Here is a 72,089-nt window from a genome sequence, read left to right as displayed (position 1 = left end):
TAATATTTTTTTATACTTATATTAAATCTTTTATTGAGTTAATGTTGGTGTCACAGGTCAATCGGGCATCGACTTAGTTATGAAATCACTAAATTAGTGTCACATATTCAAATTAAGTATAATTTTACGAGAGAATTTTTGTCCTTTTTTATAATAAGTCAATAAAATTTTGATCACATAAAGATTTGAACCGAAACATCATGCATAAAAAGCAATTATTTTTACCATTGTAACCAAAGCTTTAATTAATTTTGAGATAATACCACATTCGGTACCTATACTTTCATAAAATGCCTAATATGATACCTATACTTTGAAAATGTATAATGTTGTACTTAAACTATTAATGTGTTATTTATTATAGTATATGTACTTTCATAAAAAATCTAATGTGGTACATATACTTTGAAAAGGTCAAATGTGATTATGGAACTACCACATATGTTTTATTATGGTAATGGTATAAACACCGTTAGTAAATTACTAAACCAACCAATTAAAATTTGATACATAATTTGTTTTTCAAATTATCAATTCTATATGAATAATATAACATTATGTAAAAACTAAATAAAATAAATAAATTTATTAAAATAACTAAACATATTGTTAATAAAAAAAAGTAAATACTAAATTTATATAAGTAAAAATATCATATTCTCCATGTAAGTAAATGTCCATCTTCTCCAAAGAGTTTTCCATTAAAAATAATATTTTATTTGATTTGTAAATAATGTATTTTATTATCCATGAAGATAAGTACTTTCCTATTCTTTCATGTAAGTTTAATATTTAATTTTGTTTTATTTAATTTTCACATAATGTTATATTATCTGTATGAACTTGATGGTTTGAAAAAATTCTACGTGTCAAGCTTCATTTGTTAGTTTAACAATTCATTAACAATGTTGACATCATATACTATAAGAAAACACATTAATAATTCTAGTACCACATCTTGAGGCGAATCTAAGGGGGTGGTATTGGCCCCGGCCCCCTTAAAATGGGAAATTATAATTTAGGCCCTCTAAAATTTTTAAATAGTTTAAATTAGTAAAGGTAAAATCACACTTTGGCCCCCCTAAAATTATAAAAATTTAATTTAATTTTTTAAAAATTATAAAAATATAGACTATAAAAAATTAAAATTTTAGTTGGCCCCTAAAAGATTATTCTGCCTTCGCCCCTGACCACATTAGATATTTTATGAGAGTACAAGTACCATGATTCGGATACCATATTTAACATTATGTTACATAAATTATTTTCACTCAAATACGGGTATATCATAAACTAATAAAATTATACATTATTTTATGTGTTATAAATTTAGAAAACGAGTTGGACTCAAACTTATTTATTTTAAATCAACCTAATTTTTTTTTATTAAAATTTTAGACAAACTTTGAAGGGTTGAACATCACAACTAACAAGCATGCATGTGTATGTTGTCATAAATCATGCCCAGCACTACAACAACTTGTGTTTAAAATTTCATGTCACATCCTATGCTTAGTGGGAAGTCTGGTAACCTGGAAATAAATGAGGGCTTTGGAATTGACACTTGACACCCAACTACCTTAACCCACCATCTGATCTCCTGCACCTCCTGTTTAATTACTACTCATTTTTTTCTTTATTTCTTATTTTATTTTTAATTAATTTACAACTGAAAAAAGAGAAACCTACGGTTGAGCGCTTCACAGTGAAGAGAACGGAGCGAGTCAAAAGTAACCCCAAGGCAACCACATCAAACTCGAATCAGTCACCGCCAATCACATACTGCCACGTCTTGTTTTCTCCCGATCTTATTCGCCCTTCTTTACATTCCCCTCACAGCCCAGTTAATTCGTACAGCCGTTATCAATTTTCCCTCGATTTTTTTTTTTGCTTTTTTATTTTCCATTTCTTCAAACAAAATCCCCCGTCTCTCTCTGAATCTCTCTCCTGAAAAGCAAATTAGGCCAAAAGAAAGCCGTTCTAAGAAACGATGTCGACTTCGTCGTCGTTCAGGAAGTCCTCGTGCCTTTCACGGAGATTCTCGGGATCGAGATCATTGGCCAAAACGGCAGCGCTAGCAACGGTCTCGCCAACGGTGAACCAGTCGGAGATTTCTTCTTCTTCTTCGTCGTCGTCGCAGCCTACGCCGCTGGCGGAGGCGGAGGCGGAGGCGGAGGAGGAAGGGCAATCGTGGTCGACGATGCTGCCGGAGTTGCTAGGTGAGATCATGGAGCGCGTGGAGGCGAGTGAAGATCGGTGGCCTCAGAGGCAAAACGTCGTCACATGCGCCTGCGTTTGTAAGAAATGGAGAGAAGCTATGAGAGAGATCGTTAGGGCTTCTTCCCCCGGAAGCGGCAAAATCACTTTTCCTTCATGTCTTAAACAGGTAATTTAAAATTTTCTTTTTTTCTTTTTCCAATTTTTGTTTTATTTCTTTTTTAATTGAATTTTATATATAATCTCGTAACATGTTAAAAGTTTAAAATTTAAATTTTTATATATTTAAACTTTGTAGCCACTACCTCTCATTAATAAGAATCAAGCATTACAAACTCATGGATATCGCAAGGATACTCCATGTCGAAAGGATAGAGTACACTTTTTGTTTTAAATGTTCAGAATTGGTAAAAATTTTGTTTTCTTTTGCTCATTTGTTTGGATTTTAATATTTGCGGGTGAAGTTTCTTACATTTGGATATTTCTGATTGATGCATTTTGTTCATATAATTTAATTTAGGAATTCATTTTTTTGCTTCTTCTGTGTGTTGGGAAATTTCAGGGAAATGTAAGTTACTTTGGGGGGGGGGGGTGTACAAATTTGATACAAATGACATTCCTAACATCTATTGGTGATTGGGAACTAAAATTCGGTGAAATTTTAGTCATGTATTGTCATTTTTTAGCTTTTAACATGATTTGCTTCTAATAGAAAGGAAATTTTCTTTTCTGTTATGAGAAAATTATCCTTTTGAGGGCAAGGATTGTTTTCTGGGCAGTTCAGAATTCTGGGATTGTCACTCCCAATCATGAGAATGTGACTTGTTTTCAATTACACAAATGAAATTTGAAAACAAAACAAATCATTTAGAATTTATCTCCTTGTGATCTTTAAGTGTGTTTCTTCGCTTATTGCTGTTAGTTTGAGCTGTAGTTTTTAGAAATCAAGTTGCTTCGAGGGTGCCGGTAATGGCGCTAAAATGTATTCAGAATTTAGCTCTGTCAGTCGACTAATTTGTTACATCTTTTGTGATTGATGGTTCTTTTCCCTTCTGCTTCTGCAGCCTGGTCCAAGTGATTTTCCAAACCATTGTATTATAAAGCGGTGCAAAAAGAACTCAACATTCTACCTTTTTCTTTCTCTTACGCCATGTAAGTGATCTTTTCTTTTTTCTTTCACAAAGAAAATAGGATGGCAACATGTTGATTAATTGGTTTGCTGAATTATTCATACGCCAATAATAAAGTTGAAAAAGAAAAGTGGACTAAAAGTTGAAAGGGGCATAATCTACTTTGCCTAAACTTCTAAATTGACTTTTGACTTTTATCTAGGTAGTGCATTTCTGTCTTCTGACCTTTTACCTTTGCCTAAGTCAGCATGACTTGTTCTTAAACTTGAAAATCTCCAGAAATTTGAAGAAAGACCATCCATCTGCTTAATTGTCATTGTTTTATTACTTAGTTTGATATCTGGTGTCTTTTCTTTTTAAAGCTTTACACCTTACCATAGCTTTGGCCGAACTGAATACGCCAACCTTAAGTCTGCAAGCAATTGTTTTTCCTCAAAAATATTGTTGGCAGTTGAAAAGCTATCTAAGTTTGTTGCCATCTGCATAGAAACTATGGCACATCTTTTCCTTGTGATATTAGTTCTTGAGACCATGTAGAAGGGTTCTATTGTTTTAAGCCAATCTATTTCCTTCTTTGTGGTCATCACGCAACTGGATTACGTTAGTGGTTGAAATCTGCCTTATTGAATATTTTTCCTGATTTTTGGCAGCCTTCACCGACAAGGGGAAATTTCTATTGGCAGCAAGAAGATATCGACATGGTGCTCATATTGAGTATATTATATCCCTTGATGCAGATGACTTATCTCAAAGCAGTAATGCCTATGTCGGGAAGTTAAGGTAGGAGACTCGTATGATGTTTTGGTCAGGTATTTTATGTTTTGATCCTTCACTTTCTGGAACTCTGTTGACAGAATCTGCACTTTGAATTTTGGGTATATCTTTTAAGGTTCTTAAGAATACAGCTATTAAGTGTCACCAGAGCAATTTAGAAAATGATCTGAAGAGAGAAGCTGTAGTATTTGGTTTTTAGGTTAGATACAGTCGAATTTGAGAGAGCATGTAGAAGACTGCTTATTTGGTGGGAATAGCAGTCTTATCTTATGATGCGATTACTGTTTCCTTTGTCATGTTATAGTAAAAATAGAATACTTCAGAGTTCCGTTTATAGCTTTTAGCTGACACTCACATGCAAATTTAAAATCTTTGCAGTTCGGATTTTCTAGGCACCAACTTTACGATCTATGATAGTCAACCCCCGCACAGTGGTGCCAAGCCTTCAAGCAGCAGAACAAGTCGCAGATTTGCAAGTAAGCGAATCAGCCCCCAAGTTCCAGCTGGCAATTTTGAGGTGGGAAAAGTGTCTTACAAGTTCAATCTCTTGAAATCAAGAGGTCCAAGGAGGATGGTTTGCTCAGTGAAATGCCCTTTGCCAGAAGAAAGGGCCGACAAGCATTTAGATGACTCCAAAGCGAAAATAGTTGAGGGAGCTGCACCTGGTCTTGTAATTTTGAAGAACAAAGCTCCAAGATGGCATGAACATTTACAGTGCTGGTGTTTGAATTTCCACGGTCGGGTTACAGTTGCATCTGTGAAAAACTTTCAGCTGGCTGCAACTGTAGATCCAAGTCAACCAGGAGGGAAAGGAGATGAAGAAAAGGTTCTCCTCCAGTTTGGTAAAGTTGGGGATGATACATTCACCATGGATTACAGGTCACCCTTGTCCCCCTATCTTGCATTTGCCATCTGCCTTACAAGCTTTGGTACAAAGTTGGCTTGCGAATGAGTTTATTTTGATGCGTTTATATCTATATCAAGTTGTATTACATGTTTAATATAATTATTTCTGCATGATTTCTACTTGCAAAAGGTTTGGACAACCTTTGTTCAGTGATACAAAGCAAATGATGTACATGTTCCCATTGTATCTATATCATTTTCTGAAATTATTGGCTGCAAAACGCATCTTATGTTAGCACTGTGTAGTTTACATGAAGAGCAGTTTATTTTGTCTTGAAATCATCCTACAATATATTTCCATGCATAAAATTCCAATTGCAACAAGTTAAAATGTCATTTGCTGGTGTTTTTAAGTTTGCTGAAATCTTCATCTGTTTATTGTTGGAGTGTGTTTTAGAAATAATACGAAATTGACCAAAAGCAAACACAAGCAGCACAGAGAATCCCATGTTACAGTCAAGAACACACACAAACTTCATTTCATAAGCAGTGGCAGACAAAGTCATCACACAAAGTCAAAAACAGTGTTCTTACAAGCGACCCATAATAACGGCATAAAACAGTCATTTACATCACCAAGTTTTAGGACTCAAGATTCTGCGCGATATTCAAGTTCTGTTTGTTCTTTCTACGAGACTCTTGCTCACTCACTTCTTCCCTCGCAGCTTTGCACCAAGAGCCCTCTCCAGTTTACCAATTATTTGTTGATTAGGGATGGCTTTTCCGGATTCATACTCCTGTATAATCTGGGGCTTCTCATTGATCATCTGTGGGATGACAAAATGACATAGTTAAAAAACTGAAAATATATAAGTCAAGACTCATCATACTCTTTAGTCTTGGGGAATATGCATGAAAATATATACACATGAATACAAGGAGGAGACCTGAGCAAGTTGAGCCTGGGTAAGTTTCTTATCCATTCGAGCTTGCATGATGGCTTTCTTTAGCTCAGTTGGCACTCGGTCATCTGTTCATGAGTTTAAACATCAATGAAAATTTACAATGGAATCATCCTCGAAGACTAAGTACCATACAAGTTGAAAACTGGTGAAATCATAAGCAGTAAGAGCTGCAGGTAGGATTATTATACATCAAAGATATAAGTTTTCCAAATGATCGATAACCAGGTTTGGGGGTATATCATAATAGCCAATTATGTAAGCATAAATGCATCTTGCTTGATATGGAAGAGATCACCAAATTGTGTAATCAGGTAAACCAAGGTTGCTGTAAAGGAGAATTACAAAAGCAATATGTAGATACAATCATAGAACCACAATTGATCTTCCATGGTAAAGGAGAGCATAGGTTATTCAACTTGCAAATGACCAAAAAAATCCAACACTTGTCACAGAAGAGATGACTGAAATGTGTAATCAGGTAAACCAAGGTTTCCATAAAGGCAAATTACAAAAACAATACTAAGCATAATTGATCTACCATAGTAAGGGAGATATGGTGCATAGGTGATTCAACTTCCATATGACAAAAACAATCCAACATGCTCTGACGTTGTTTGATACAAAGGACATATTAGAGAGAGGACCATTCTCAGGGATGATGAAAGGGAGAATATGTATGTACAAGCAAAGCCATTTCTTTAGTTACTATACCAGCCCAATGCCATCCATTTTTAAACAGAAAAGAAAAAAATTGAAAAGTGGAAGTCATCCAGTCATTCTAACAGTATACATAGGTGCATATGAACTTGTATAACCTCCTAACCCCACAAAGAAAGAATAAATCAAAACACACACAGACAAACCTAAGCAATAAAAATAAACTCATACAACCCCCTCAATTCATATTGCAAAACCATTTGTTAAATCCCTTAGGCCGAAAAATTAATGCAAAAACTACTAGTCATACAGAATTACACAATCTAAAACCAGCTTTAAATCAACAATCAGCTCGCACCAGAAACATGCATATCATCAAAATCAATCCCAACATATAAATTCCCAGAAAATGACAGTATTACTTCTATACATAAATTTCTTACAAATACTTTCATTCTAAACTGTTTTTCTCTTTTGAGCAATAAATTGGGAATTTTAATCAAACATAAAAAAAGGAATAAAACATTTCTTACGAGCAAGATTCTCAGTGTCTTCATCGAGCTTCCTTGTGTTCAAAGAAGTACTACTTGATGCCGCCCTATTCGTCCCAGCATTTGCTGCAAATTCGCATTTACAAAAATAAGTATTTTTTCATTATCCTTTCATTTCACACACAAGAAAACCCTAATTGAAGAAATCGTCATTATATGACTAAATCTGTGGTGTTTTTCAAAAGAAAAAGAGGGTGGTACATTTTTTGATGGACTCGATCTCGGCACCGGCACGGCGGGCGGCGTTAACGACTTTCTCATCCTTCTTGGCGGCGGCGGTAGGGGCTTTTTTACGAATAACGACGGGCTCCCAATCTTGAGTCAAAGGTCCGATTCCGGCCATTAGTTTAATCTACTCTTGACTTTTGGGTATTTGGATGCAAGAGAGAAAAGATATTTTTGAGATGTTGGTAATAATAAATGGATTGATGAAAGCGAAGGGTTTGCTCAGTATTTATAGTAAGGGATGACGTGGCAGTAATATCCCTAATAGTAGATGGGTTGGGTTGGGCGTCTAATTTCGACAATGCCCTTAATCCAACCTACACTCATTTACGAGACTTTCCAACTCAGCCTTCACCTTCTACACTCTTTTTTTCAAAGATACTTCTACTTATATCTATATTTGAATTTGAGATATAAAAATATGATAGTGTTATTTGAATCGGACTCAATCCGTTGGTTGAATCAATTAGACTGAGAATTGATCGGAAGATCAGTTTAAAAAGTTATTTTAAATTAGTTAGATAAAAAATTAGTACCAACTAGTGGTTGAATCGATTGAACCGACTAAAAATTGATTGAATCGACAGTTGAATCTTTTAAACCAAGATTTTTAATTTTTTTTGAATTCTTTAATTGAACCGATCGAATTAAACAGACCGATAAATCGATAGTCTGACTGGGTCAATCACTGATTCAATTTAAAAAACATTAATATACCTCAATATGAAAAAAAGAAATTAAGAGATTTTCCATTCATCATTTAAGACTTCATTTTTTAAAATATTTTAGCTTGACAATTGTTACACATTGGAAAATAGGATATAGCAAAATAATCTTTTAAATATATATTACAAGTACATTTAAAATATAAATACAAATTTATATTCAAAACATCACAATTATTAAATTATTATAGCACAAATCCTGAATAATTATAAAATAGAATCAAACATTCACAACACAACCGGAATAATAACTGGTATAAAACTTCATAGACTAAAACTCGCTCATACTCGCCCATAGTGAGACTCAAAGAGGATCACAACACAATCAGAATAAGAACTGGTATAAAACTTCGTAGCCTAAAACTCGCCCATAGTGAGACTCAAAGAGGATCAAGGTTCATTTACAAATATATAATAAAAAATAAATATAAAAGATTGAATACATATTTATTTCTACAGCCGTCATTAGTAAAATTCACATTATCTATAATAATGTTCAAATCATCCTCTTGGCCTGGAGGAGGAGGAGGAGGAGCTGTCAGCTTGCATTGCTAACTGTTCGTTGTAGAACTCCGTAGTTACCTCAACACTTCGTTTCACAAGCTTTTCCATCCTATCGGAGCTACTTAATGCCTTTTGAAACTCTTCCTGCCAATACTTTTCATCCTCTTCTTCGTCCGATTCTTCTTATTCTTCGGTCCCTAATTCTTCATCTTCATTATCTTCAATGTCCAAAACTACAACATCTTGATCCTCTGCTTCCTCTCCATCATCATCACCGTCACCATCACGACCACCATAATCATCCTCAACCCAATCTGTGAACTGCATCTCACCCGACTCTCGATGTCTACCAACATCCTCATCGTCATCTGAGGCATCACAACCGAGTTCCATCTCCTCCAACTTAGCCTTCCATTCCTTTGTATAAGGATGCAAAAGAGGCAAAGGATGATTCCCTAATAAAAACCTCAAACACCTAGACTTCCCTTATTCACTCAACTTTTCAAACCCTTTCACCACATCATCCACAAACGCCTTTTGATTCACCTTCACAATCTTACACAATCCTTCAAAATAACTACACATTTCCACACTCCCATACTCTTTTTAACCTCAAACAAAAAATCCCTTTCTGTTTTCAAATCGAGAAACAATATCAATGCATTAAATGACTCATCTTGACCCTCAAATCTACACTTATAACACAGACTTCTTAACATAAATGATATCTGGTCTCATCCTAGCTGCACATTGTGTAATCAACGATCTAGCTTTGTTTCCTAATCTTCCCATCAAACTCCATTTATCTAACCTCTCAGTTTTCTTAGCTTCAAGGACTGCTTCACTAACCAAAGTCCATTGTTCCCAAGGCAATTCATTGATCCTCCATTTTGGGTGCCTAACAAATACCCAGCAATACCTAAAACCAACATTTCTAACCATCATTTTCGGTCTTTTACCAGACTCTGAAGCCATCTCGAACTGTTCTATCTTCTCCCATTCTTCATGGTTCTTCACTTCCCCTATCATTGTGACCCTTTCATTCGAGAACCACCCTCGAATTGGTTCCCCAACAACAACCCCACGCCATGAGTAGGGACCAAATTCACCATACTTGTATTAATTAAAAGGGTGTTTCAAATTCGGGTCGTCTTTTTCCATGAACCGGACCATCCGGTCATAATCGAGCCTGATTGCTTCCAACTCTTCTTCGGTGAAGTTACCGGCATGGATGCTTTTTCCCAGGTATTTCAACCAGTTGAAGAGTAGTTTGGCTCGGTTCTTCTATTTTCGACACGTGTTTTGCCCCGCCACGCGCCTTATCTCTGAATTTCTTTCGAGTCGACCAGAAGACTGGCCTCTCGGTTTCTTCTTGCTCCGGCCGGCAAATGCACGGATGTCTCGATGGTGAACTGAAAGGATGAGAGGATATTGGCACAAAAATGAGCGGTTTTGGCGGGGAAATGAAGCGAAGAGGCAAGGTTTAGGGGAAGAGAGGGTTTAGGGTTTTAGAGAAGGAGAGATTCTGAGTCTGTAGTTTGTGCTGCGAAAATCGGGTAATTTACCAATAAAAGCCCTTTTTTTCAAAAATTACCGAAATGGGACCATTATTTTATTATTTAGCGGAATGGTCCAAAAACCGCGAAATCGCGTCCACGTCAGCACGATGCCTTGGCGCGTACACTGACATCACCCTGATGTGGACGCGATTTCGCGGTTTTTCCCACGTTAGGTTTTTTTGGCTTTTAGGGTTTAGGGTTCAGGCTTTTTAGGGTTTTAGGGTCCTGGAAGGAATAATTTCGAGTTGACATTTCTGATAAAATAATATAAAATAGCTTTTAGCAGGATGGTATTTGAGAAGAATTTGTGAAATCGCGCCCTCGTGGACGCGCTTTTGCTACAGTAGGTCACGAAATAAATAATTATTTTTTTGATGTTTTTGAGCAAATAGTATAAAATCGCTTCTAGCAGGATGCTATTTGAGAAGAATTTGTGAAATTGTGGCCTCGTCACCACGCTTTTGCTACGGTAGGTTATGTAAGAAATAATTTTTTTGACGTTTCTGAGCAAATAATATAAAATCGCTTATACCAGGATGTTATTTGAGAAGAATTTGTGAAATCGTACCCTTGTGGACGCGATTTTGCTACAGTAGCATGTTTGGGCTGAGGCTATAAATTAGGCAGAAAATGTTCTCAGAATGCATAAGTCACAGCAGAAACAATTTAGAGAGGCTAAGAAGGTTAGAGTTTCAAATATGAGTGAACGTATTAGTGCTGTTATTTACTACGATGGTGAGGTTTGCCACACCGAGAATGGTGTTGTTTTTTTTGTCAGAGAATACGGTGCGATTGGTTTTTAACCAGAGCATAGATTTGACAGAACTTCGTAAAAGGTTAGGCGTAAAATTTTTGGAATGACGCCAATGAAAGTTCTGTCTATCACGTATCGATTTTGTTCTTCTGTTTATCCGATTACATATGACTCGTTCGACATAAAAGCTGCTCGTAGCTTGGAGGCAATTGTGCAGACTCATCTTGCTAGCAGAGCAGCTTATATTGAGTTATATGTATAATTTATATCGCCAACTGATGTACCAGCGACCGATGTTCGAGATGTATACACCACCCCTGGCCGACACTCGGTCAGCGGGTTACAAAATACCGAACAGCCCATGTTCGGTAGCGGTGTCGATTGCACATCCCTTGCAAGACACTCTGTCGGTGGATGGGACATGTACGTCAGTGGCTCGATGTTTGATGCTGGAAATACGTATTGGGGAGCGGCATCAAGTTCTAGCGAGTGGCAATCTATATCCAATTGGGGACGTTATCAAATGCCCAGAAGAAGGGATGATGTACTCCCTACGACGTCAACCGGTGAGAGGACCTCGTACACTGCAGATGGTTGTGGGTTAGAAGATGACTCGGATGTGGATCCACCTCGAGAGCCCGGGCCGGATGGTGCAGAAGTTGGCTTATTTTCTGAACTGGAGCCTATTCCAACAGAGGCTGAAGATGTTGGCAGGAGTTCAGATGAGGAAGAAAATCCACGATTCAGAGCATACTCACCTCTAGCCCATATGCATAATGTCGATCTGTCAGCAGATGATGCGTTAGAGTTTCCAGATCTACCACACCGGTTGCGTGATCGTACAAGTTCGGGGGTAGATTTCGGTGAACTTGAAGTTGGTAATCAGTTTACCGACAAGGATAGTTTTATTGGTGCTTTGAAACAACATAGCATCAAAAACGGTGTTAACTACCACATCGTTAAATCAAAATCTGATAAGTTTGAGGCGAAGTGTGTGGTGCAAGATGGCACATGTTCATGGAAAATATACGCCTCGTTAAGGAAAAGGATAGGGTTGTGGGAGATAAAAAAGTACAAAGGTCCACATACATGTGCTGGAGGTACAGTATTGACTGTATTTGAATAATACTTTTATTATGCAATTATTAATTATTTAATGTACTCCCTTTGTAGGTGTTTCACAAGATCATCCGAAAATGGATTCAGCTATGTTAGCTAGCTTGATACTGCCCACGATAAAAGCAGATCCTAGGACTTCAGTGTCGGTGTTAATTGCCAATATCCGTAGCCAAATAGGGTACACGCCCTTTTACCGCAAGGCTTGGATAGCTAAGCAACAGGCGTTAGAGAAGATGCATAGTGGGTGGGACGCCTCATATAATGAAATATGACAGTGGTGTCAGGTGCTAGAGAGATACGTCCCGGTGCCATCACAGACCTTGAAACGGAACATGCGTACTACAACGGTCGATTGCTACGTATATGCCAAGTGTTCAAACCTCTGTTTTGGACCTTTAAGCAATGCCGAGATGCATTTCCATACTGCAAGCTGTTGGTACAAATTGACGGTACCTTCATGTTCGGTAGGTATACTCATCGGCTATTGCTTGCAGTGGCACAGGATGGCGGTGGGAGAATTCTTCCAATTGCTTTTGCAATAACATCGGGGGAGTCGTCTGATGACTGGGATTTCTTTCTCTCTAGATTAATGAGGCATGTATGCCCCTAACCTGATATCTGTGTTATTTCAAATCGGGGTGCCGGTATACTAGCTGCATTTGATCGAGAGGGAAGCTTATGGCAGTGCACATACCATAGATATTGCCTAAGACACGTTGCTTCGAACTACTACAGGCAATATCCATCTAAGAGCGAACGACGACAAGTAACCAACATGGGTATTTAGTCTATATCTGTGTTATTTCGTTTGTCAATTTGAATTAGTTTTATTAGTAGAAGTGGTATAAATTATTCGCTATGATATTATATTGGCAGGGTATAAAATAAATAAAGATCGTTTTCACGAGATGTTGGCAATTTTACGATCCCAAAACGGCGAAGGGGCAGACTATCTTTGTAACATACGTTTCGAACAGTGGGCACAAGCATACGACGGCGGCCTACGATATGGCCATATGACGTCGAACCTGACAGAATACATAAATTCTGTTATTAAAGGAACACGCCATCTACCGATAACATTGGTTGTGCGAGAGACATATTTTCGTTTGGCGGCGCTATTTCCAAAGCGAGCAGCAAGTTATGTAGGCCAGATGTAGGGAGGCCATGTGTGGTGCAATAAGGTAGTTCAAGAAATTAACAAGGTCAATGCGAGGGAAAACACCATGCACACAGTGTGTCACGATCGAGACAATTTATAGTTTTGCGTGACAGAGTTTGGCAGACCGCACCAAGGTGTTGTTGGCGGGCAATATCGTGTACACTTGCAAAATAGGACTTGTGACTGTGGGATGTTTGATGCACTTCGGTATCCATGCGCTCATGTTATTGCAGCTTGTCAGAAACTCCATCTGGATCCGATGAGTTATGTGGACGAAGTGTACAAATTAGAAAACATGTACAACGATGGAACACGTTTTCCCACCGGTCCCCGAGATGAGCGTAAGTGGCGCCCATATCTCTTGCTCCTTTTAAGTCATTACGGATAGAGAATTACGTCAGAAACCAAAGGGTCGACCTTGCTCGACTAGAATACGTAACAATATGGATATCCGAGAAACAACCAGTCAAACGAAATTGTGCGGATGCTGTAGGAATCCAGGCCATACAAGTCAATCATGCCCTAATCGCAATAGTTGAATGTAATTGTAAAAAAATTAAGTTTGTGAAATTATTAATTGATAAATTGTACTAAGTCAAAAAATTGTATTAATGGTTAGTAAAATTATCAAATTATATACAATTATTAATTGTTAGTACCGGTCAAAACATTTTTCCAAATCTAACATTATGTGAATGTAAAATTATTAAGTCAAAAATTGTATTAATGGTTAGTAAAATTATCAAATTATGTAAAATTATTATTTGTTAGTACCAGTCAAAACATTTTTCCAAATCTAACATTACGTTAAGGTTAGGGTTTTTAATTAAATTAGGTTAGGGTTTTTAATTAAATTAGGTTAGGCTAGGGTTTTTAATCAAATTAGGTTAGGGTTTTTAAGTTAAGGGTTTAGGGTTTTCATTGAATTAGGTTAGGGTTTTTAATTAAAGGTTTAGGATTTTTAATTAAATTAGGTTAGGGTTTTTAATTAAATTAGGTTAGGCTAGGTTTTTAATTAAATTAGGCTAGGGTTTTAATCAAATTATGTTAGGGTTTTTAATTAAATTAGGTTAGGCTAGAGTTTTTAATCAAATTAGGTTACAGTTTTTAAGTTAAGGGTTTAGGATTTTTAATTGAATTAGGTTAGGGTTAGGGTTTTTAATTAAGTGTTTAGGATTTTTAATTAAATTAGGTTAGGTTTTTAATTAAATTAGGTTAGGCTAGGGTTTTTAATTAAATTAGGCTAGGGTTTTTAATCAAATTAGGCTAGGGTTTTTAATTAAATTAGGTTAGGCTAGGTTTTTAATCAAATTAGGTTAGGGTTTTTAAGTTAAGGGTTTAGGGTTTTAATTGAATTAGGTTAGGTTAGGTTTTTAATTAAGGGTTTAGGATTTTTAATTAAATTAGGTTAGTGTTTTTAATTAAATTAGGTTAGGCTAGGGTTTTAATTAAATTAGGTTAGGGTTTTTAATTAAATTAGGTTAGGCTAGGGTTTTAAATCAAATTAGGTTAGGGTTTTAAAGTTAAGGGTTTAGGGTTTTTAATTGAATTAGGTTAGGGTTAGGGTTTTTAATTAAGGGTTTAGGATTTTAATTAAATTAGGTTAGGTTTTTAATTAAGTTAGGTTAGGGTTTTTAATTAAATTAGGTTAGGCTAGGGTTTTAATTAAATTAGGTTAGGCTAGGGTTTTAATTAAATTAGTTAGGGTTTTTAATTAAATTAGGTTAGACTAGGGTTTTAATCAAATTAGGCTAGGTTTTTAATTAAATTAGGTTAGGGTTTTTAATTAAATTAGGTTAGGCTAGGGTTTTTAATCAAATTAGGTTAGGGTTTTTAAGTTAAGGGTTTAGGGTTTTAATTGAATTAGGTTAGAGTTAGGGTTTTTAATTAAGGGTTTAGGGTTTTAATTAAATTAAGTTAGGTTTTTAATTAAATTAGGTTAGGGTTTTTAATTAAATTAGGTTATGGTTTTGGGTTTTAATTATTTTAGGTTAGGGTTTAGGGTTAAATTAGGTTAGGGTTTTATTACATCAAATAAACTTCTATTTTATTACATCAAATAATATCAAAATAACTCAAAATTTTTTTATTTTTTTACATAAAATAATATCAAAATATTCAAAATATTTGTACAAATAAATTAGGCTAGTCCATCAATGTCTATGCCCGGGGGTTTCAGTGCCACATGGCGGCTGTCGACGGTTACGCGCGGGATTCCTCCTTTCTCTTGCTTCCGGCGGCAGTTGTTATTCCTCCGGTAGGGATTCTGGTTCTTCCGGTTCAGCATCTGGTTATCGGACTTGGGACGATGATCCACCTTCAAAGAATAGTGTATGTGGAGGTGTTTGCATCAGGAATGGCGACGGTGTTTGAAACCCATACGTTGGTGGGGATTGGAAAAAAGGAGAGCTCCCCGACGGCCCCCCTTGCAATCCCTCCTGCGCCGCTGGCCTATACATCGGCGGTCCGATCGGCATAACAGGAAATGGAGCTGAACCGGGCATTTGGCTCCAACCTGCCATAGGACTCGGAAAAGGATACATATAAGGGTTAGGGTACAAATAAGGGCTAGGAAACGCACCTGGCATCATCTGAAAAGGTGGTTGCGTGGGTATCATCGGTTGAACTGCTGCGTCGGGTGACTGCGTCGGTGCTCTTGTTGGGCCTGGTGATTGCATGGCCGCTGATGATGAGCCGGATGAATGTTTGGGCCTCGTTGAGGGGCTGCCTTCGTCTTGTCGTCTTGGATTTAGAGGCCCGCGCCTTACCCTTTTGACACGTATTTGCCGCTGCCTCTCCTCTGGTGTCAGTAAATACGGCTTGCCATGGATCCTAAACCATGACATGTATTCTGGAACGCACGATAACTCCGGAACGATGATTGGTTCCCGAGTAGGTAGATATTCATACCGATCTTCCCACATTTCCGTGTACTCAGACCAGTATCTCGGCCAATCCATATTCAATTGCCGAAGGTCGACTTTGTGTTGATCGTCAAACACCTCAGGATCCACCAGAATAGGTTGTCTACATCCAAACTGTCGTAGCACTCTGTCTGTCTGGTGCGGCTCCATGGTTGCGTCGTTGACCAACACGACTTTCACGTGCCAAGCTTGTGGATTTTGTAAAAACTCTTTCGGTATTACTGCCCGAATTGCCGGATCCTCGTATGGTGTCCATTGAAACTATATGAACATGATAGAAATATTAGTTATATACATACATAATACATAATACATAATACTAAATACTAAATATCAATCAAATAACGAATGTATGGGAATATCTATTTGCAATAATACTTACTTCTGCTTCTGACCGTTGGTCCAATAGAAGCCGCATATCTTCAAGAGAGGACTGTAATCGAGCATAACTTGCCGGGTGGTTCCACCTAATTAAATAAATTTTTAGCATACTTTTATTTTTAAAAATCTACATAATAATTGTAAAATGTAATATAATAAAATTTACCTCGTTATGAGTGAGAATGTATATGGGTGGTTCACTCGAGGACGTAGAAATGGAAACCAAAACCGTGCCTATGACTGCAGTAATGACAGGCAACCTCCGATATTTGCTCTCCTCGGTCGCGTCGCCCCACACATCTCCCGATATAATGTTGCCAAGACAGCAGACCCCTAACTAAATTCACCGGCTACTCTAAAATCAACGAGTTTTAGCAGCCATCTTAGATATACTCGGCTCCGTGACGTGTCGGGCATCAGATAACCTCTAATTAATTGAAGAATGTATGCCCGAGCATATCGGATTCTTTCAATTTCGGTTGAATCTTCATCCGGATCAGGGAACGTGTCACGTAACCAGCCCATCTCGACCTTACCTCCCTCCATTTTCTCCGGAATAGTGCCCAAAAGCTCGTAGCACACCGCCTCCCAATTGCTTGATTGGGCAGACCCGGTGACTGGGTGCCCATCCACCGGCAATCCCAATTGCAGACTAACATCTTCTAGAGTGATAGTGCACTCTCCACATGGAAGATGGATTGTGTGCGTCTCAGGTCTCCACCTCTCGATCGACGTACTGATCAGTTTCGGGTCCAACTTGCATCCCCGGCCCACCGTCGCCACGTGCCAAAAACCCGCTTCCCGCAGGTAGTTCTCTACCAACGGTGATGGAGGAGCATGTATATTCCGGATATTGCATTCCAATACCCGATCTACAGCCTTTTATAACAAATAATAAATTAATAATTATCTAAAAATGCATAAATAAAAAATTCTTAAATAATATTTAAAAATTAAATTTAACACTTACCATTGTCATTTGTTCCACCGATATGTGATGCCTATCAAGACGAGTCAATGATACGGCCATTGATGAAATCAGACAAATTTTTACGATTTATAAAAATATAAAAAAATTTAAAATTATTTTAAAAAAGGAAATTGAGAAGAAATTGAAATTAAATATGGATTTGAGAGAATTTTTGAAGGAAATTGAGAGAATTTTGGAAGGAAATTGAGAGGAATTGAGAGGAAATATGAGAGGATTTGTTTGTGAAAAAATAAAAAGGGGTGGGGGGTATTTATATTTTTTTTTTGACCGTTGGGGGGCAACGGTGAAATTTTTGACCGTTGGGTACTGTTCACGCACGAAGGACATAGCGTCCACGTCAGCGCGAGTTGCTGACGGTGACGCGATGTCCTGGCGCGTGCACTGACATCGCGCTGACTTGGACGCGATTTCCCAGAAAAGGACCATTCCGGTAAATAATAAAATAATGGGCCCATTTCGGTAATTTTTGAAAAAAAAGGGGCTTTTATTGGTAATTTGCCTGCGAAAATCAAAGAAAAATTTTGAATTATTTTTGAGCTAATAAGCCCCCAAAACGCTGCGTTTTAGGGAGAGAAATTCAGTTTCTTATTGTTCATGGAGACAAGGAATTTCTTTGAGATGATTTTAAGGCCCATTTAGCTTTTTCTTTCTCGGCCCGATAACAAAAGAAAACCCGATTTATTTTTATGAATATATAAATTCGCACTTAAATTATACTCATTCCTTATTTTGGTATTCAACTATTTTTTCCTCTCAAGTTGGTACTTCCATTAGTTAAACCGTTAAATCTATTTCAAAATAGGCTTAATCCACAAGTTGGTACCTAAACTATGTTTTTTTTTCCATTTTGATACTTGTTAGCTCAATAAATCAATTCGGAATCGCCAAGAGGGGGTAAATTGGCTTTTAAAAAATTTGTGGAAGTTTGAGCGAAATGATAAGAAAATTTAACACAATAATTTAGAGTGGTTCAGCCTAAATTGCCTACTCCACTACCTTAGTTTTTCACAACTAAAGATTTTTCCCAAATTTACTAATTTGATCAACCTACAATGTTTAAACTTTCAACTCACTTAAGATTTCTACACAAATCTTAAAGACTCAAACCCTTTAAAAAAGAAACACTACAGCAGAACAGGTTTTTAGCGGCTTTTTTTAGGTCTTTAGTGGCGCTTTTTAACGCCACTAACTCCATTTGCGGCGCTTGTAGAAGCGCCACAAAAAACGCCGCTGACGATAACGTCGCTAACTTTTGTGGCGCTTACATAAAAAAATGCCGCTAAAGATCATGTTCTTTAGCGGCGGTTATAAAAATGCGCCGCTAAAGATCATGTTCTTTAGTGGCGCTTACAAATAAATGCCGCTAAAGAACATAATCTTTAGCGGCGCTTAGAAATAAACGCCGCTGAATATCATGTTCTTTAGGGGCGCTTAGGAAAAAAACGCCGCTAAAGTTCATGTTCTTTAGCGGCGCTTTTGAGGAAAACGCCTCTAAAAGTAATGTTCTATAGCGGCGTTTGTTAAAAAACGCCGCTAAAAGTAGTGTTCTTTAGCGGCGCTTATTTCACAAATGCCACTGTTTTGATATGACTTTTAGCGCGCTTTTTTAAAAATGCCACTAATTTTGGGATTTTTAAAATAAAATTTTTAATTTTTTCACCCTCCCGCAACAATAATTCAAAAGCAACCAAATCTAAACTAACCAAAACAATAAATTATATAATATTTCAAATTAAATGACTAAAATAATATTAATTAATAAATAAAAGTGAATTCATACTTTTCTTTACAAAAGCGTTAAAAGTATTTATGCAACATACACTATGAAGGCGGAAGTTACATCTTTGAAACATCTTCATCATAATCAAGTCTTTGTTGAAGTTAAATGCGTGCTTTTTGCTCTGCTCTGCTTCTCTCGATGCCGCATCTTTTGAAGTCGAATGTAGTTCTTCATATTTCTTTTGAACCTCTCGCTTCTATTGTCGCTTCTCTCCGCTTCTCTCATCGCTTCTCTCGCTGCTGCCTCGCTTCTCTCGCCGCGCCTCTGCTTCTCTCTCAGAGTCATTGCTTCCCTCATTGCCGATCTGCTTTAAGTTCTTCTTTGAAGTTCTTCATATTTCCTTTGAACCTCAAATGTGGTCGCTTGCATCCGAGCTATCTGGTCTTTTAACATCCGAACTTGACTTGAGATTGACTCCCAAGCCATGTATTGTGCGATTTGGATCCAAAATATTGGGTTAATGATAAAAGATCCTTGAAATCGAACCCACCATACTTTTCAGACCCAAAACTTCAGTAATAATCCGGTTATCAATGTCTTCAAGATGAACCGAACTATCAAGAGAAGCAATCGCCAGACTCAAATTTTTTTCCTTTAGTTTTTCCTAATAAATAAATCGCATAGTTAGGAACGCAATATATAGTAAAAAAACAAATGCAATATAACAATAGTCGCATTACATGTAATGAATTAAACCATTAGAAAATAAACACTATAAATAACTAAAACAAGTGAAATCGTATTAAGTAAACGTACCATAATTTCACCAGCTTCAGGAGTCATAGCAGATCCATCCTTCTTCTTATGTGTAATTTCAAAAAGTTGTAGGCGTCCAACTTTTTGACCGGACGACCGTTCCTACAATATAGTAGTAAAAATATTATTTAATATAAAGTTATACATATTTGAGAATATTAAAAAATTAAAAATACCTCCGCCTCAGCTACACATGCAAAACTTCTCGACCCGGCTGTGTGAGTGAATTTTTGTTGCTGCCGGCTGCTTTTAACTTCTTGACCCTGCTTTTGTCAACGAGTTTCCGGTCCACCCTCCCAAACATTTTAACTGAAAAAGATGAACACAGAAGGCCATTTTTGAAAATTTTGATCCCTCGTACAGTTCTTCGTTCATGTCATTAAGTAGAGCGTAGAACTTCGCCGCTTCTCCATTTGGCTCTTCATGAGGTACACTACTTCCCGGTTCGGTAAAAGCAGTTCCACCAATATTACAATCATCAGATGCCATAAAATCCCCTAGGAACGATTGCACACCATGATTGTGCATATTAAATGCATCCCGCAACATACCTTCCATGTCATCCCCTCTATCAGATTGATGGTAAGCAGTACCAGGATAAGATACATCCATCGTTGAAGAGGAAGTACTTCTAGGGCATTCTCCATGAAAAAGCCATTGCTTATAACCCTTAACAAACCCATCAACAATTAGATGCTCGTATACAACCTCACGGTAATGCCAGTTTATGTTGACACACTTCTTACATGGGCAAAGAATCATGTTCTCTTGGCTTGCATATCGAAATGCAAAATTTAGAAAACTCTGCACCCCATTTCGATAACCGTTGCTAACCCTTGACAAATTCATCCAAGAACGGTCCATTTCTTAATTCTTGAAGTCTGACATTGACAATAAATTGCACGGGTTTAGGATTTAGGAATAACTTATTTATTATGTAAGTTATGTAAGTTGTGTAAGTTATGTAAGCTATGTAAGTTGTGTATTATGAAACTTATGTAAGTTGTGTATTATGATGGTTATGTAAGTTGTGTATTATGTAAGTTATGTTAGTTGTGTATTATGAAACTTATGTAAGTTATGTCTTATGTAAGTGATGTAGAATATGTATTATGTAAGTTATGTCGGTTGTGTATTATGTAAATTATGTATTATGTAAGTTATGTAATTTGTGTATTATGTAACTTATTTAATTTATGTAAGTGTGTATTATTATGTAATTTATAATGTAGGATATTATCTAAGTTATGTAAGTTTTTTTTTGGTGTATCATGTAACTTATTTAATTTATGTACGGTATGTGTTATTATGACAGTTCTTTATTATGTTTGTTATGTACTTATGTATTATGTAAGATATATAAGCTTATATGTAATTATTTAGAAAACTTAAAATTTAATACTAATAAATTTAATATTTAAACAATATTTATAATTATTTAGAAAACTTTTAAGTTTTATAGGTTATATTAAAGCAATATTTATAATACTAATAAATTTAATATTAAAACAATATTTATAATTATTTAGAAAACTTTTAAATTTTATAGGTTATATTAAAACAATATTTATAATACTAATATAGATATTAAAACAATATTTAGAATTATTTATAAATTTAATAGTAATAAATTTAATACTAATATAGAAACCTTATAAATTTAGAAAACTTATATAGATATTAAAACAATATTTATAATTATTTAGAAAACTTTTAAATTTTATAGGTTATATTAAAACAATATTTATAATTATTTAGAAACTTTTAAATTTTATAGGTTATATTAAAACAATATTTATAATACTAATATAGATATTAAAACAATATTTAGAATTATTTATAAATTTAATAGTAATAAATTTAATACTAATATAGAAACCTTATAAGTTTAGAAAACTTATATAGATATTAAAACAATATTTATAATTATTTAGAAATGTTATCATTATAGAAAATTGAAATATAGGTTATATATCCATATTAATATATGTAATATATAAAAAGAACTCCAATTTACTGCGTTTTTGGCACGAACAATTTCGTTTTTTGCACGAACGGTCCAAATCATATTCCTTTCAAAGTTGCTGCTGGAAAATATTAACATGCTAGATGGACTATGACAATTATGTGTTCATTTTCTAAGCATTGCAAATTGTTACCAATTAATTAAAATATTTCATTTCAAATAATTAAAACTGAATTCATAAATGGATCCGATTACAAACCATAAATGAGTAGTTTATAAACCGAATTCATAGTTTAGAAACCACAAACCGAATAAATAGTAATTGCTAACACGAATTCTAGAACACATTGACCCATTTTCAATCGCCTAATTTAATTTTAGGTTTTTTACTAATGTATCACTTATATAATCACAAATTGCAATAAGAATCTGCCGGAAAAATAATTTTAACAAACAAACAAAGATGATATATTTTCGGGTTAAAATCTGACTAAAAAACAACATGGCCCAATAAATTTCAACACCAAAATCATCTTCATTTCCTGGACATGTTTAAAGCAAAATTATAAATTACGAGAACAGTTATATAATCACCAACCAATATAAAATCAAATAAAAAATCTAACAAATACGAGAACACCCAATCTATAAAATACGCAGCATTGATTTAAATACCCAGATGCAATTGCTGATTGCCAAGTTTAAAGCAAAATTAAAAATCCCTTAATCTTCTTGTCTATGAATTCAACAGTTTAACGCAAAGCAAATTTTGAACCCCAAATCAGTAACTTACCCTTGCAGCAGATGAACAACTCCCCAAGCCTTAATCCTCCACTAGAACCGTTTGCTCTGTGACATTGAACAAAATAATCCAAAACATTAATATCAAAAACATGCACCCGATTCAACAAGGTAACAAATATTACGGAATAATGGGCTTTAATCCGAAGAAATATAACCTTAACCGAATAGAAGAAACACTGAATAGAAGAAGTAGACGATTGCAAATGCGGGTTATAGAGCGACCGCCGGAGTGGAGCCGACTGCAACGACAGGGGGGATTTGGGAATTTGGGGATTTAGGGAAATTAAATCGGGGAAACTGGGGGAATAGGAATTGGGGGAAAATGTGGGCTTAATCCGAAGAAATATAACCTTAACCGAATAAAAGAAACACTGAATAGAAGAAGTAGACGACTGCAAATGCGGGTTATAGAGCGACCGCCGGAGTGGAGCCGACTGCAACGACAGGGGGGATTTGGGAATTTGGGGATTTCAGGAAACTGGGGGAATAGGAATTGGGGGGAAATGAAATCGAGGAATTGGGGAGGAATATGAAATGGGAAATTAGGGAATGAATTTGGGGAAATCAAAGAGGGGCTGAACTAAGGAAATTCTGCGCGACAAAAATGACGCCGTTTACGTTAGTTCAGTATAAATTTGCGGTGTTTATAAATAGCGCCACTAACGCATTAAAATTTAAAAGATACAAAACGACAACGTTTAGGAAACACTTATAACATAATTGCGGCGTTTATAATAAAACGCCACTGAAATATTACATAAAAACGACAACGTTTAATAGAGGCTAATGGGAAAATTGTGGCGTTTTCTGAACAAACGCCACTAATATAACTCCTTCAGCGGCGTTTTTACTAAAACGCCACTAAAAAATCAGACAAAACGACACAGTTTTGCTATCTTTCAATAAATATTTGTGGCGTTTTCACGCAAAACGCCACTAATGGTTAAACTTATTTTCAAATTATTTAAAATAATACTATTTCACTTTTTTTCTATTTTTAACATATAGTTTCCAATGTTTTTAGCATATCCCTTAAATGTGGAAAAAAGAAATTTAAACCCTAAACCATAGGCCCCTAAGTTTAACCCGTAACCTTTATACTTTAAACCCGTAACCTTTAAACTTTAAACCCTAAACTACAAACCTTACACTCTAAACCCGTAACCTTACACTCAAAACCATGCATTGTAAGCCTTAAATTATAAACTACAAACCGTTAACCAGAAGCATCAAGCCCTAAAATACTAATTAATCCCAAACCCTAAAACTTAAACCCCAAACTACTAACCCTAAACCCAAGACACCAAAACCTAGCCTACATCATAAACCCTAAACTCAAAACTCTAATATTCACAAGATAATAAACTTTATACAATGATTAACTTTAAAACCCTAAACTATATACAATAAACTTTTTAACTTATAATAATCACTTAATCATCAAACTATCAAACCCTAAACCAAAAACACTAAACCTACATCGAGACCTTTAACCCTAAACTATAATCTAAAAATACTAAACATTATATAATGAACTCTAATAACCTAAACCTAAACCAAATATGATAAACTAAATATATAATAACCTACATTAATTATATAATGCATGTTAAGACCAAATTACTGTTAACATATTTTCCGGCGCTTTCAGAAAAGCGCCACTAATTTTACTATACATAACGACAAAACGCTGCGTTTTGTTTAAGGTATTTTGCTTTTTTGCGGCGTTTGAACGTAAGCGCCACTAATTAAAGTATACATCGAGACCAAAACAGTGCGTTTTGGTTCGAGATATTTTGGCGTTTTCATATAAGCGCCACTAAATGTAACATAGCTTAAGACAAACCACTGCGTTTTGTTAAGATACGTTGCGGCGCTTTACCCGAAGCGCCGCTAAATATATTCTTTAACGGCGTTTTCTAGTAAGCGCCACTAATTGAAGTATACATCGAGACCAAAATGGTGCGTTTTGGTTCAGATAGTTTATGCGTTTTGCTATAAGCGCCACTAAATGTAACATAACTTCAGACGAAACACTGCGTTTTGTTAAGGTACTTTGCGGCGCTTCGGCTAAAGCGCCGCTAATGCTATTCTATAACGGCGTTTTCTAGTAAGCGCCACTAATATAATCAAAATTAAAACTATGCATTTTAGTTAAGATATTTTGCGGCGTTTTAACGTCAGCGCCACTAATTGAAGTATACATCGAGATTTTTTGCGGCGTTTTCCCATAAGCGCCACTAAATGTAACATAGCTTAAGACCAAACACTGCGTTTTCTTAAGATAAGTTGCGGCGCTTAGTCTAAATCGCCGCTAAAGATATTCTTTAACGGCGTTTTCTTGTAAGCGTCACTAATATTAGTATACATCAAAATTAAAACTACGCGTTTTAGTAAAGATATTTTGCGGCGCTTTAAACAAAACGCCGCTAATACGGTGATTTAGCGGCGCATATCAATAAGCGCCACTAAATCTAGGATACATCAACACCAAAAACGATGCGTTTTGGTTAAGATATTTTGTGGCGCATATCGCAAAACGCCGCTAAGACACTTTAGCGGCGTGTTTTTTGAAGCGCCACTAATTCTTGCATACATAAAGACGAAAACGTTGTGTTTTGGATAGGAGATTTTGCGGCGCGTGGTTGTAAACGCCGCTAATGATATTCTTTTACGGCGTTTTGTTCACTGCGCCGCTAATACTGGAATTTTAGCGGCATTTGCCATGCAAACGCCACAAAATATGCCGCTAAAAGCATATAGTGGTGTAGTGAAACAAATAAGCAAACAAAGAAATAACCCTTACAAGATCAAATTATTTTCCAATTAAGCACAATTACAAAGAAAAACACTTGAGTTGATAGAAAAACAATGGAAGCTCAAAAGTGTACATAAAAGAAAAGTACGAAAACTTTAAGCACAAAGGTTGATTGATTGAAAGTTTTGCTTTTATGATCTCTCTTTATTTTTGTAAGACTTTTAGAAGTTGGTATTTATACCCTCCAATTGATTTCCAACCGTTGTGGTTGTTGAAATATTGAGTAAAGTCGTTGGGGATGAAAATACCAGTGCATTTATGTCACCTACAATAACAGATATCAATACTTTTTCTACAAGTATAGATACCAATAGCATTTAATGTCTAATTTAGTGACTGTTGGACCATCAATATCGATACCAAGGAAATTCTATCGATACCAAATAAAAGGTATCGATATTTAATGAATCATTTGGAGGTCAGAATGCTAATTTCGCATCGATACTGAAAAATGTATCGATAAAAGTATATCATTATTGAGACTAGAAGAAATTTATCAATATCAAGCAAACGGTATCGATACTTGGTAAATACTTTGAAAAATAGAATATCATTTTGATATCGTTGAAAAATGTATCGAAAAAATATTGATTCTATCGATGCTCAATAAAAACTATCAATACTTGGCAAAAAGTATTGATACTGGATTGATACTTTTTGGCCTGGAGCAGTTTTAACATGTATGAAAAATGTTTGAAAGTTAGTTTAACAACTTGGCCTCACAAATATTTTCTAAGTATGAATTAACAATTTTTTCTTTTTAGATGTCATTTGAAATTAAATATTTTTTTCGAGTTTTATTTAAAATGATTTTTATTCATAATATTTGTTTTATCAAAATAATGCAAGTTAAGTTTGGTTCAACAACACCTAAATTATTATTTTTGTCACAAGTGGTCTCAGAACTATTATTTTTCAAGTCAAGATATCTCGCTAGTTCAATCGTTAGTTAAATCATTAAGTATATTTAAAAAATAACCAATTAAAATTGTCATGTGGCAAAAAAAAAAACAAAGACAAAGTATTATTTTTGTTATATATATTTATTTATTTTATTTCGTTAGAACTAAACCGATAGTTGAACTAGTTAAGCCACCAATTTTTTATTTGATCAGTTTTTTGATTTGATAAAATAAATTATTTAAAAAATTCATAAAATTGTTTTTAAAAAATAGATAAAATTGGTTCAATTGGTTGTTTGGCTTTGGTTTAATTGATCTGTATCAATTGGCAAGTCAATCGGTTCAACTCTTATATTTAGACCAATACCTTGATCGGTTCTCGGTCTAGTTCTAAAGTTATTGATTTTGATAAGTGAAATAATTTTTTCAATCTCATCATGTAGAACAAGCAGGAGATAAAGTTTGAAAATAGAATTAATTGTCAGTGTCTCGACCTTGGGAGGGCAAATTTTGAGCATTGCTATTATTGTCTGACATTATAAAGGAAGAAGGAAAATAGAAAAAAAAAGAAAGATAAATAATATAAAATAAAATAAAAAAAATAAAAGAATTAAAAATAATTTTTAAAGTTTATATGATGTGGCGGTTTAATATTGGTTGAATTTTTTTAATGAATATAACATTTTGGTGTAAATATTGTAACATAAGATTAGTTTGGGTATCACTAGTGACAAAAAGAAAGGAAAAAGAAAAAAAGATACCAACTTAGGAAAAATGGTGTAATTTAAAAATATATGAATGATTGAAAGAAAGCAAATACTATTACACGTTTTATCACACGGTTTGACATACAAGAATAGAAAGAGAGTAGAAAAGACTTGTTAATAAAATTTGGATTTAACCTATATCTTCGGTGCTTTACCTAGTTACTTGGAAAAAACTTCTCATTATATAAATAAAGATTTCAACTCAATTTACCTTAACTCTCGAATAACTATAACTTCACTCAAGTACATTTAACATGAACTCTCTCTCACTCGCCTTACTTAAAGGTAGAAAATAAATACACAAAAGTGAAAATACAAAGCTCTCGAATAATCGTCTCTTAAATGAAACAAATGGTATAATCACTCTCCCAATAACACTAGATGTTGACACCATTTTTTTTGATAAAACGGGGTCGACTTGGATTTGAAAATGAAAACGAATATGGGAGTCGCCACCAATCTTTTTTGATGAGGTGTGATCGGGTCACCTCGAAAAGTTGTTGCTTTTAATAAACAATTTGATTTTATTAAAACAACGATTTTGGTCCACGAAATTCAGAAAGGCGGGTTCGCGAGTCGGTTACTTACAAGGAAGGGTTAGCACCCTCATAACGCCCAAAATTGGTACCTAGTTGATTATTTGGTGTCTTTAGTGTCGAAAATTGAAAATTTTGAAGAGATTTAAAATACGATCCTTTATTGAAAAAAAACTTGTATAAATCAAATTACATGTTAACACCCTCTTATTTCAGAAAGAGAAAATGTCATACCCAAGGAGTTGGGTAGAGGTGCTCATGGGCTGGGCCGGGCGGGTTTGATCCGGGCCCAGAAAAAATTTCTGCTTGTGTCCTAGGCCCGGCCCAAAATATGGGCCTAAAATTTTGTCCAGGCCTGGCCCAGGAAAAAATTCCTAAGCCTGAGCCCGGCCCGGCCAGGCCTATTTTTTTAATAAACACAAAAAATTTATTTTAAAAATAAAAAATAAAAAAATAATATTTTAAAAATATTTTAAAAATAAAAAAATATTTATTATATTCAGGCCGGGCCCGGGCCAAAAAAGTGGTGCCCGAGGCCCGACCTGTTTTCTAAACGGGCCTCATTTTTTTGCCCAAGCCCATATTTTGGGCCTATATTTTTACCCAAATTCTCCCATATTTCGGGCGGGCCGTCAAGCCAGGCCGGGCCGCCTGACCCATGAGCACCTATAGAGTTGGGGCATGATATTTCACATCCTAAAAAATGAGCTTGTCCTTAAAAAACTCATGCAATAAAATTCAAAAGGATATTCAATTGTTTAAGTTAGATGAAGAAATCGTAGTCCAATACATTAGGGCACAATTTCTCAAAATTCCAAATATTGAATTTTGACTTTATTATTTTTTTAGAAAAATCCTCATCTCGAGAAAACAACATGTCATATCCAATGCGTTAGGACACAATGTATCGAATTCCTGATATGTGAATAAATGCTAAAAAATTACTTATTTGAAAGACATTCGATTATCTCGATTTTAGAAAAGACCATATTCCGTAAGTTAGAACACAACCTTTTATTAATTCCCGAGATTATAAAAAACTTGTGTTTAAAAAGATTCATGTATTTAGATTTATCGAGGAAAACTGAAACCCCGTAAATTAGGGCACGACTTTCCCAAATCTCAAAATACGTAGCTTTACTCATTTTAAAGTCATGGTTTATGCATCAAATAAAATTAATCTAACGCGAAATGGTAGAAATAAAATACGGTGTTAATATGCGTAACAAAACGATAATGAATACGACAATGTGGGCATAAATAATACGAGCAACAACAACAAAAATAAGATACATAAATAAAAGGACAAATCGTTATATAAAAAAGTAAACAAACAAATAGAACTAAAACATTTTTATAATAATAATAGACACATAAATAAATGAATGAATAAATATTAAGTAAAACAATAATAATAAAGAAAATAAATAAATAAAAATCGATAAAAATGAAAACAATTTTAAATGCTAGAATATCATTAAATAATAACTATGTACTTAAAAAAAGTAAAAATATAATAATAAAATAAAATGAAAAATATATATATGACGAAAAATATATATAAAGAATAATAATAATATCAAATTTATTAATTTTAATAATAAAATAACCAAAATAACGAAAAATGACTAAATTAAAATTTAAAACAAGATTATGGGGCGAATCAGAAATGAATACAAGAAATAGGACCTAATTGGATCCGCGAAAAACAAAGAAGGACTAAATAAGCAATATTCCCTGTCCTCCAAAACGCACAATTCCATTAGGGACTAAATTGTAAGCGCAACAAGTCGTGGGATAAAATTTTAAAAAATAAAATACTTAATTGAAAAATCAACAAAAAGAGGAAGGGCTAAAAGCGGAAATTGCCCTTCCGCATAAAAACACGTGGATCCCCTGGTGCGGGTTGGGTCGTGCGCGGGTTAGAGAGCAAAACAAAGTCGTTTTGGTCTCTGAACCCAAACTCCAAAACGGCGCCGTTTAGTAAATGTTATTTAAACCCAATTTTTTTTTTCATTCTTTGTTCCTCTTCAGGAAAAAAATTTGGAAAACTCTCTGAAGGCCCCCTCATGTGTAACACCCCTTACCCGTATCTGTTGCCGGAATAGGGTGCGAAGCATTACCAGAACACATACACTTGTAAATGTATTTAACCGTATTATAAAATTTCATATAAATTAAAACTTTCAAATTTTTAACATGCTTTTATAATTCTTCACAATATATCCTCTAAATATTATATTCATAATAAATAAGGCCTACGAGACCCGATTTATATTCATGCAATTCACAAGTCTTAACAATTCAATGCTTCATTTCCATTTCATTCAATTCATAATTTCTCATGTTCACAATTCAAATCAATTTCTCAATCCAATATACATTTCAATATCACAATAATTCTTTTAATTCAAATCATATCACTAGCAATAGAAATTTCCATTTACTTCTCATACAATTCAATAACATTAAGTTCAATACTAATACGTATTTACCATTTAACTCAACATTTATCGATTATGCCATTCATTAACACCTTTATGAAATTCTTAATTTTGCAATGAAAACATCTCTTTAGCTTTTAATTTAGCTAAACTCGGATCATCATCAATCTCATAGTAACTATTTGAAATAAAACATTACATAATTTCTAATTCAATATTTATCGATTATTATCGAATATATGACCGATTTATACACAAGTCATTCATATATTTCCAATTTTCCTCCTCCTCCTCTCCATTTCACATCCTTAATGTATATAACACGCTTAAATAACATTAACTATATTTTCACTATTTACTTATAAGTAAATTCAAAGCTGTCTATCTGAGTCGAGTCACTAAATTATTTATATCTTGAGTTATGAAACTCCAAATTAATATCCGTTAATTTTCCCAGAAACTAGACTCATATATATTTTTAACATAAAAGTTTTAGAATTTTTGGCTTAGCCAATAAGTACAATTTATTCTTTAAAGTCTCCCCTGTTTCACTGTTAGACAGTTCCGATCCTTCTTCACTAAAAAATAATTATCTCCTCATACGAGATTCGGATGATGTTTCCGTTTATTTCTCTTGAAAATAGACTCATTCAGGATTTTAAATATATAAATTTAAGCCCCTAATTATTTTTCTTCAATTTTTTATGTTTTTCCAAAATCAGAATAGGGGAACCCGAAATCATTCTGACCTTGTCTCACAAAATTTATTATATCTTATAATTTACAATTCCATCACTTACAGTTACACCGTTTCTTCTATGAGAAACTAGACTTAATAAGATTTAATTTCATATTTTATTTATTCTCTAATTTGGTGATTTTTCAAAGTTAAACTACTGCTGCTGTCCAAAATTGTTTTAGTGCAAAATGTTGATTTCCATTTTGCCCCAAATTTCACAGTTCACACAATTCAATCCTTGCTCAATTAACCCCTCAATTGAGCTAATTTTTCTTAATTAGTACCTTACCTAGACATTATAAGTTATTCATAACTATTGAAATTCAAAATTTCCTCATAAAACCCTAACTTCAAACTCTTTTACAATTAGGTCCCAAACATTCACTTTCTATTCAATTCTTTCAATAAAATCAGCATATAAACAATTTAAAGCTCTAATTCCATGCTAAATCATCATATACTTCCAGCACATATTCATAGAAACTTTCAAATTTTTTCATAGAATCAAAAACTAATGAATTCAAAAAGTGGGCCTAGTTGTAAAAGTCACAAAAACACAAAAAATTCAAGAAATAATCAAGAATTGAACTTACTTGTAGTAAAAATATGAAAAACGAGCTTAAGGAAACCATTATATGGTGTTTTAGCTGATGAGAATGCAAAAAAATAAAGAGAAATCTAGATAATTCCACTTTGATCCTAGCTTTATTAAGTAATTTTGCAACATTCCAATTTTGCCCTTAATTCTCCTTACTTTCTTGCTGATTTCATGCCTTTGCCGTCCAACCCAAATAGACATTGGGTCTATTTTCCTTTTAAGCCCGCTTCCTTTTATCATTTAAGTTATTTAATCATTTTCTATAGTTTTGCATTTGTTACAATTTGGTCCTTTTTGTTCAATTAATTATCGGAACTTTAAAATTTCCTAACGAAACTTTAATACAAACTTTTTAACACTCCATAAATATCTTTATAAATATTTATGGCTCAGTTTAAAATCTCCGAGGTCTTGATACCTCGTTTTTTATTCTAATTATATTAATATTTATTTCTAGTGCACTATTCTCTATTTCAAAAATTTTCTTAACTTCACGTTTAACTTATACTCACAAAATTAATAATATTTTCTACTAATTTGTCGGATTTAGTGATCTCGAATCACCGTTCTGACACCCCTAAAAATTCAGGCCATTACATTTTTCCTCATCGTATTTGTAGTCCCGAAACCACTGTTCCGACTAGACCCAAAATCATGCTGTTACACCATGTCTTTTGACGGTCGGGCTTCTCACCTCCACTCGTTCGCCCGTCGCACCGCCACTAAACCGACGGCCGACGAAGCATGAAAAAGGTCTTTTAAAGCCCGGCTTCCGGGCGATTTGAAAAGTCCAGTCTTTGAACCCCCATGAGCATTGGGACAGGGGCTCATAACCCCCCTTTTCGGATATGAGCCAATGATGGAGAACCACCCACCGACGGCGCGGTCGCGAGGTATCTCCTGTAAGCTCCTTTTCCCCTTTTTACTATTTTATTTATTAATAGTCTTTTTTAAAAATGATTCGTAAAAAAAAATAAACAAATGAAATGACAAAGAAGAAAAGGAAGAACAAGAACAGCAACCTTTTTATTTTTGATTTCTGATGTTTTTGTCAAAAATCCAGAAGAAACAATACAATCGCCCTATTTGGCCTTTTATAGCCAATTACAAACGTTTAATCTCTGTTTCATTTGTCGTTTTCTATTTGTTTTCTCTATTTGTTGTTTTGTTGGTTGTCTTTTTCCTTGCAGGTAGCAGAGGCGTGGCAGTGGGCGTCAGACGCATGGGGAAAACGGCGGCGGCAACCAGGCATATGGCTAGGGTTTGTTTTGCTGAGATGTTTTAGACTTAGGTGGGCTAGGGTTCCTTTGGGTTTTTGGGCCATTATCATTTCGGGCTGAATGGACTGTGGACTTTTATTTATTTTGGTTTTATTTTGGGCTATATTGGGCTCTGGGCAGCAATTGGGCCTTACAATAGACTTACAAGGCTTCGACATTAAGCAAGAGGGATAAATATCATATTTACTAGTTTATTTACACCATGTCAATTGTGTACTCACATATCCTTGTATCAATGTTTGGTTTTCCACCCTATACGAGTATTTTAACAAAAAACGAAGACAATAAGCATGCTTTTATGGCAAATTGTTGTTTTTAGGCACTAGGCAAGTTGGGCATCATTTGTGTCAAAGATCTCATCCATGAGATAATGATAGTGAGACCTCATTTCAAGGAAGCCAACAACTTCTTTTGGCTATTTAAGCTCAAGGCACCATTGGGTGGTCTGAAGAAGAAGAGGAATCATTACGTTGAAGGTGGAGATGTCTGCAACCGTGAGAATTACACCAATGAGCTAATTAGGAAAATGAATTTTGTTTGAAAAAAGTCGTGGTTGATGTCTTTTTTTTTTGGCTTATTTTGTAATTTTAATTTATGCTGGAAGTTAGAATCACTTTTTTGTTTTAAAAGACATGCATATTTTTGCCATTCTTATACTTTGACCCAGAGCTTTCTCAAAGTGCTTTTCCTTTACAATTTATTACTAATATTATATATTATATATTTTTATTTTATTAATTTATATTTTAATAATAATTAAATTAAGAATGTTATTAAATTATATATATTTATTTTTATTAAATTATAATTTAATAAAATAACAATAATCATCTATTTAAAAAAATTCTATTTTAGGTACTCTAATGATTTAAGCTTTTTCCTTATGTTATTCAATATCTATTCTATTCAACCAAATATAAAAATACTATTCCAGCTCTATTCCATTCCATTCCATTTAATCAAACAATTGAATTACCGATTACAGCTTCTATTCTATTACAATTCTATTTCATTATAATCCTATTCCATTTTCCCAACCAAATGTGGTGTTATAGTTTTTATTCAAGTAATAACTCTATTTTAAAATTAGCACAATATTTTTAGGGTAAACTATCAAAATTGTCACTTTTTTTTGCCTCATGTTACATTTTAGTCACTTATGTTTGAAATGTTATGTTTTAGTCACTTGTGTTATCGTTTTGTTATAAAACGGTCATTCTGTTGTTAGGATATGTTACCTCCCAAATGGAAGTCCAAACATGACTGTTAAAATGAATTTTAAATGCCAACGTGGATGTCCAACCAAGTAAATTAATTAATTTTTTAATTAAATAAATTTAATTAATTGAATTTTCTAAATTAATTAAAGGAAAATGTTAAATTGGTTGCCCGAAATAATCAAAACCAATCTAAGCCCTAAATGCATCAGATTAATCCTTGAACTGGAAAAAAGAACCCTTAGTCTTTTTTTTCTTTTAGTTTTCATTTCCAGTTTGACTAAAAAAATCATCCATTTTCATAGTCATCTTTATTGAATCGAAACAGTAGAAATCAAATTGAGTGCTCCATCAATCGATTGGATTTTTTTATTCAAAATGGAAGAATAAAGGATCAATTCAATAGTGGGTCCAAGCATGAATTACAATCAAAATTGAGTGCAAAAATAATGTAACAAAAGTGACCATTTTGTAACAAAATAATAATGTAAGTGACTAAAATATAACCTGAGGCAAACAAAAGTGACTATCTTGGTAGGTTACCCTATTTTTTAACTAATAATTATAAATTAAATTTTAGTACTTTTAAATATATAATAATTACCCAACTTCGATTAAATTATAAATATTTTTAAATATATAATTATCATAACTTTTTTTTACTTCAATTTTTTTATTTTAAAATATGAATTTAGTAATATATTGACATGAATTCAAAAACAAATTTAAACTCGTGTTTTTATACATATTATAAATCGATACAGGAAAAAGATGTACCAACACTTGCAAGGCACATTGCAGAAGATGATCAACGACTTGATAACAAAGTAAAATCGAACAAATGTTTAAATGCCGACAATGGTAACTGTTTCATCTATTTCAACATTAGGCCTAATTGTTTGGTTAGAATATATAAATCAAATGAAGACATGCATTCGCTTTATCCTTCTCACCTTTGACCGCTGCTTTTCACGCCATTTATACTAAATTAACTTATTTTAAGGAAACCTTATGAGTGATAATGCCAAATGGAGTCATTAAGTATAGATGTCCGGCCATTTCTGGATGCGTCCAAGCAAGATAGAAACAAAACACAAAAAAAAGGGGTAGTCAATGAATTGACGAATGGCATAAATTGGTAGTGGAATTGTTTCAATTGGAAACTTATATAAGCAACTCCACAACCAAATTCTTTGTTCATCTTGTTTCTATTGAGTTCATAAGAGAAAGATGTTATATTTAATCCTATGCTTCCTTTTGGGCTTCTTCAACTCTTCATTGCTATCCCTTTCTTTGTCTCTTCCTCCAACACATTTATGTCGTCCCGAACAGAGTTCTGCATTGCTGCAATTCAAAAGCAACTTTTCCCTTTCCATTAGTAATTGTTCACAAGTTCACATTGATTCTGTTCATAAGATGGATTCTTGGGATGAAGGTACTGACTGTTGCAAATGGGAGGGTGCGGTGTGTGATAACAAGAAAGGCAATGTGATCGGCCTTGATCTCAGTTGTAGTGGACTAATTGGTTCTCTCCAATCAAACAGTTCCCTCTTCTCACTTCAAAACCTTCGATGGCTCAACCTTGCCGGCATTGGCTTCGGCAACTCTGAAATCCCATCTGAGTTTGGTAAGTTGAGGAGTCTAACTTATCTCAATCTCTCTGCCACTGGACTCACTGGTCTTGTCCCACCTGAAATCTCTCTTTTGTCAGAAATAGTTTCGCTTGATCTTGGTGTAAATTTTCTTTTCTTTAGGAACCATGATTTTAACATGCTTGTCCACAACCTTACAAAATTAGAAAATATGATCCTTGACGTTATAGATTTGTCTCTGGTTGTACCTTATTCTTTCCTTAACTTGACTGTCTCATTGAAGCATCTAAGTCTTTCTGACTGTAATTTGCAAGGAAATTTCCCAACCCAAGTTTTCCATCTTCCATATCTTCAAAACATCAAATTAAGAAATAATGCAAATCTCAGTGGTTATCTACCAGAAACAAATTGGATCAGTCCACTTAGGTTGTTGGATGTTTTAGGGACAAGGATTTCAAAAGGGTTACCCGTCTCAATTGGTAATCTTAAACACTTGAAAAAGCTTAACCTTGATAGTTGTGTTTTTATGGGGTCAATCCCTTCAGCCCTCGGAAACCTCACAAAAATCGCCTTCTTGGATATCTCAGGCAACATGTTCCAAGGGCAAATTCCTGATGTTTTTGGGAATTTAAACGATCTACGTTCCATGGATTTTTCCTCCAACAATTTTAGCGGTGTCTTCCCACCATCAGCATTTAACCTCACCAGCCTTACCTTCATGGACTTCTCTTCCAATTTCCTTCAGGGTACCCTTCCCAACAACTTAAGTGGACTTTCGTATCTACGAGAACTCTACTTAAGTGCAAACTTGCTTAGTGGCAGAGTACCAGGTTGGTTGTTCAGTCTACCTTCTTTGGAGCATCTAGACCTTCACTCTAACAAACTTAATGGTCCCATTGACCCAATCCAAGAGCCTAATCTGGTCCAACAAGTCTATTTATATAAGAATGAAATACAGGGAACGATTCCAAGTTCTTTCTTTGAACTCATCAACCTTGCTTCTCTTGACCTTTCATCTAATAACTTGAGCGAAAATATCAAGTCATGCATGCTTGTGAAGCTTAGGAATCTAGGGTTTCTTGATCTTTCATTTAACAACTTACTATCATTAACAAGGTGTAGTAATGATGTCAATTCTGCCCTACCCATGATAAATCAGTTTCATTTCTCTTCTTGCAACATGCAACGTTTCCCAAGCTTCTTGAATGCATCCAAGTCCTTGGAACATTTGTTGGAGAATAAAACGTGAGAAAGATAGAATAATATGTAGGAAAGTTGCTCTCTTATTAATGAATTCTGAATGAGTAAAAAACAAAGAATAAATGCCTATATTTATAGGCTTACATGAAAACTAACTTAAGATAAAAATAGCTAACAAATTATTTAGTCAAACTAGAAAATCTGAAACTACCAAGATACTACCAAGATTTTCTAAACATCCCACCAATATTATTTTGAATTATTCTCAACACTCCCCCTTAATTCAAAGTTGCGACACCAAGTAAACTTCTAAAATAGCAAAACTTCTCTTTTGATAATGCTTTTGTTAACATATCTCGCAAATTGCTCTTGATTGTTGCAATATTCCAAAGATATCTCCTCTTTGCTACCAAATCTCGAATGAAATGATAACGAATATCTATGTGCTTTGTTCTACTATGAAATGTTGGATTCTTTGTCATAGAGATAGTGGATTTGTTGTCACAAAATATGGTAGTTGCACATTTCTATTCTTGTTGGAGATCGATTAACATTCTCCTTAGCCAAATGGCTTGACAAGTCATTGCGATTGTTGCTACATATCAACCTCTCCGAGGTTGACAATGTTGTTGTAGCTTGCTTCTTAGAACTCCATGTGATCACCCCAGAACCTAGAGTAAAAATAAATGCTGATACACTTCTTCTATCATCTAGAGAACTTGCCCAATCACTGTCTGTGAACCCACACAATCTGAAATCTAAAGTTTTTGAGTACCATATGCCATACTCAAGTTCCAAGAATGTATCGCAAGACTCGTTTTTTTGCTCCATAATGAACCTTTGAAGGTTCTTTGCATAAACACGAAATAACACCAACAGGAAATGCAATATCGGGTCTAGTGTGAGTCAAATAGATTAAACCTCCAACCAAGCTTCTAAACCTCCTTGCATCTACCATTTCTTCTCCATCCTCTTGCTGCAATTTTTCATTGATATTCATGGGTGTAGTTGCAGGCTTGCAATTAAGCATACTAAATTTACTGAGAAGATCCTTGGCATATTTCCTTTGTGAGATAAAAATTCCATCATCAGCTTGATGAATTTCAAGACCGAGGAAATAATGCAATAAACCCATATCGGACATCTCAAATTCATTCATCATTTGAGACTTAAATTCATCAACAAGTAAGTTAGAGGAACTAGTATAAATGATATCATCAACGTAAAGACAAACAATGATGAAATCATTTTTACCTTCCTTTTTCACGTACAAGGTGGGCTCGTTCTCACTTCTCATGTACCCTTTCTTCTGAAAATACCCATCGATCTTGTTGTACCATGCTCGAGGGGCCTGCTTCCCTTCTCTATGAAACCTTCTGGTTGTGTTACGTAAACTTCCTCTTGTAGATCTCCATTGAGGAACGCTGATTTGACATCAAACTGGAAAACAGGCCATTGCAATTGTGCAGCTATTGCTAGAACAAGCCTCACTGTTTCGAACCGAGCTACTGGAGAGAAAGTTTCTTCGAAATCAATACCATATTGCTGTGCATAACCTTTCGCTACAAGACGAGCTTTGTGCTTTTGAATGCTTCCATCTGCACCGAATTTTGTCTTGAACACCCACTTCAAACCAATTGCATTTTTATCTTCCGGCAAGTTGACCATCTCCCAAGTTCTATTCTTTTCGATGGATTGTATCTCCTCCATCATTGCCTTTTTCCATTCTTCCTTATCGTGACTTCTTCATAATCTCGAGGATCCAAACGGCTAGGGCAAATTAGCGGGATGCATAAGTGTCATCGGCATATTTTGATTTGGCTTTTGACCCTTGTTGATCTCCTTAGTGGAATTGGCTCGTCGGAAGATTCTTCAAGTGTTGTAGATATTCTGTGTGCAGGCTCCTCCTTTTATCTATAGAATCTTTGATGGGAAAAGAAATCTCCTGTTGTACCTATTCTACACTCATATCCCAGCTTGCATTTTCATCAAACACTACATCTCTTCTACTTGTAAATTTTCCACTATGAGGGTTATACAATCTATATGCTTTGGATTGAGTACAATAACCAATGAAAATGCATTTTCGGACTTTTCATCAAGCTTTTACGAGCATGAGAATTTAATAAAGCGTATGCAACACACCCAAAAATTCTTAAATGACTTACATTAGGTTTCCTACCACACCAAGCTTCATATGGAGTTTTATTCATGACAGCCCTTGTTGGTGAGAGATTCAGTAGATAGACAGATGTTGCCACAGCTTCCGCCCAAAACTGATTTGAGAGTCCCTTCGCTTGTAACATGCTTCTTGCCATCTCCACAACATTTCGGTTCTTCCGCCAATGACACTGATTCGCTTTCAGGAGTGTAAGGAATTGTTAACTCCCTATGGATGCCACTGTCCTCACAAAACATATTAAACTCTTTGGACATGAACTCTCCACCTCGATCTGTGCGAAGAAGTTTGATATGGCAGCCACTTTGATTCTCCACCATAACCTTGAATTTCTGGAACTTTTCAAAAGTTTCTGACTTGTTTTCCAAAAAATACACCCAGCTCATGCGACTATAATCATCAGTAAACAGCAAGAAGTAACGGCTCCCACCCAAGGACTCGGTTTGCATAAGACCACATAGATCAGCATGAGTTAATTCTAAACATTCAGTAGCTCTCCATGCTTTTCCAACAGGAAATGGCTTCCTAGTTTGCTTTCCATAAATGCACCCCTCACATAAATCAAGAGAAACAATTTTCGGTAGTCCAAGAACCATACCTTTATCACTCAGTAATTTCAGGCCTTTAATATTGAGATGACCATACCTCAAATGCCATAGCTTCGAGTCATCCTTTGTACTTGCAGCAAGAACAAAGTTCTCCATGTTTGAAACATCCAACGGAAACATCTTGTTTGGTGTCATGTTGACATGGACTCGTTTGCCTGATTTTTTGTTTTTGATGATACATGCACCATCATCAAATACGACAGCATATCCACCAGCCATTAGTTGTCCAACACTCAATAAATTGTATCCTAAATCAGGAACAAACTGAACATTGTCCAACATTTTTCCTTCTCCATGGCTATTAACGATTTCCACAGTGCCTTTTCCTTCAACTAACATCTCCCTTTTGTTTCCAAGTTGCACCTTTAGCTTTTGTGACTCGTCGAGCTCCTTGAATAAGGATTTGGTACCCGTCATGTGATTCGAACAACCGCTGTCCACAAACCACCAATCACTTGACTTATGGTTAGTATCAATACAAGCCATAAAAAGCTTGTTTTCTTCCTCACTTTCTGATGCAAAATTCATTTTTTGATCTTTATACCAACAATCGCCTTTTACATGCCCATATCTATTGCAATGGTAACATTGAATGCCATTTTTGTGTTACCTTGCTCATTCGATTGCCTTTGTCCATCATACCTTCCTTTGCTCGCTTCGCCATAGCCACCGCTTCGACCTCTACGAAATCCTCCTCTTCCTCGTCCTCTATTTGTTGAACGGTTATTGTCACCTTTCACTTGAAATGCCTTCTCTTCACTATTCTCTTCACTCCTTTCTGCTGATCTATTGATTCTCGCCTCATGAGATTGAAGAGATCCCATCATTCATCAACGGAAAGAACCGCGAGATCTTTGGACTCTTCTATAGCACCACAACATGATCAAATTTTGTCGTTAAGCTTCGCAAGACTTTTGCTACAATTGTCTCGTCTCGAAATTTTCTCACCATAGGAGCGCAATTGACCGACTATTATCCTTGTTCGTGACAAAAATCAGCAATTGATTCACCATTCTTCATCATTAAGGTCTCAAAATCACGTCGTAGTGATTGTAATTTCACTACTATGACTCTTGAATCACCTTGATATTCTTTTCGCAAGATTGACCATGCTTCATTCGATGTGGTTCTTGCTGCAATTGAGAGAAAATAGAGTCATGAACGCTTGTCGGATAATGAACAATGCCTTAGCATCATTTTTCCCGACTTCTTTCAACCTCCTATCTTCTTCTTCATCGGGTTCAAGTATGTCAACGAACCCGTACTCCACCAAGTCCCATAGCTCTTGCGATTTGAGCAATGTCCTCACCTTGATGCTCCACCACTCATATTTCTCACCATTGAAAATGGGTATGAGTGGTTGAGAGGAAGAAAACCAGTGATGCCATTCCAAAACACTCACTCTTTTCTCTCGTGTTTCCCAAAGACCCTAATGGACCCAAACCTCACTTTCACTCAATTGCCTAAAGGATCCAACCTAGCTCGATGCCAAAATTGTTGGAGAATAAAACGTGAGAAAGATAGAATAATATGTAGGAAAGTTGCTCTCTTATTAATGAATTCTGAATGAGTAAAAAACAAAGAATAAATGCCTATATTTATAGGCTTACATGAAAACTAACTTAAGATAAAAATAGCTAACAAATTATTTAGTCAAACTAGAAAATCTGAAACTACCAAGATACTACCAAGATTTTCTAAACATCCCACCAATATTATTTTGAATTATTCTCAACAACTTTTAGATCTTTCTAATAACCAAATTCATGGTTCTATTACAAAATGGGAAGCCGAAGGATGGGAGGGCTTGCTCACTTTGAACCTTTCTATGAACTTCTTGACTACCGTAGAGCAAATTCCAGGGAAGCATCTGTTTATTCTGGACCTTCGCTCCAATTCACTTCGAGGACTACTTCCAACTCCACCACAGGCATTGTGTTATTTCTTAATCTCAAACAATGAGTTAAATGGAGAAATCCCTTCCAAGATTTGCAATTTGAGGTTTCTTTATGTACTCGACTTGTCCAAGAACAAGTTGGGCGGAACTATTCCAGATTGTTTTGGGACTTTTAGTGACCAGCTCTCAATGGTTGTTTTGAGAACACTTAATCTCAATGGTAACCAGCTTGAAGGATCAGTTCCACAGTCATTAAAGAACTGCTACCGTTTGGAAGTTTTAGATTTGGGCAACAACAACATAAATGATACATTTCCTAATTGGTTAGGTACGCTTCCACATCTGCAAGTTCTTGTCCTTCGATCTAATAGATTCCACGGTGACATACAAAATTTCGTGGAACATTTTCCTTCAAAGACCTTGAATGATTGATCTCTCTCGAAATGAGTTCTTGGTCACATCCCACCCGAGCTATTTGAAAATTTAAAATCAATGAAAGATATTCGGTAGACAAAAGTGTGTTGAAAGTCGGATCGCAATGCAACATGGAGCGAAGCACGCCATGTCGAGATCGCAGACTATCGAGCTCACTCATTTTGCTTGGTGCGCATACGAATGGTTTTGGACCAAATGAAGCAACCGACATTCTTTGTTTTGTTTTGATGTAATTTAGTTCAGTTTAATTGCAACTAGCTTTAATAGTTAGTAAGATTAAGTTAGTGATTAGATAGTGATGTAAAAGGCGATATGTCACTCATTTTGTATTTGACTTAAGCTTACATTGGTTGTAAATTAGTGGAGGCAGTTAGATTAGTAGATAACTGTCAAATGAACAAATTGTAACTCCTTTTATTTTCAAATTTTGAATGAAAAAATGTAATGTTCAGTTACAACTTGGCTGAGTATTCAATTTTGTTCATTTTTTCTTTGCTTTTGCTTTTTCTTTGCTTCGATTCTTCTTGCTTCAGTCTTGCAAACATTGTTTTGTAACTTTGTTTGATGTTTGCTGCTGCCAATGTTCCAACAAAGTGGTCCAGAGTACATTGGAGCAGATTATTATCAAGACTCAATAACTGTAACAATGAATGGGTCGGATTTCGAACTTGCGAGAATTTTAACTATTTTCACGATCATTGATTTTTCAAGCAACCATTTCAAGGGGCCGACTCCTAAAGCAATTGGAGAACTTAACTCACTCATAGTGCTTAACTTCTCACACAACAGCTTAACAGGTAATATCCCACCATCACTTGGAAAATTGGCGGCACTTGAATCATTGGATCTCTCATCAAACAAGCTTCAAGGAAGAATTCCAATGCAATTAACCAACTTGACATTTCTCGGAGCATTGAATCTTTCTCATAACAATCTTGAAGGGCCTATACCGTTAGCTAATCACTTCGATACTTTCTCAAACGATTCCTTCGCCGGTAACTCCGAGCTATGTGGATTCCCATTGTCAAAGACATGTGGCAACGATCAGAACCAAAGTCACCTCCATCAACGATTCTTGATGAATCAAATAACACTTATTTGGAAAATTGCAGTGATGGGTTATGGAAGTGGAGTAGTGTTAGGATTGAGCGTGGGATACATTGTTTTCACAACTGGGAGACCTCGTTGGCTAGTGAAAATGATCAAGCGAAACCCAGAAAAGAGAATGAGAAGAAGGATCCATCGAAATGGAAGGAGAAAGAATTAGCAATGGATGCTATAGGGTTTGTTTCTAGCATCTTTTCTACAATATTTTCCATGTAATCTAGTTATAACCAAAGTTTCATGCATGATTTTGAATAAAAAAATTATACGTTTCATGTTTCTCCATAGTAATATAAAATTGGATTATTTTAATTATTACAGGAAATTAAAGACATAAAATTAGCATTATACAATCATTCATATTCAATATATTATGTAATCACTCAAATTAAATAAATCTCATTTTCTTCTTTTATACGCTTCGGTTTCCTTGGATCTCTTTCTCTCTGTTTACAAACAGTGTACAGCAGCCAACTATATATATAATCATAAGCAAAAAAATTATTTCCTTTTTATTTTAAAATTTTATTCTTTAATCCAATCTATTTAATATATCCTTTAATTTATTTAATTTTAGTTAAAAATTAAAACCTTTGTTTTATTTTTAGTTTTTGATGGATTCTATAAATTTCTTGGTAATTAAAAGAATTTGAAAAAGAAAGTTGAAACCAGATCGATTGAAATTGAAGTAGAAGAATTGAATCCCTTAGTAGCATTTGTACTACTAATTTGAATTACTTGTTTCTAAATTTTTTAATTAAAATTAAATTGAATTAGAGATTATATTAAATATGGATGAATGTATAATATTAATTTCACTCCAAACAATTTGCTATATACTGAGCTGTCGCTAAAAACAAAAATATAAGTCTAAAAGTTCTATACTGACGGCAAAATGGGGTATTCCGACAAAAATTACCAATATGAAAGAAATGATATAATTTAAGTACCATGATATATATATATATATATATAATTGAAATAAAGCATATATTTTTTACAAAAGACTAGTTAATATAATTCAAACTTAACCTATATTTGCAGTGCCTTACCTAGTTATCTAGAGGAAAATTCTTACTATACAAATAAAGATTTCAACTCAATATATCCTAACTCCAGGATAATTATAGCCTCACTGAATTACACTTAGCATGATCTCTCTCTCACTCACCTTGCCTAAAGGTAGAAAATAAATAACACAAAAGTGAAAATACAAAGCACCATATCCTCTCTTAAATGAACAAAATAATACAATGACTACAAGTAAACTGATAATTTATAGGCTTACAAGGCTTCGGTATTAAACAAGAAATAAGTGGGATAAATATCATATTTACTTCATCATGTCAATTGTCCAACAAGGTAGTACTCTTTCATTAAAATGATCTTCAATTATCTTTAATTGAATTGTTGAATTGTTGTTTGGATAGAATATAAGTCATGGCAAAAATAATAATGCCATTTGTAATAAGTAAGTATAGAACTCTGACTTAATTTTTGTCTATAATAACAATGTCGTGCAAGTAAAAGACAAACAACTATTGTCAAGACATGCATTAATTTTATTCTTCTCACCTTTGACCAGTACTTTTGATGCCATTTATACTAAATTAACTTCTTTTAAGGAAACCGTAAGAGCGATAATGCCAAATGGAGTCAATACAACGATGGGCTGCTGTAAGTAAGTATAGATGTCCGGCCATTGCTGGATGTGTCCAAGCAAGATAGAAACAAAAAAAAGGGTACTCAATGAGTTGTTCAAAGGCATCAATTGGTAGTGGAAATGTTTCCATTTGAAACTTCTATAAGCAACTCTACAACCAAATTCTTTGTTCATCTTTTTTCTATTGGGTTCATAAGAGAAAGATGGTATATTTAATCCTATTCTTCCTTTTGGGCTTCTTCAACTCGTCATTTCTATCCCTTTCTTTGTCTCTTTCTCCAACACATTTATGTCGTCCCGAACAGAGTTCTGCATTGCTGAAATTCAAGAGCAACCTTTCCATTTCCGTTTCCATTTATAAAACTCATTGTTTAGGAGAAGTTCACATTCCTTCTCACAAGACGGATTCTTGGGATGAAGGTCCTGACTGTTGCAAATGGAAGGGTGTGGTGTGTGATAACAAGAAAGGCAATGTGATCGGCCTTGATCTCAGTTGTCGTGGACTAATTGGTTCTCTCCAATCAAACAGTTCCCTCTTCTCACTTCAAAACCTTCGATGGCTCAACCTTGCCGGAAATTATTTCAGCAACTCTAAAATCCCATCTGAGTTTGGTAAGTTGAGGAGTCTAACTTATCTCAATCTCTCTCTCACTGGATTCACTGGTTTTGTCCCACCTGAAATCTCTCTTTTGTCAGAACTAGTTTCACTTGATCTCAGTCTGAATCCTCTTTTGTTTAGGAACCATGATTTTAACATGCTTGTCCATAACCTTAGAAAATTAGAAAATATGGTCCTTGACCGTATGAATTTGTCTCTGGTTGTACCTTATTCTTTCCTTGACTTCCTCATTGAAGCATCTATGTCTTTCTAACTGTTATTTGCAAGGAAATTTCCCAACCCAAGTTTTCCATCTTTCATATTTCAAAACATCAGTTTAAGAAGTAATCCAAACCTCATTGGTTATCTACCAGAAACAAATTGGAGCAGTCCCCTTAGGTTGTTGGATGTTTCAGAGACAAGCTTTTCAAAAGGGTTACCCGACTCAATTGGTAACCTTAAAACACTTGAAAACACTCGGCCTTTCTCATTGTGTTTTTACGGAGTTCATCCCTTCAGCACTTGGAAACCTCACAAAAATCACCTTCTTGGATATCTCAGGCAACATGTTCCAAGGGCAAATTCCTGATGTTTTTGGGAACTTAAACGATCTAAGTTTCATGGATTTTTCCTCTAACAAATTCAGCGGTGTCTTCCCACCATCAGCATTTAACCTCACCAGCCTTACCTTCATGGACTTCTCTTCCAATTTCCTTTAGGGTACCCCATTAAGTAATGAAAAAGTAAAAATAACGGAAGAAATTGAGCACACAAATATAACGTGAAAAAACACTCCAAAAAGAATAAAAAATGACGGGCAAAGATAATTTTACTATAATGACAAAAGACTGAATAATACAAAAGATGAACACAAAAACTAACCCCAAAACCCAAAAACAAAAAAACCCTTGAAACTTAAACACAAAATTCTCCAAAAGTATTATGAGTTCTAATCTTTTTAAGGAGTGTGTTTTTAAGGTTGTAAAAGAGCCTATTTATAGGCTAAATTTGTAAGTGAAATAAATTATACAAATAAATGCTAAATATATTATACTAATAAATACTAAATCTTCTACAAAGTAAATATATTTTGTTTAACTTAACTTGCAAGCAATCTCTTATTTAACAAGAATTTTGGTCACATAACTTTAATAAATTCTGTAACTGGGATTGAATTCCCGATCAGTTAGTTAAGGGATGAGGTGAGTAACCACAACATCACATCTCATAGTTAGAATAAAAGTAAATTTAAACAAAAATCAAACGCAATATTGAGTATAAATAATAAGATTTGTTAACTCGACTCAACTTGACTCGAAATTTTTTGACTCAATTCAATCCGATTCGAACAAAATTCAAATTGAGTTCCGTCAACTTGACTAACTCGAAATTTTTTGACTCTATTCAATCCAACTAGATCAAATACTCACCTCTAATTCTAATCATCCCTTTGATCAATAAAGTACATTCTCTATTGCTTTCATATTTTCTTTGTTCTTTATTCTCTCCATCTCTCTTTATTTTATAACAATTTTAACATTTTAAATATATAATAATTATCACAACTTTGATTAAATTATATTATTTTTAAATGTATAATTTATCACAACTTCTATTTTGTTTCAATTTTTTTTTTATTTTGAAGGGTGAATTCATTAATTCATTCAATGAATGAAACCATACAATTCAGGGGAAAAAATAACAAACACTTGTTGTAGATGGGGAAGGACAAGCTCCATCAACACAACAAAGGCTTTAGCCTCAGCATTAATAAAAGATTGTAACACGTTGACAATTGGCTTTGTCACAACTCAAGCACGACATATCTGGAGTGATTGCAGGCACTTAACACGATAAGAAAATCAACCCCGGATGGTCCAAAGCGGAAAGCAAAAATCGAAAAAAGAATTGAGCATTCACTAAACTATAGAGGATGGCAACAAAATCATCCTAAAACCACTTGTAAAACTAAGATTACATGCATAAGCAAGACTAAAAACAGTGCTACAAGAGTAGACAAAAACTTCTAAAACTAAAGACTTATTAAACCATGGTAAAAAAAATAAAAAAATAAAAAACTTAGGACAATACGAGTCCAAATTGACTCATGAAATCATTTATTATTCTGAAATATTTTCAAAACAGAAACAGATTAAGAAGCTGATGAAGAGCCACCCACTTTCTAAGAAAAACTACTGGTGGCCAGTGGAGTTTTAGCGAACGATAGACATCGTCATCTATCCATCACAACTTGTGAAGATAACAAAGATACCCACAAAATAGATCTGCAAATTGAAAAAGAGAGAAGACATGTGGAGTGAATGAGAAGAAGAAAGAAAGAAAGAGTTGGTGGGAGGGAAAAAAATGGGCGATAGCTAACCCTGGAGGCTGACACCATCGCTGAACAAAATAAAAGAGAAGAAACAAATGACTTGAAAAAAAAAAGAGAAAAGTTTTTAGGTTTTTATTATAAATTTTTTATTTAAAATGTAAATCTAGTAATATGTTGAAAAATAAAAAGCATTCTCATGAATTCAAATATTTTTATGAATTTAAATTCGTAGTTTTATATATATTATAAATAAAAGGGAAAGAGATGTAGCAACACTTCAACACTAGAAACCATATTGCAATGCACGTTACATAAGATTGTCAACTAATTAATTCGAATTTAATTATGTTGGTTGATTATATCTACTTAACCAAGTAAAATCCGACAAATGTTTAAATCGTTTCATCTATTTTAACATTAGGCCTAATTATTTGGTTTGAATATAAGTCATGGCAAAATACTAATGCATTTATAATATATAATTTAATACATAGAATTAAATATTAATTCAGAACATAAAATTGGACTGTAACTGTGTCGTGCAAGTAAAAGACAAACAACTATTGTCAAGACATGCATTAATTTTATTCTTCTCACCTTTGACTAGTGCTTTTGATGCCATTTATACTAAATTAACTTCTTTTAAGGAAACCTTAAGAGTGATACTGGCAAATGGAGTGATAATGTCCGGCCATTGCCGGATATGTGTCTAAGCAAAAGAGACACAAAACAAAAAGGGTACTCAATGAGTTGACGAATTGGCATAAATTGGTAGGGGAATTGTTTCCATTTCAAACTTATCTAAGCAACTCCACAACCAAATTCTTAGTTCATCTTTTTTCTATTGGGTTCATAAGAGAAAGATGCTATATTTAATCCTATGCTTCCTTTTGGGCTTCTTCAACTCTTCATTGCTATCCCTTTCTTTGTCTCTTCCTCCAACACATTTATGTCGTCCCGAACACAGTTCTGCATTACTGAATTTCAAGAGCAACCTTTCCCTTTCCATTAGTAAATGTTCACAAGATTTTCACATTGCTTCTGTTCATAAGATGGATTCCTGGGATGAAGGTACTGACTGTTGCAAATGGGAGGGTGTGGTGTGTGATAACAAGAAAGGCAATGTGATCGGCCTTGATCTCAGTTGTAGTGGACTACGTGGTTCTCTCTAATCAGACAGTTCCCTCTTCTCACTTCAAAACCTTCGATGGCTCAACCTTGCCGGAAATTATTTCAGCAACTCTAAAATCCCATCTGAGTTTGGTAAGTTGAGGAGTCTAACTTATCTCAATCTCTCTGACACTGGACTCACTGGTCTTGTCGCACCTGAAATCTCTCTTCTGTCAGAACTAGTTTCGCTTGATCTCGGTCTGAATTTTCTTTTGTTTAGGAACCATGATTTTAACATGCTTGTCCACAACATTACAAAATTAGAAAATATGATCCTTGACGGTATGAATTTGTCTTGAGTTGTACCTTATTCTTTCCTTAACTTGACTGTCTCACTGAAGCATCTAAGTCTTTCTGACTGTTATTTGCAAGGAAATTTCCCAACCCAAGTTTTCCATCTTCCATATCTTCAAAACATCATCTTAAGTAGTAATCCAAATCTCATTGGTTATCTACCAGAAACAAATTGGAGCAGTCCCCTTAGGTTATTGGATGTTTCAGTGACAGAGTTTTCAAAAGGGTTACCCAGCTCAATTGGTAACCTTAAATACTTGAAAACACTCGGCCTTTCTCATTGTGTTTTTACGGAGTTCATCCCTTCAGCACTTGGAAACCTCACAAAACTCACCTTCTTGGATATCTCAGACAACATGTTTCAAGGGCAAATTCCTGATGTTTTTGGGAACTTAAACGATCTAAGTTTCATGGATTTTTCCTCTAACAAATTCAGCGGTGTCTTCCCACCATCAGCATTTAACCTCACCAGCCTTACCTTCATGGACTTCTCTTCCAATTTCCTTCAGGGTACCCTTCCAACAACATAAGTGGACTTTCGTATCTACGAGAACTCTACTTAAGTGCAAACTTGCTTAGTGGCAGAGCACCAGGTTGGTTGTTCAGTCTACCTTCTTTGGAGGATCTGGACCTCCACTCTAACAAACTTAATGGTCCCATTGACACAATCCAAGAGCCTAATCTAGTCCGAGTTGTTGATTTATCACAGAATGAAATACAGGGAGCAATTCCAAGTTCTTTCTTTGACCTCATCAACCTTACTGCTCTTGACCTTTCATCTAATAACTTGAGCGGCAATATGAAGTCATGCATGCTTGTGAAGCTTAGGAATCTATGGTTTCTTGATCTTTCATTTAACAACTTACTATCATTAACAAGGTGTAGTAATGATGTCAATTCTACCCTACCCATGATAACTCAGTTTCATTTCTCTTCTTGCAACATGCAGCGTTTCCCAAGCTTCTTGAATGCATCCAAGTCCTTGGAACTTTTAGATCTTTCAAATAACCAAATTCATGGTTCTATTACAAAATGGGAAGCCGAAGGATGGGAGGGCTTGGCCTCTTTGAACCTTTCTATGAACTTCTTGACTAGCGTTGAGCAAATTCCAGGGAAGCATCTGTTTGTTCTGGACCTTCGCTCTAATTCACTTCGAGGACCACTTCCAACTCCACCACAGGATTTGAATTATTTTTTAATCTCAAACAATGAGTTGGTCGGAGAAATCCCTTCCAAGATTTGCAATTTGAGTTTTCTTTATGTACTTGACTCGTCCAAGAACAAGTTGGACGGAACTATTCCAGATTGTATTGGGACTTTTAGCGACCAGCTTTCAGTGGTTAAATTGAGAACACTTAATCTCAATGGTAACCAGATTGAAGGATCAATTCTGCAATCATTAACGAACTGCTACTATTTGGAAGTTTTAGATTTGGGCAACAACAACATAAATGATACATTTCCTTATTGGTTAGGTACGCTTCCTAATCTGAAAGTTCTTGTCCTTCGATCTAATGGATTCCATGGTGACATACAAAATTTCACTGGAACATTTTCCTTCAGCAGCCTTCAAATGATTGATCTCTCTCGAAATGAGGTCACTGGTCATATCCCACCGAGCTATTTGAAAATTTAAAATCAATGAAAGATATTCAGGTAGACAAAAGTGGTCCAGAGTACATTGGAGGATATTATTATCGAGACTCAGTAACTGTAACAATGAAAGGGTCGGATTTCGAACTTGCGAGGATTTTAACTATTTTCACAAGCATTGATTTTTCAAGCAACCATTTCAAGGGGCCGATTCCTAAAGCAATTGGAGAACTTAACTCACTCATAGTGCTTAACTTCTCACACAACAGCTTAACAGGTAATATCCCACCATCACTTCGAAATTTAGCGGCACTTGAATCATTGGATCTCTCACCAAACAAGCTTCAAGGAAGAATTCCAATGCAATTAACCAACTTGACATTTCTCGGAGCATTGAATCTTTCTCATAACAATCTTGAAGGGCCTATACCGTTAGCTAATCACTTCGATACTTTCTCAAACGATTCCTTCGCCGGCAACTCCGGGCTATGTGGATTCCCATTGTCAAAGACATGTGGCAACGACCAGGAACCAAAGTCACCTCCATCAACAGTTGGTGATGAATCTGAAATAGCACTTATTTGGAAAATTGCAGCGATGGGTTATGGAAGTGGAGTAGTGTTAGGATTGAGCGTGGGATACATTGTTTTCACAACTGGGAGACCTCGTTGGCTAGAGAAAATGATGAAGCGAAACCCAGAAAAGAGAATGAGAAGGAGGATCCATCGAAATGGAAGGAGGAAGAATTAGCAATGGATGCTATAGGGTTTGTTTCTAGCATCTTTTCCACAATATTTTCCATGTAATCTAGTTATAACCAAAGTTTCATGCATGATTTTGAATAAAAAATTGGATTATTTTAATTATTAGAGGAAATATAGATTCATTCCAAAGTCATAGAATCTCGATTACAAATAAAATTGAATTGTTTTAATTATTATTTCTAGAAAACCACTTGAGACTCTTGTTGGGTAATAGTATGAAGCAGCCTCTTGTCATCTCTCAACATATAAGAATAGTCGTTGTTATATTAATGGTGTTAAGGGTTTTATTTGTCCTTAATAGTAAAGTCATTGGGTTGAAATATCATATAAGAACAAACTCATTTTATATTAAAATATACCAAAAATCTTAATTTTTAGACACTGATATATAAGATAATGATATATCATTAATTTTCAAGATATAAAATTAATATTATACACTCATCTATATTTAATGCCTAATTTAGTGACTGTTGAACCATTAATATCGATACCAAAGAAATTATATCGATACCAAATAAAATGTATCGATATCGTATCCATACTTGATGAATCTTTTGAAAGTCGAATGTTAATTTCATATCAATACTGAAAATGTATAGATAAAAGTATATCATTATTGAGACTTGAAGAAATTTATCGATATCATGCAAACGGTATTGATACCAGATCGATACTTGGTAAATACTTTGGAAAGCAGAATGTCATTTTGATATTGATATTGAAAATGTATTGATAAAATATTGATTCTATCGATGCTCAATAAAATTATCGATACTTTGTGGCTCAAGTAATTTTAACAAGTTTAAAATTGCAAAGTTAATTTAACGACTTGGCCTAAATTTTTTCTAAATATGAATTAACAATTTTTCTTTTTAAATGTTATTTAAAATGAAATATTTTTGCTAAGTTTTTATTTAAAATTATTTTATATCAAAATAATTTGCAAGTAAAGCTTGGTTCAACACCATTAATTTTTTTTGTCACAAATGGTCCTTAGACTATTCTTTTTAGGCTAGTATCTCGCTAGTTCAATTGTTAGTTGAACCGTTAAGTATATTAAAAAACTAATTAAAATTGTTAAGACAAAAAATGTATTATTTTCTCTTATATATATATATTTTTTCTTTTTCTTTTTTTTTCTTTCTTCACAACTAAACCGATAGTTAAACTAGTCAAGCTAAAATAAAATAAATTATTTAAAAAATTCATAAAAATAATTAAAAACTAGATAAATTTGGTTCAACTGGTTGTTTAGCTTGGTTCAATTGATTTGTATCAATTGGCAAGTCAATCAGTTCATCTCTTATCTTTAAACCAGTACCTTGATCGATTCCCGATCTAATTCTTTTGATCAATGAAATAACTTTTTCAATCGCATCAGGTAGAACGAGCAGGAGATAAAGTTTGAAAATAGAATTAATTTTTTGTGTCTCGATCTTGAGATGGCAAATTTCAAACATTGCTAGTATTTCTAGACACTATAAAGGAAGAAGAAAAAATAGGAAAAAAAACTAAAGAAAGATAAATAGTGTAAAAAGAAAATAAGAAATTTTTTTAAAGTTTATATGATGTGGGGTTTAATATTGGTTGAATTTTTTAATGAATATAACATTTTGGTGTAAATATTGTAACATAAGATTAATTTGGGTATCACTAGTGACAAAAAATTTACGTACCAACTTAAGAAAAATGGTCTAATTTAAATATCAATTTATGGATTAAATGTTTTTAGTGTATATAATATAAACATATATATATATATGAATGATTGAAATAAAACATATACTCTTTTAAAGAAATGCAAGTGAAGTGTGGACACTTTAATCACACGGTTCGACACACAGAAGTATGGACTTAGCATGAACTCTCCTTTACTTACCTTACCTAAAGGTAGAAAACAAATAACATAAAAGTGAAAATACAAAGCATGGAATAATCCTCTTTTAAATGAAACAAATGGTACAATCACTCTCTCAAGTCAACTGATATGAAGCAAAAGGGACAAATATTATATTTACTTGTTTATTTACATGTCAATTGTCCAACAACATAGTTTGATTATCTTTAATTGATTTGTGCAATCTTATAAGCCATGCCATTTTTTATATGATTATCATAGTTCATCGGAAAAAAGTTTGATTAGGACTGTGTCTCTGCGTGTTTAAGTTAAGTTGTCTTACATAATTAATAGTCTTTTCGCTTTTTACTTGCTTGAACAAGACCTAAGTTTATCAAATAAATCTATGTAAATTTACTACTTCAAATAAACTAACTCTTAAATAACATGTGTTGCATGTAATTTTATGTGTTCAATATTTAATTAATTTTAAAATTTTTGGATAATAATTTAAGTGTTTTTAAAATATTTAACATGCAATATTGTTTTATTTTATATAATTAATACAAATTAATATTATTCAGTACAATAGTTGATTAACATAATTAAATCTAATATATTAATTAAATGATAAGTAAGATAATTAGAATTCTATTCAAGTAAAATCATTATATTTTGAATCAATATAAAATTTTTGACCTGTGCTTTTGACGCCATTTATACTAAATTAACTTATTTTAAGGAAACCTTATGAGTGATAATGCCAAATGGAGCCAATACAACCATGGGTTGCTGTTAATAATTATTGTTCTTCAATATTTCTAGATGTCCGGCCATTGTTGGATGTCTCCATGTTATGAGTATTTCATTAGTAGCTTTATTGATAAAGTTAGTTAAAAGGAGTTAGGGTGAGTTTGGAGGGGCGATTAGGTGCGGTGCTGTGCGTTTAGCTTACTTTTTGTCTCACGCTACAGTATCGCTATAGTATTTAATCTCACCGCCACCACTGTTTTTACACTAACCACAGCTAAATGCACCGTCCATCCAAACCCACCCTTAGTTAGTTGTTAAACAGAACTAGTTTATAGTTAGCTATTATCTGCATGTATTAAATACTCAGCCGATTACTCTCAATAATTGAATGAAGTTAGAAATGTTTTCATAGCATCTTTATCGTTAATTTTAACATGGTATCAAAAGCTAAGGTTTTCTTAGTATAACTGGGATTCTTTTTTCCTCTTGTTTCATTCTGTTTTCATGGTTACAAAAGTTGAACTTGTGGTTGATACACCTCGACATTCTTCCAACACTGGGGAAGCAGTTCATTCACAGGGTCATGGTAGTGTTTCTTTACACAATCAAACTCAGTGAGCACAATTTTCTCTTATGGAAACATCAACTCTTATTGATTCTTGAAGGATACGATCTTAAGGGATTTGTGTTAGGCACGGTTCCTGTCCCTTCTCCTCTTATCGCTGGGAATGAGGGTCAGTTAGTTGATAACCCCGCCTTTCTTGTTCATAAGAAGCACGACAAGTTTCTAGCTTCTTGGCTATTGTCTACGGTCATAGGTGATGTCTTGGTACATCTCACAACAACCAAGACTAGTTTTGAAATTTGGACAACCATTGAAAGAAGGTTTGGTGCCAAATCCAACATCAAAATCTCGAGTATGCGCCATGCTCTATACTCGCTCAAGAAAGAAAATCTTACCATTAAAGAATACTTGTCCAAATTTAAGAGTCTAAGTGATAATATAATTGCAGCTAGTAGTTTGGTTACTGAACAAAAACAAGTGAGCATCATCTTGACTGGTCTTTTGATAGAATATGAGTTCATTCATGTGATCGCCTCAGCAAATCCTATGTCTCTTGACTTCCTGACTGAAATGCTTTTTGATTGTGAAGCACGACAGATGGCTTTGCTGACTGAGGTCTCTTTACAAGCCAATTTGGCATCTCATTAAAAACACGATACTATTGACAGCTCGAGACTCCAATAGCTATTCTCGAGAGTTTAATCAAGGATGAGGCTGGTCTCGTGGCAGGGCTCGTGGTAGTGGTCGAAGTTGGTCACGCTCTAGATCGTAGTGCCAATTATGTGGAAAAATTGGCCATATGGTTTAAACTTGCTATCACAAATTTGATGAAAATTTTTTCGGTGTTGGTCCCAGTCATTCAATAATAGTCAATTACCATCAACTCAATGGGCAAGGTTTCTCCTCTCTTACACCTCCTTGTTCTCCTATGTCCCACTGTTGTAATTCACTTTTACAGACTCTTTCTTTATCTCATCAGACACATCCTTGAGCTTCTTTTTCTGAGCTACCTGATCAGTCCTGGTATCCTGACTCTAGGGTTACAAACTACATTACTCTTGACACAGCGAGTCTCACAATTGCTTCTCCCTATACAGGGACAAGTCAGGTGTCTATGGGAAATGGTGACTCTATTTCTATAGCTAACATAGGCTCTTGCACCTAAAGAATGCTCTGCATGTTCCTACTGTGTGTAAGAATTTGCTGTCTGTAGGTCAGTTTGAAAGGGATAATGCAGTTTATTTTGAGTTTCACCCATTTTTATGTTTTGTGAAGGATATTCAGATAGAGAAAACTTTTCTAGTTGCCACATGCATGACGGACTCTACTGGTTTGATGTTTCTCGTGTTGCTTCCAACAAACCTATTGTTGCTCAAAAGTCAAGATCAGCACTTATACGCAATGCTCAACTTCTTTCTTCTTTTGCGTTATGGCATAACAGACTTGGCCATCCTTGTAATAACACTCCTGTTCATGTTTTGTGCACCTGTAATGTTTATTTCAAACACAACTGTTTACCTTATATATGTTCAGCTTGTCAATTAGGCAAAGCTCATAAGTTGCCTTTCAGTTCTTCAGAAATAGTGTATTCTTCACCTTTTGAACTCGTTGTGTCTGATGTTTGGGGACCAGCACATGTACAATCAAATGATTTCTCCTATTATGTTTCTTTTGTGGATATGCATAACAGGTATACCTGGTTGTATTTTTCTCAAAACCAAGTCTGAGGTGTTCAAATGAGCTCTCTGGGCTTGGAATCTAGCATAGGGTCTAGTATTCTCATACCTCAGAATAGAACGGTGTGGCTGAAAGAAAGCATAAACAAATAGTTGACATGAGACTGACTCTCTTGGCTCAGGCATCTATACTTTTAGAATTTTGGTCCTCTGCCTTTGCTCATAATTTTCATTTGATCAACAAGTTACTTACTTCCATTCTACAAAAGAGTAGCCCTTATGAGAAACTTTACAAAGTTAAACCTGCTTATTCCCAACTAAAGGTGTTTGGCTATGCCTTTTTCCTTTATTTGAGGCTTTTTCACCAGGGCAAACTTTAGTTTTAATCCAAACAATGTGTCTTTCTTGGGGTTGGTACTAATCAAAAAGGCTATAGGTGCCTTGATAAAGATTGTCGAATTTTTACTTCTCGACATGTTATTTTTTATGAATCCCAGTTTCCTTTTTAGCATGGTTTTTCTTCGCATTCTACCTTGGACTCAATCAGGTCTGTCCATCAACGGTCCCATATTCCTATGGTTGTAGCTACTACCTCTCCAGCTCATACCTCTACTTCTTTATTAGAGCCAACCAGGACTTTTCTTGTGGCAGGTTCATTTTAGGCTTCCTCTAACATGAGTTCTCTTGTTGATCACTCTTCTTCTACAAGTCAACATGCAGAATCCTCAACAATAGCTTGTGTGCTTACCTTTTATAATCAATCTAATAATTAGGAAAGGTCCACTTCCTTTGTGAATTCCCATCCTATGCAAACTCAGTCAAATAGTGGCATTTTCAAACCTAAGGTGTTTTCATCTGTCCTAACTAAGAAGAAGCCCACATCTATTGCAAAAGCATTTTAGAGTCATGCCTGGAAAGTAGCTGTATAAATAGAATATAATGCCTTACGCTCCAATTACACTTAAGATCTTATACCCTTACTTGCAAGTCGTAGGGCCGTAGGGTGTAAATGGATTTTTAAAGTCAAAAGAAACACTGATGGCTCAGTGGCTAGATACAAAGGTAGGTTGGTGGTTGAGGGTTACCTTCAAGAGGGAGGCATTGATTTTTAGGAGACATTTAGTCCTGTGGTCAAACCAACAATGATTAGAGTGGTTTTGGTTTGGTTGTGTCCTTTGGATAGTCTCTCAGGCAAGTGGATTTGCATGAGGAAATTTACATGGTGCAACCTCCAAATTTTGAACAACAATGCAAGTTGAGAAAAGCTTTGTACGGCCTTAAGCAAGCACCTCGAGCTTGGTTTCACAAGCTGAAGGAATTTCTTTTAGCTACCAAATTTGAAGTATCAAAAGTTGAGAACTCTCTTTTTATTCATTGATCGGGGTCTCAGTTGCTCTATGTTTTGGTATACGTAGATGACATTATCGTCATTGGGACTGACTTTCGAGCCATAGATCAGTTTGTTAAAGAACTGGATGTTCAGTTCTCCTTGAAAGATTTGGGAAAGTTGAGTTACTTTCTGGGTATTGAATTCAACTACACTCAAGATGGTATTTTTCTTAGCCAAAAGAAGTACATACTTGATCTACTTCAAAGGGCCTTAATGGACAAGTCGAACGGCTCTCCTACACCAATGGTAACCACTTGTCATTTATCAACTCATGTAGACAGTCCTGTTGAAGATGAACATTTTTACAGGAGCATAATTGGTGCACTACAATATAATGTGATTACCAGACTAGACGTTGCCTTTTTTGTAAACAAAGTCTGTCAGTTCATGCATAAAGCATTGGATCTACATTTTAAAGTTGTCAAAAGAAATTTGCGTTATTTCCAAGAGACTTTGGATCATGGGTTAAAGTTCACTTGAACTCCAAGGTTTTTGCTCGAATGCTATTCCGAAGCTAGTTGGGGGTCAGATACTGATGATCAACGGTCAACGTCAGGCTATATGTGTTTCTTGGAGGGAATCCAGTCTCTTGGAATTCCAAAAAATAGCAAGTAGTCTCCAAGTCTACAGTTGAAGCAGAATATAGAAGTCTTGCTCATGTCACTGCAGAAATAGTCTGGATTCAATCCCTGTTAATTGAGCTATGTACTCTAGTTAAAAGCAAGGCATTAGTGTGGTGTGATAGTTCAGCTGTTGTTGCAGTAGCAAGGAATCTTGTCATGCACTTTAAATTCAAACATGTAGAATTGGATTTGTTTTTCGTTAGAGAAAAAGTTGCATGAGGATCCTTTCAAATGGTTCATATACCAAGTTAAGATCAGATTGCTGACATCTTGACGAAACCATTATTAGCAGGATTGTTCAATAAGTTTAGAATTCAGCTTAGAGTTGTTACCAACGATCATGAAATTACAGGAGGAAGAGAACATTAATAAGCACGGGGCATGTTAGGAGTATTCATCAATAGCTTTACTGAAAAAGTTAGTTAAAAGGAGTTAGTTAGTTGTTAAACAGAATTAGTTAATAGTTAGCTATTATTTGCATGTACTAAATACTCAGTCGATTACTCTCAAGAATAGAGTGAAGTTAAAAATGTTTTCATAGCATCTTTATTGTTGATTTCAACACTCCAAGAAAAAGAGAAACAAAATGAAAAAGGTACTAAATGAGTCGACGAATGGCATAAATTGGTAGTGGAAATGCTTGCATTTGAAACTTATATAAGCAACTTAACAACCAAATTCTTAGTTCATCTTTTTTCTATTGGGTTCATAAGAGAAAGATGTTATATTTAATCCTATGCTTCTTTTTGGGCTTCTTCAACTCTTCATTGCTATCCCTTTCTTTGTCTCTTCCTCCAACACATTTATGTCGTCCCAAACACAGTTCTGCATTGTTGAAATTCAAGAGAAGCCTTTCTCTTTCCTATAGTATTTGCCAACAAGAACTTCAATTTCCTTCTTTTTATGAGATGGAATCTTTAGATGAAGGTACTAACTGTTGCAAATGGAAGGGTGTGGTGTGTGATAACAAGAAAGGTAGTGTGATCGGCCTTGATCTTAGTTGTAGTGGACTAATTGGTTCTCTCCAATCAAACAATTCCTCTTCTCACTTCAAAACCTTCGATGGCTCAAGCTTACCGGAAATGATTTCAACAACTCTAAAATCCCATCTGAGTTTGGTAAGTTGAGGAGTCTAACTTATCTTAATCTCTCTCTCACTGAATTCACTAGTTTTGTCCCACCTGAAATCTCTCTTTTGTCAAAACTAGTTTCGCTTGATCTCAGTCTGAATTTTGTTTTGTTTAGGAACCATGATTTTAACATGCTTGTCCATAACCTTACAAAATTAGAAAATATGGTCTTTGACCATATGGATTTGTATCTGGTTGTTCCTTATTCTTTCCTTAACTTGACTTTCTCATTCTAACTGTTATTTGCAAGTAAATTTCCCAACCCAAGTTTTCCATCTTCCATATCTTCGAAACATCAGTTTAAGACGTAATCCAAATCTCATTGGTTATCTACCAGAAACAAATTGGAACAGTTCCCTTAGTTTATTGGATGTTTCAGAGACAAGGTTTTCAAAAGGGTTACCCGACTCAATTGGTATTCTTAAACACTTGAAAACACTCGGTCTTTCTCATTGTGCTTTTACGGGGTTCATCCCTTCAGCACTTGGAAACCTCACAAAACTTACCTTCTTGGATATCTCAGACAATATGTTTCAAGGGCAAATTCCAGATGTTTTTGGGAGCTTAAACGAATTAAGTTCCATGGATTTTTCCTTTAACAATTTTAGCGGTGTCTTCCCATTATCAGAATTTAACCTCAGCAGCCTTACTTACATGAAATTCTCTAGGAATTTCCTTCATGATACCCTTCCCAACAACATAAGTGGACTTTTGTATCTACGAGAACTCTACTTAAATGTACACTTGTTTAGTGGTAGAGTACCAGGTCGGTTCTTTAGTCTACCATCTTTGGAGTATCAAGACCTCAGCACTAACAAACTTAATGGTCCCATTGACACAATCCAAGAGCCTAATCTAGTCCGAGTTGTTGATTTATCACAGAATGAAATATAGGGAACAATTCCAAGCTCTTTCTTTGACCTCATCAACCTTACTTTTGTTGACTTTTCATCTAATAACTTGAGTGGCAATATGAAGTCATGCATGTTTGTGAAGCTTAGGAATCTAGGGTTTCTTGATCTTTCATTTAACAACTTACTATCATTAACAAGGTGTAGTAATGATTTCAATTCTACCCAACCCGTGATAAATCAGTTTCACTTCTCTTCTTGCAACATACAATGTTTCCCAAGCTTCTTGAATGCATCTAAGTCTTTGCAACTTTTAGATCTTTCTAATAACCCAAATTCATGGTTCCATTACAAAATGGGAAGCCGATGTATTTGTCTGTTCTAAACCATCGCTACAATTCACTTCAAGGATCACTTCTAACTCCACCACAGGCATTGCGTTATTTATTAATCTCAAACAATGGGTTGGCTGGAGAAATCCGTTCGAATATTTGCAATTTGAGTTTTCTTTATGTACTTGACTTGTCCAAGAACAAGTTAGGCGAAACTATTCTAGATTGTTTTGGGACTTTTAACAACAAGCTCCCAATGGTTGTTGTGAGAATAGTTAATCTCAATGGTAACCAACTTGAAGGATCAATTCCAGTCATTAACGAACTGTCACTATTTGGAAGTTTAAGATTTATGCAACAACAAAATGATACATTTCCTTATTGGTTAGGTACGCTTCCAAATCTGAAATTCTTGTCCTTCGATCTAATAGATTCCATGATTAGATGTAAAATTTCAACGGAACATTTTCTTTCAGTACCCTTTGAATGATTGATCTCTCTCGAAATGAGTTCACTAGTCACATCCCACCTAAGCTATTTGAAAATTTAAAATCAATGAAAGATATTCCATTTGACAAAAGTGGCCCAAAGCACATGGGAGGAGATTATTATCAAGACTCTGTAATTATAACATTGAAAGTGTTGGATTTCAAACTTGAGAGAATTTTAACTTCTTTCACAGTAATTGAATTTTCAAGCAAACATTTCAAGGGGTCGATTCCTAAAGAACTTGGATAACTTAACTCACTCATAGTGCTCAACTTCTCGCGTAATTGCTTAGCAGGTAACATCCCACCATCACTTGGAAAAATAGCAGCACTTGAATCATTAGATCTCTTGTCAAACAAGCTTCAAGGAAGAATCCCAGTGCAGTTAACTAACTTGACATATCTTGGAACATTGAATCTTTCTCATAACAATCTTGAGGGGAATATACCATTAGCTAATCAATTCAATACTTTCAAACGATTCCTTCAATGGCAGCTCTAGACTATGTGGATTTCTATTGTCAAAGAAATATGGCAACGACCAGGAACCAGAATCATCTCCATCAACAATTTCTAATGAATCTGAAATGGCACTTACTTGGAAAATTACAGCAATGGGTTATGGAAGTGGACAAGTGTTAGGATTGAGCATGGGATACATTGTTTTCACAACTGGGAGACCTCGTCGGCTAGTGGAAATGATCAACTGAAACCCAGAAAAGAGAATGAGAAGGAGGATCCATCGAAATGGAAGGAGAAAGAATTCGCAATGGATCCACAATATTTTGCGTGTGTTCTAGTTATAAGTGTTGTGATCATGTGTTTAAGATTGCTGCCATTTAATTTTTTCTGTTGCTAAGTTTGAATAATTTTTCTTTTTTATAGAAGCTTAGTTTTTTTATTTGTTTGGTATATTGTTACCAGATTTTTAGCAGATTTTTAGAACTTTTTTTTTCATTTTTAGTCTTGAACTTTTGTATTTAAATAGTTGAGGTGCAAATCAATTATTATTCTAGTATTCAATTATTTTCTATCCTAAAACTTTATTTCTCTTTTTTCTTCTTCAAATCTCTCGATCAATCATCAAAGTTCGAGTTCTAATCACCAACAAATTGGTATCGGAGCTATTTTCTTGAGGGAGCTGTGAGGTTATTTGCGTGTTAAAATGGAAGGAGGGTCCAATTTTTCAGTTGCTACACCACCAGTCTTCGATGGAGACAATTACCAGATGTGCGCAGTTCGTATAGAAACTTACTTGGAGGCTTTGGATATTTGGGAACCTATAGAAGAGGATTACGAGGTCCCAACTCTTCCAGCAAATCCTACTGTGGCACAAATTAAAGCATAAAAGGAAATGAAGACAAGGAAAAGCTTGCTTATTTGTAGCTGTGTCTCAAATGATTTTCACACGAATAATGTCTCTGAAATCAGCAAAGGAAATCTGGAATTACCTCAAGGCTGAGCATGCAGGAGATGAGAGGATTTGTGGAATGAATGTCCTGAACCTAATTAGGGATTTCGAGTTGCAAAAGATGAAGGAGTCTGAGTCAGTGAAAGAATATTCTGACAGATTTCTCAGCATTGCCAACAAGGTGAGATTGCTTGGTTCTGAGTTGAACGACTGTAGAATTGCAGAAAAGCTACCGATCACTGTTCCAGAGAAGTTTGAAGCCACCATTACTACTCTAGAAAACACCAAGGACCTGTCAAAAATCTCTCTTGCAGAGCTCTTGAATGCTTTACAAGTACAAGAGCAGAAAAGATCCATGAGGCAAGAGCGAGTGATAGAAGGTGCCTTACCTATCAAGCATCAAGACAACAACAGGTTTAAAAAGAAGAAAAATTTTAAGAACCAGTCGACGAGTGGAGAAAAATCATCATGCAATTATCAGAAGAGCAAAAGAAGAGGTGTCAAGAAATCCTACCCACCTTGTCACCATTGTGAGAAGAAAGGTCATCCACCATTCAAATGTTGGAAAAGACCTGACGCCAAATGCTCTAAATGCAATCAACTTGGACATGAAGTAGTGATTTGCAAGGCCAAAGGCTAGGTGCAAGGAGTAGATGCACAAGTAGCTGATCAAGAAGAAGAAGATCGATTGTTCGTGGTTACTTGTTTTTCAGGCAGAGAATCAAGTGAGAGCTTTTTTGATTGATAGTGGGCGCACAAATCACATGACGTATGACAAGGAGCTTTTCCAGGAATTGAGAAACACTGAAGTCAAAAGAGTGAGGATTGGAAATGATGAGTACTTGGAAGTCAAGGAAAAAGGCACAATAGCTATTACAAGCTATGAAGGTACAAAATTCATTTTAGATGTTTTGTTTGTACCTAAAATTGATCAAAATCTCTTAAGTGTTGGTCAGTTACTGGATAAAGGCTATAAAGTGCTATTTGAGAATAAGCAGTGCTTGATCAGAGATGCTAATGGCAGAGACTTGTTCAATGTCAAAATGAAGGGAAAAAGTTTTGCTATTAATCCAATGGAAAAGGAGCAAATGACTGTTAAATCCGAAGTCAGTGCCACTGAGACTTGGCACAAGAGACTTGGGCACTTTCACCATCGAGGATTACTTCAAATGCAGTTGAAGAAGCTGGTGGAAGGACTTACAGACATTGATGATGATCTACCTCATTGTCGAGCTTGCAAATTTGGGAAACAACATAGACGATCCTTTCATAAACAAGCCTGGAGAGCCTCAAAGAAGTTACAGCTTATTCATACTGATCTTTGTGGTCCTCAGAGAACGCCATCATTAAATGGTAACCTCTATTACATAGCCTTTATTGATGATCTAACAAGAATGTTTTGGATTTTCCTGTTGAAACAAAAATCAAAAGTTGCTGGTGTGTTCTGGAAATTCAAAACCAGAGTTGAGAATGAAAGTGGATGCATGATTCAGATTTTAAGATTTGATAATGGCAAGGAGTACACTTTAGAAACCTTTAATAGGTTTTGAGAAGAGGCTGGAATTGAGCATCAGTTGACGGCGCCATACACTCCACAACAAAATGGAGTCAGTGAAAGGAGGAACAGATTCATAATAGAGATGACTCGATGTATGCTTCATGAGAAGAATCTTCCAAAAAGATTTTTGGGAGAAGCTACAAACACTGCTGTGTTCTTGCAAATTCAGATTTCAACAAAAGCTGTGAAGGATCAGACGCCATTTGAAGCTTGGTATGGTTACAAACCTTCTTTAAAGTTACTTAGAGTGTTTGGCTACCTGTGTTTCACTTACATTCCACAAGTCAAGCGTGATAAGCTTGACAGAAAGGCAGAAGCTGGCATTTTTGTTGGGTATAGCACTGTATCTAAAGCTTACAGAGTCTTTCAACCACACACTAGACGTGTTATTATTTTTTTGAAAATGAGAAATGGAATTGGGAAGACTCGACCAAGACGAACCAAACTTCTAGTGCACCAAATCATTTTACCATTGGCAGCACGTTAGAGGAGCTTGAAGATGAAGGGTAAGATGTTTTGGCTAATGATACACCTATAAAAGGTACAAGGTTGCTCTCCGACATCTACCAAAGATGTAATGTGGCTATTTGTGAGCCTGCAGGGTATCATGATGCAAAAAATAGTCAATGTTGGATGGCTGCAATGAAGGAGGAGCTTTTGATGATCGAGAAAAACAAAACTTGGGAGCTGGTTGATCGACCTCTGGACAGAAAGATAATTGGAGTAAGATGGGTGTTCAGAACGAAACTAAACCCCGAAGGTTCAGTTAACAAATTCAAAGCAAGGCTTGTTATGAAGGGATATGCACAAGTCTTTGGAGTCGATTGTTCAGAAACATTTGCACCTGTTGCTAGGCTTGACACTGTAAGGTTGTTGCTTGCTCTTGTTGCACAAAAAAACTGGAAAGTTTTTCAGTTGGATGTTAAATCTGCATTCCTAAATGGAGTCTTGCAGGAAGAAATCTTTGTCGAGCAACCTGAAGTTTTTGTAAGCAGAGGCAATGAAGACAAAGTTTACTTGCTGAAAAAGGCTTTGTATGTTCTAAAGCAGGCTCCACAAGCATGGTATAGCAGAATTGATGATCATTTGGTGGGTCTTGGCTTTCAGAAAAGTCAATCTGAGTTCACACTATATGTCAAGCATGAAGGTACAAACACTTTAGTCATTTCTCTTTATGTAGATGACTTATTGATTACAGGGAGCAATCTCGATCAAGTTAATCAGTTCAAATTGGAAATGAAAAAAGTCTTCGAAATGATAGACCTTGGTTTGATGTCTTATTTCCTTGGCATTGAGATCAAACAAAGCCAAGATGAAGTGTTCATCTGTCAAAGAAAGTATGCAAATGAGATAATTAAAAAATTTCATATGGAAGATTGCAAAGCAATGAGTACTCCTATGAATAAAAAAGAGAAGCTAATTAAAGATGATGGTTTTGCCAAAGTCGTTGAAGCTGAGTTCAGGAGTTTGGTAGGTTGTCTAATGTACTTAACAGCAACCAGACCCGACATCTTGAATGCTGTAAGTATTCTCTCCAGATTTATGCATTGTCCTAATGAGACTCACATGAGAGCTGCAAAAAGAGTTATCAGATACATCAAGGGGACCTGGAGTTATGGAGTGAAGTTTTCAAAGCACAGGGAATTGAAGTTAATTGGTTTCTCTGACAATTATTGGGGTGGCTCAACTGATGATATGAAGAGTACCTCTGGTTAATGTTTTTGCCTTGGATCATGCATGTTCTCTTTGAGCTCGAAGAAGCAAGAAACTGTAACTCAATCCACTGCTGAGGCAGAATTTGTGGCTGCAACAGCAACAGTTAACCAAGCTCTCTGGTTAAGGAAGATTCTTGTTGATCTAAACATGGAGCAGAAGCAAAGCATAGAGATTCTAGTTGATAACCAAGCTGCCATTGCAATCTCTAACAATCCAGTCTTTCATGGGAAGACTAAGCATTTCAACATCAAGTTATTTTTTGTTCGAGAAGTTCAAAAGAGTGGTGATGTGTCTCTTTGTTACTGCAAATCTGAAGATCAAATTGCAGATATCTTCACCAAACCATTGCCACTTAGCAAGTTTGAAAGCTTCAGGAAGAAACTTGGAGTTTGCAGCATCTAAACAAGGAGGAGTGTTGAGATCTTGTGTTTAAGATTGCTGCCATTGAATTTTTCTGTTGCTAAGTTTGAATAATTCTCCTTTATTTTAGGAGCTTAGTTTTTGATTTGTTTGGCATATTGTTACCAAATTTTTAGCAGATTTTTAGAACTTTTTTTTTTCTATTTTTAGTCTTGAACTTTTGTATTTAAATAGTTGAGGTGCAAATCAATTATTATTCTAGTCTTCAATTATTTTCTATCTTAAAACTTCCTTTCTCTTCTTTCTACTTCAAATCTCTCGATCAATCATCAAAGTTCGAGTTCTAATCACCAACAATAAGCATGATTTTCAATATAAAATTGAAAATGCCATGTTTCTCTACAGTAATATAAAATTGGATTATTTTAATTATTACAGGAAATATATATTCATTCCAAAGTCATAGAATCTCGATTACAAATAAAATTTAATTGTTTTAATTAGTATTTCCAGAAAACCTCTCGAGACTCTTGTTGGGTAATAGTATGAAGCAGCCTCTTGTCATCTCTCAATATAGTAATATAAAATTGGGATTTTACTTATTCTTTTAGACATATAAGAATAGTCGTTGTTATAATGGTATTAAGGGTTTCATTTGTCATTAATAATAAATTCATTTTATATTAAAATATACTAAAACCTTAATTTTAGACACCAATAAAATAATAATATATCACTAATTTTAAGATATAAAATTAATATTATACACTCATCTATATTTAATATATTCTCTAAAATTAAATATATCTCATTTTCTTCTTCCTTTATAGGATTCGGTTTCCTAGCAACTCTTTCTCTCTATTCACAAACAGCATATTGCACATAGCAGTAACCAATCATATATATAACATAAGCACAATTTTTATTTTATTTTAAAAAATATATTTTCTAATTCAATTTATTTAATATATTATCTAATTCAACTTAATTTTAGTTAAAAATTTAAAACAAGTAATCCAAATTACTAAAAAAATGTTGAATGTATTGGAAAAGAAGCCATTAGTAGCCTTGCGTTGCTAGAGGCAATAAAGCCATTTGTGGATCATACCCAATGGATTGCAATTTAGGGAAAACTGCAATCAATTACTAAAGATAATTACTAATCTACTTGAGTCATGAATTAATAGTGTTAATATGAAAGCAATGTGATAATTATATTAATAAACTAAATAAATTGAAATAAACCTAAATCTACGCCTAAGTTCATGTATCGACTTCTCCTATCCCTTGTTTCAACTACTTGAGTTCCTTCAATCTAGATCCAATTGTTTTACTTAGGACTCTAACCAATCAACTAGTCATTACCCTAGTATGATCCCTCTATCTTCCACTAAACTACCGAGTTGGCAAGAACTACTTATCTTTTGACCTCACAGTCCAGATCGGTTTGGGGCTAAGGTGTTCATGGATAGGCCATACCAATTTTGGTTTAATTCCCACCTAAATGTCTTCCTAGGGTTGTCAAGCCTAGGGTTTAAGTTCATCCTTTCCCGAGCAGCTGATCAGCTAAGAAAACCTAACTTTCAATCAATTGATTAGGTTAATACAGTTGAAACACACGAAATATATATAAAGCATAAATTGATTCTAATCTTTACATAAACATTCAATTAAAAATGTTAAAGAAAAATATATAAAGATAGAATAAAGGAAAGAGATGATCATGAATTTATCGATGAAAGCGTGGCTCCAAAAGAATAGGATCTTCCGGTTACAAGAACATAAAATACACTAAGTAAAAACTAGAAATGAAAGAAAAACCTAAGAATCAAAACCCTAAAATTGTGTGTTTAAATTGATTGCAGTAGCCCTTATATAGGCTAAACTCGTAATATTAAAGTATCTCAGTTATCCTTGAAGTCCTTACAGTTTGACTGGGACGAATACACTTAATTTCTCTCCAAAACGTAATTATCATGTGCAGGACATTTTGGGTTGCATAGGACCAGCGTTGCAACATAAGCCTGCTTGTTGCAACACAAGAGGTATGTCGTGACACAGCAGGGGGCGTGCCGTAACATCGAAGTCAGTTTCGCTCCAATACTTATTTTTGGCTTTTGTCTTATATGTTGAGACATCAGTGCCTTGGTAACTCCGGACTATGTGGATTTCCATTGTCAAAGACATGTGGCAACGATCTAGAACCAAAGTCACCTCCATCAACAGTTGCTAATTAATGACTTTGAAATAGCACTTATTTGGAAAATTGCAGCAATGGGTTATGGAAGTGGATTAGTGCTAGGATTGGGCGGATACAATGTTTTCACAATTGGGAGACCTCGTTGGCTAGTGAAAATGATGAAGCGAAACCCAGAAAAGAGAATGAGAAGGAGGATCCATCGAAATGGAAGGAGAAAGAATTAGCAATGGATCCACAATATTTTGCGTGTATTCTAGTTATAAGCAAAGTTTCATGCATGATTTTCAATAAAAAAAAATTAGACATGTCATGTTTCTCCACAGTAATATAAAATTGGATTATTTTAAATATTACAGGAAATATAGATTCATTCCAAAGCCATAGATTCTCGATTACAAATAAAATTGAATTATTTTAATTATTATTTCTAAAAACCACTTGAGACTCTTGTTGGGTAATAGTATGAAGTAGCCTATTATCATCTCTTAATATAGTAATATAAAATTGGGATTGTAATTATTCTTTAAGACATATAAGAATATTATAATGGGATTAAGGGTTTTATTTATCTTTTATAATAAGTTCATTTTTATATTAAGGAATAATTTATTAAAACTTAATTTTTCCTCATTAATTTTAAAGACATAAAATTAGTATTATACAATCATTCATATTTAATATATTATGTAATCACTAAAATTAAATAAATCAACTTATACGGAAAATATATTAAAGAAAATTTACATGGGTAAAGCATACCCATTAAGTACCCCAATAGTTGTATGATCGTTAAATGTGAATAAAGATCAATTTCGTCATTGCGAGGATGGTGGAGAGTTTCTTAGTCTTGAAGTACCATATTTAATTGGAATATGGGGTATTGATGTATCTTGCAAACAATACAAGACCTGATATAGCTTTCACTTGTTAGCAAGATTTAGTTCTTCTCCAACACGAAGACATTGGAATGGAATTAAACATGTATTTAGATATCTTCGAGGGACTATTAATATGAGGTTATTTTACTTAAATGATTCAAAATCCCTATTAGTTGGCTATGCTGATGCTGGATATTTATCGGATCCACATAAAGGTCAATCTCAAACAGAATATTTATTTACATGTGGGGGTACTGCCATATCATGGCATCCAACAAAACAAGCATTACCTGCTGCTTCTTCAAATCATGCAGAAATAATTGCAATGCATGAGGCAAGTCGAGAGTGTGTTTGGCTAAAGTTATTGACCCAATATATCTAGAAGATATGTAATTTGCCTTTATAGGAAAAGATGCCAACTATCTTATATGAAGATAATGCAACATGTATAGCTCAATTTAAGGGTGATTATATCAAAGGTGACAGAACGAAACATATTTCACCAAAAATTTTCTTCACCCATGATCTTGAGAAAAGAGGTGATATAAATGTTCAACAAATTCGTTCTAGTGAGAATTTAGCAGATCTTGTTATTAAGGTATTGCCAACTTCAACATTTGAAAAACTACTACACAAGATTGGAATGTGTTGACTAAAACATGTAATGTAATGTTGCCATTAGGGGGAGTCTAAAAACAAGTTGTACTCTTTTCCTTTAACCAAGGTTTTGTCCCATTAGGTTTTCCTGGTAAAGGTTTTTAACAAGGCAACTTGTAATAGAAGATTGTGTACTCTTTTTGCTTCATTAGGTTTTTAATCCCATAGGATTTTTCCTAATAAGGTTTTAATAAGGCACGTTATCTACCAATGGACATCCAAGGGGGAGTATTATGAATATCTTAGTAAGTAGATGTCCATCATGATCAAGATAAAGTTTTGATGTATTTTAAATTTTAATAGTTATTAGAATTAGATCTCTACTTCTTTTGTACTTCTTATGCCTATAAATAAAGACTCTGATGAAACATTGTAATTAGGGGTGAGCAAAATCCGATTCGATTTGACAAACTCGATAAATTTTTCAAATTTTAAATTAAATAGTTCGAGTTATTTGAGTTAATCTAGTTATTTGGATCAACTCGAATAAAAAATTAAGTTTTTCGGTTTAACTTGAATATGAATTACACAATTTGAGTTATCCGAAAAACCGAATAAGAAAAGACAAAACTACACCATTTTGGTAAATATTTACCTTTCTAAAGTTAAATGTCAAAACTATTAAGTTAAAAGGCAAAACTACGTTGTTTTGATAAATATTTACTCATTAATTTAAAAGGCAAAACCATAATATTGTTTATGTAGTTAAATAATTTTGTACTTCGTTTCCTGGTTAAATAATCGGTTCATGTAAACACAATATCAAATATAAATAATAAAATTTGTTAACTCGACTCAACTTGACTTGAAATTTTTTGACTTGATTCGATCCGATTCGAAAAAAATTCAAATTGAGTTCCGTCAACTCGACTAACTCGAAATTTTTTGACTTGATTCGATCCGACTCTATCAAATACTCACCTCTAATTGTAATCATCCCTTTGATCAATAAAGTACATTCTCTATTGCTTTCATAGTTTCTTTGTTCTTTATTCTCTCTATCTCTCTTTATTTTATAACAATTTTAATATTTTAATTATATAATAATTATCACAACTTTGATTAAATTATGTTATTTTTAAATGTATAATTTATCACAACTTCCATTTTTATTTCAAATTTTTTTTATTTTGAAAGGATTAATTCATTTAATGAATAGAACCATACAATTTAGCGGAAAAAAAATAACAAACACTTGTCGTAGATTGGGAAGGACAAGCTCCATCAACACAACAAATGTTTTAGCCTCAGCATCAATAAAACATTGTAACACGTTGACAATTGGCTTTGTCACAACTCAAGCACGACATATCTGGAGTGATTGCAAGCACTTAACACGATAAGAAAATCAGCCCCGGATGGTCGAAAGCGGCAAGCAAAAATCGAAAAAAGAATTGAGCATTCACTAAACTATAGAGGATGGCAACAAAACCATCCCTAAAATCACTTGTAAAACTAAGATTAAATGCATAAGCAAGACTAAAAACCGTGCTACAAGAGCAGACAAAAACTTTTAAAACTAAAGACTTATTAAACCATGGTAAAACAAATAAAAAAATATAAAAATTAAGACAACACGAGTCCAAATTGACTCGTGAAATCATTTACTATTCTGAAATATTTTGAAAACAAAAATAGATTAAGAAGCTGACGAAGACCCACCCACTTTCCAAGAAAAAGTATTGGTGGCCGGTGGAGTTTTAGCGAACGATAGGCATCGTCATCTATCCATCACAACTTGTGAAGACAACAAAGATACCCACAAAATAGATCTGCAAATTGAAAAAGAGAGAAGACATGTGGAGTGAATGAGAAGAAGAAAGAAAGAAAGAGCAGGTGGGAGGGAAAAAAAGGGATTGAAGAAAACAAAAGAGAAGAAACAAATGGCTTGAAAAAAGAGAGAGAAGTTTTTAGGGTTTTTATTATAAATTTTTTATTTAAAATGTTAATCTAGTAATATGTTGAAAAATAAAAAGCATTCTCATGAATTCAAATATTTTTTCTAAATTCGTATTTTATATATATTATAAATAAAAGGGAAAGAGATGTAGCAACAGTTCAACACTAGAAACCATATTGCAATGCACATTACATAAGATTGTCAACTATTTAATTCGAATTTAATTATGTTGGTTGATTAT

At 34.6% G+C, this 72,089-nt stretch overlaps 6 protein-coding genes and 1 pseudogene across 6 annotated transcripts; 5 read left to right on the top strand and 2 right to left on the bottom strand.

The window, feature by feature from the left end:
* The first annotated feature begins 1,901 nt into the window (after window positions 1-1,901).
* Window positions 1,902-5,262, top strand: LOC105766341 (tubby-like F-box protein 7). The gene is made up of 4 exons (XM_012585754.2): window positions 1,902-2,386; window positions 3,282-3,369; window positions 3,998-4,127; window positions 4,500-5,262. Exons 1-4 carry the CDS (start codon window positions 1,991-1,993, stop codon window positions 5,071-5,073), a joined length of 1,188 nt encoding a protein of 395 aa, XP_012441208.1. The 5' UTR covers window positions 1,902-1,990; the 3' UTR covers window positions 5,074-5,262.
* Window positions 5,263-5,477: 215 nt separating this feature from the next.
* Window positions 5,478-7,573, bottom strand: LOC105766342 (multiprotein-bridging factor 1b). Its single transcript, XM_012585755.2, has 4 exons — window positions 7,342-7,573; window positions 7,123-7,206; window positions 5,915-5,997; window positions 5,478-5,794 (listed from the first exon to the last, which is right to left on the bottom strand). The coding sequence occupies exons 1-4, from the start codon at window positions 7,481-7,483 to the stop codon at window positions 5,675-5,677; spliced, it is 429 nt and encodes a 142-aa protein (XP_012441209.1). The 5' UTR covers window positions 7,484-7,573; the 3' UTR covers window positions 5,478-5,674.
* A 1,018-nt stretch (window positions 7,574-8,591) lies between these two features.
* Window positions 8,592-16,262, bottom strand: LOC105767139 (uncharacterized; annotated as a pseudogene).
* Window positions 16,263-35,507: 19,245 nt separating this feature from the next.
* Window positions 35,508-36,932, top strand: LOC128041107 (receptor-like protein Cf-9). Its single transcript, XM_052630445.1, has one exon. It carries the CDS (start codon window positions 35,508-35,510, stop codon window positions 36,930-36,932), a length of 1,425 nt encoding a protein of 474 aa, XP_052486405.1.
* A 5,716-nt stretch (window positions 36,933-42,648) lies between these two features.
* LOC105766343 (receptor-like protein 9DC3) lies at window positions 42,649-43,269 on the top strand. Its single transcript, XM_052630444.1, has one exon. It carries the CDS (start codon window positions 42,649-42,651, stop codon window positions 43,267-43,269), a length of 621 nt encoding a protein of 206 aa, XP_052486404.1.
* A 1,703-nt stretch (window positions 43,270-44,972) lies between these two features.
* LOC128041106 (receptor-like protein 35) lies at window positions 44,973-46,086 on the top strand. The gene is made up of 2 exons (XM_052630443.1): window positions 44,973-45,587; window positions 45,742-46,086. Exons 1-2 carry the CDS (start codon window positions 44,973-44,975, stop codon window positions 46,084-46,086), a joined length of 960 nt encoding a protein of 319 aa, XP_052486403.1.
* A 2,665-nt stretch (window positions 46,087-48,751) lies between these two features.
* LOC105767140 (receptor-like protein 7) lies at window positions 48,752-50,799 on the top strand. Its single transcript, XM_052630442.1, has 4 exons — window positions 48,752-48,770; window positions 48,876-49,151; window positions 49,242-49,568; window positions 49,673-50,799. Exons 1-4 carry the CDS (start codon window positions 48,752-48,754, stop codon window positions 50,797-50,799), a joined length of 1,749 nt encoding a protein of 582 aa, XP_052486402.1.
* Window positions 50,800-72,089: the final 21,290 nt, after the last annotated feature.

Source organism: Gossypium raimondii, chromosome 5, assembly GCF_025698545.1.
Source record: "Gossypium raimondii isolate GPD5lz chromosome 5, ASM2569854v1, whole genome shotgun sequence".
NCBI lineage: Eukaryota > Viridiplantae > Streptophyta > Magnoliopsida > Malvales > Malvaceae > Gossypium > Gossypium raimondii.
Note: the sequence above shows the minus strand (reverse complement) of the source record. Positions and strands in the feature narration are given on the sequence as shown.

Bases quoted from the DNA above. Each gene is read 5' to 3' on its own strand.
- LOC105766341 (XM_012585754.2), top strand. From the start codon at position 1,991: ATGTCGACTTCGTCGTCGTTCAGGAAGTCCTCGTGCCTTTCACGGAGA. The intron at 2,387-3,281 runs GTAATTTAAAAT...CTGCTTCTGCAG, and splicing joins TTCCTTCATGTCTTAAACAG to CCTGGTCCAAGTGATTTTCC. The intron at 4,128-4,499 runs GTAGGAGACTCG...AAATCTTTGCAG, and splicing joins GCCTATGTCGGGAAGTTAAG to TTCGGATTTTCTAGGCACCA.
- LOC105766342 (XM_012585755.2), bottom strand. From the start codon at position 7,483: ATGGCCGGAATCGGACCTTTGACTCAAGATTGGGAGCCCGTCGTTATT. The intron at 7,207-7,341 runs GTACCACCCTCT...GCGAATTTGCAG, and splicing joins GATCGAGTCCATCAAAAAAT to CAAATGCTGGGACGAATAGG. The intron at 5,998-7,122 runs GTAAGAAATGTT...ACTCATGAACAG, and splicing joins AGACACTGAGAATCTTGCTC to ATGACCGAGTGCCAACTGAG.
- LOC128041107 (XM_052630445.1), top strand. From the start codon at position 35,508: ATGGATTCTTGGGATGAAGGTACTGACTGTTGCAAATGGGAGGGTGCG.
- LOC128041106 (XM_052630443.1), top strand. From the start codon at position 44,973: ATGGTATATTTAATCCTATTCTTCCTTTTGGGCTTCTTCAACTCGTCA. The intron at 45,588-45,741 runs GTTGTACCTTAT...GTTATCTACCAG, and splicing joins ACCGTATGAATTTGTCTCTG to AAACAAATTGGAGCAGTCCC.
- LOC105767140 (XM_052630442.1), top strand. The intron at 49,152-49,241 runs GTATGAATTTGT...GTTATTTGCAAG, and splicing joins AGAAAATATGATCCTTGACG to GAAATTTCCCAACCCAAGTT. The intron at 49,569-49,672 runs GTTTCATGGATT...AATTTCCTTCAG, and splicing joins TGGGAACTTAAACGATCTAA to GGTACCCTTCCAACAACATA.
- LOC105766343 (XM_052630444.1), top strand. From the start codon at position 42,649: ATGAATGGGTCGGATTTCGAACTTGCGAGAATTTTAACTATTTTCACG.